The sequence below is a fragment of the Phallusia mammillata genome, chromosome 1, assembly GCF_965637545.1.
Source record: "Phallusia mammillata chromosome 1, kaPhaMamm4.hap1.1, whole genome shotgun sequence".
In the NCBI taxonomy this organism is placed as follows: domain Eukaryota; kingdom Metazoa; phylum Chordata; class Ascidiacea; order Phlebobranchia; family Ascidiidae; genus Phallusia; species Phallusia mammillata.
In genome coordinates, this window is record NC_137252.1 from 11,508,593 (window position 1) to 11,577,243 (window position 68,651).

Sequence of the window (68,651 nt, forward strand, 5' to 3'; positions counted from 1 at the left end):
TTAGCAAACTAACTGATACTCTGGCTCGCGTTGCGTTAGAAAATCTACAAAGGGGGTCGCAGAGTAAAAAACGTTGAGAAACACTCCCCTAGGGCCTTGATATTACCCAACGTGTCTTGAGAAACTAGGCGAACTTGCATCTGATCTGGTCAATTTTTGACATAATTGACCTGAAAAGAATTGCCTAGAGGAGATATTAAAAGGTCTTGTTGTATATCATTGATTTAACAACTACGCCTGGTTAAACCCGTGGTTCTCAATCGTAAACTGGTGGCGTACCACCTGAAGACGTTTTTCTATCCCTGCGTAGCAGCTAAACTCTACTGGGATAAGAAGGCCAAGAGATAGGCCTTTTCTACTCGACTTCAATACAGCATATTTCTGAAACCAGTAAGTTTAGCAAATTCTAAAAGAATGTTCAAAACATGAGTTTCGCTCAAAACCAGGGCCGATGAGTTGGATCAGTTGAGTTGCATTTCATGATCTTCCTTGAATTAGACAACTTCTGTTGTATACCGATTTATCACGTGTGTAAATTTAAATCAGATTTGACCAAACTATAGCTTCATTCCGCACCAGACAACAAATAAAAAACAACGCTTTTGTTAAAATAAATTTATTTAAAAGTTCGTAACAAAATAAGTGTATTTTCAACGCCTTTAAGCTATAAGGGCGTAGGTAAAAAGCGAAGCAACAAAAGATAAATTTGAACTTGCAGGAACATACGGTATAAAGTTACTCGTAATTTGTTACTGCACACAATGTTTGAAGAGTTTTGAAAGCTGTTGACTGCATAATGTTATTGTGGATTTATTAATAATGTTGCAGATTGCAAGTCACCGTTTACCAAAGAGTGTTCTGTAATCTTGTAAAGCGGCAAAGTGTAAACAAAACCAATGTAATAAGTGTAGTCTACATCTTTAATAACTTATCTGACAAATTTTCCATTTTGAGTGGAAGCGGTATTTAAACAACAAAAACGATGTAAAAAGCTGTGTGCCTTAGCAAGTATTTCGTGTTATACACGTTACGCGCTTTTGATATTACACATAAAAACAAAAAAAAGTTTGGTTCATTTGTAGGCCAAACAACACTGCACAGCGTGCTAAGCATGGCTTTGTGGCGATCTACAACTGGCGTTTTACGTCTCAGTGTTGCGCTCCTCTTTATGAATCTGCACTGCCAATGCCACCGCACTTCGGAGGTTCGTCAGGGCTTCGTCGAGGTCACGCGACAAGGCTTTGAGGTCACCGTTGGGTGGCGCTCTCTGGTGGATGATTTTCAGGTTGTGTTGGACGGGTCGGATGTCGCCGAAGAACTCTTTGAGAGCCCTGCCCAATTCGGCTTGTACGCGAGTGCCACTGGTTACTGCGCGCTGGCGGTTCGCGGAATCGGGGGTTTCTCGCATGTCGGATAGTTTGTCTGCAAGAAAATTTGATTTAGTTGGTTCGCATCGTTTTGAATTGTATAGTTTAACATGTGAAACCTTTTTTTGCTATAATACGTTTATCGATGGTTTGTTAAAAAAATAGAGTATTTCGAATGCCAACCATATCTTAGTCACTGGCTTTTAAATCTTAGGTGGGATTTGATGTTAAGTGGTAAACGTAAACGAGACATTGCATACCTCTACAAGACAAAGATTTTCGGATTTTTTTGTTCTCCTTTTTGAGTGCCTGCAAAATAGAAAATAAACCAATGCATTTCATCCGTTCCACAGAAAAAATATAGAAATTTGCAGAAAAAAACATATGTTGGGCGTTACTTACGCTGCACTTTGTTTTCAGTTGCTCGTTTGCTTTTAAAGTCGTTTGTAGCTGTTTCCTCAGCAAAGCGACTTCTTTTTCCTGTCACGAAGTATTTTTTTCGGTACTTTACCCAATTAAATGTACAAACTCAAGGAGATCCAGACGAAAATAATTCACATTACACAAACACATTTCATTTCTTAGAATTTAGCCTCCAACAATTACTATTTTTTGTGGTATACCGCAGTATCAAAGTCGTTCAGTTGCCCATCAAGCATCGGTGAAGAGGGAACTGAAGAAAAATCGCTGTCGGCCATCATTATCAATCCACTGTCTCTATTAGGTTCTGCTGAATCAGCATTTCGACCAGCTGTGGAAACAGTATAGTTTCATACAGAGAAAAATTAAATAGAAGCTTTCCTAGTGAGACAAATATGAATATTATTGCTATACGCGTCGACACTAAACACAGGGGTATCGCAGTTTTATCGGACAAAATTATACTAAATCTTCCAGAAACTGCAACTGAGCGAACTTATCAAACAACCGATGGTTAGAGCTAATTGGGCTAAGGTGATGGTTTGTAGTGTACACCTCTACCCGTTGGGCCTTGTGTAAGCCCGCACCTTAGGTATAGGGACACTATCGAGGCATCCCAACTTAGCCGAATGATCCCTAAAGTTTTCATTTAAAATTTAAAGAAATGTACGAGAAGACTATTTAATTAAACTCATATTAGGTCAATAATTCACTACGCTCTTACCTTGCAAACCCCACAGTTCGATCACAAGGGCACATTCTTCCAAATATTGAAGGAATCCTTTGTCAACCAAATCTACAGTTAACTGCTGTGTGTGGTTGAGTTTAGGGTTGAACGTACACCAGAGGGCTTGGGTTTGCAGAGAAGGGTGTTGGTTGTAAAATGTGTATCTGGATAAACATATAAGACGCCTGAAAATTTAACTTCAACTCGGTTAAACACTTTTGCATTTGAAAGGATTTGCACAATGATTCAAGTTTTCCTTGCACACTTGTGTGTAGTAAGTTTAATCATTGGGGCAGTGAGGATTTACACGTTTAGTAAACAATTGGGATTAATCGTTCAGTAAATCAGTTTGAAATGCTTACTTCAACATTACACCCCTGGTGTTGTTTTCTTTGATCCAGCGTAAACCCATGCAGCGGTCAATTTCCAGTTTGCAGCTGAAAGGTTTGCCCAGTAGTTCACTAGGATCATGGACCAATGCGCTGTCATCAAGCAACCTTAAAACATTAAAGTTAATATTTTCATCTCTTTGCATCATTTTTCACATTTGTAAACCTTAGCCCAATGATCCCTAAACCATTTTGCCCTTTTGCTGCTTTTACAGAAAGACAACCTGTGGACCAATATATACCACAGGTATTGTGTTTTATAATTTATGTGTCGAGGAAATATGGCTACTGGTGGAGAGAAGCAACAAATGGGCTGTTTTCCTTTTGTATTACAAAACCGAACTTCAAAAATATAAATAGTTCCCCTTATTCTTTTTTTCACGGGGTTCGAACCCAGGACACTTCCGGGGCGAATCCCGATCAGGTTTTTTTATGTCTGAAAATGGGTCAGGCGCGCTAGACCATTCGGCCAAGTTCCTGCCCTAGTTCCCCTTATTTATTTATTTATTTATTTATTTTTTTTTAATTTTCAAAAAATTTATTAGCATAAAAATACATACACAAAAGATACACAAAAGAAAGAAAGGCGAACGATAGAAGAAATCGCACTTAGGTAGGTAGCGAACGAATCATTACAGACCTGCCCATTTTGCTTTATACATCGGGAGTTTATTTCTATTTAAAGCCACAATGTATTCAGAATTCTTTACTGATTTCACTGTGTGATGAAATAATGAAAGTCTAGGAAGTATTTTCGCGTACTTACAACGGTAAATTACGAATCGAGCGCATAAAAGTAAACAGTTCAATAATTTCGATTCGTTGCATACTCCAAATAAAGCGTACACAGGATTAACATCAAGGGAGATTAAAAATTTCACCGAGATCCATGCAAAGACTTCTTCCCAATAGCTCTGCACACGAATACACTTAAAAAACATATGGCTTATCGTTTCAGTTTCCGTTTCACAGAAAACACATTGGTCTGTATCAGTAATACCAAATGAATACAAAACATCGTTGGTCACAACGGCACGTAAATTTAGTTTTATCTGAAGGGAGCGCAACTTTGTTTCCATTGTCGAATTGTAGTTGGTTTCGTACAGTTTTTCCCAATGGGTAATATTTGAAGCAAGACCCAAATCCCGTTCCCAGCTTTGTTTTTGTTTTTCCGGGAGAACCGTCGTGTATTGTTTAAGTTTGGTATAAACGGCTTTGGAAGAGTCAAATGTTTCAAAGAACTCGTTGCACAAATTTACCAAACTTGGTTTTTCGCCGGAGTCGTCATTTGTTCGATCCCAATTTGGTGGCAGCGCAGCTATCATTTTAATAAAATTTTTGAATTCGTGATTATTTGGCGTAAAATTGAATTTTGTCGCCAATTTATCGTATGATAGATATTCTCCTGCATTATCTAACAAATTGGAATGGTCCAGAATCCCAGCGTTGACGAGCGATTTTAAATAAAAGGTTCGAGATTTAAGCGCAACGGTTTTGCTGACCCACAGCGATCTAGAAAAGGGTTTGGTCGATTCCATTATTTGCATTAACTGTCTGCAATCAGTAATGGTTTTCCTAACTGTTCTAAGAGGAATAATTTGCGAGCATTGTTTTGATGTTGTAGGCAGATTGCCTCGAAACCAACATTCTAACTCCATTTTAGTTATGACACTTGTTTCCAGGTGCTTCCAAGGAGCGCTATAGTTTTCGTCGAAATATTTTGATCCCCATTTAAGGTTTAAGGCCATAATGTAAGTGTCTACATCTAACATATTTGCCCCTCCCTGTTCCAGGTTTGCGATAAGCGTTTTCCGTTTGACTCGTTCCCATTTCGAACCCCACACAAACTGGAACATTTTAGTTTTTAGTTTGCGTAAAAACGCGCTCGGTAGGGTGATGGGGAGCACACTAACTTTATAAATCAACATGGGAATTATTAGGGTTTTTAAAATACAGATGCGGCCCAAAAGGGTCAAACCACGTGAGGACCAAATATTTAAAATTGTGCTAATCTTTTCGATTACTTTCCCAAAGTTTAAAGAAAACAGCTGTTTGGGGTCATTAATGGGAATTTCAATGCCAAGATATCGAAAGGATTCTTGAGGCCATGAGAGACCTTTGTCTGCGTAGGGTTTTTGGTTGGACAAGCGTTTTGACCCCAAATAGAACGCTAGCGATTTTTGCATGTTAATTGTGCAGCCTGACATCTCTGAAAACTTGTTTAATACGCGAAATATTTTGTCGAAATCTGATGGTTCTCCTCTTAAAAAAATTAGAGTATCATCGGCAAGAAGTGAAACTTTAGATTCGCGATTGTTTAGTCGTATTCCTATATAGGAATCGTTGCGCAGGGCCGCAGCCAAACATTCTATACACAACAAAAAAAGTGTTGGGGACAGCGGATCGCCCTGTCTTACACCTCTTTCGATCCTAATCTCCCGCGATAGGAAATTGTTGTTAATAATCCTGCTCGTAGGTCGAGCATAACAGCATTTTATCCATTTAATAAGATTCTGACCAAACCCAAAGACGTTTAATACAGAATACATATATTCCCAGTCCAGAGTATCAAACGCTTTGAAAATGTCTAGCGAAAGTACCGCTCCTGGAATTTGATAAAAATCGCAGCTGTCCATGATGTCAAAGAGCACGCGAAGGTTATCGCCGATATACCTTCCTTTCATAAAACCATTTTGATCTTCGCTGACCAAAATGTCGAGATAAGCTTTAATCCTGTTGTTAATAGTTTTTGAAATTATTTTATAGTCCGTGTTCAATAGAGAAATAGGCCGGTAATTGGTTGTGATCAGGGGGTCTTTTCTGGGTTTGGGGATGAGAGTAACAACCCCTTGCGTTTGGCTTGGACTAAATTTACAATTTTTTTCGGTGTAGGACCAGGCATCAGTAAAGAGGGTTTTTAAATCCGGCCAGAATGTCTGATAAAATTCGACCGGCAAGCCGTCTAGGCCTGGCGACTTGTTTCTTGGCATTTTATGAATTACACCACACAATTCTTCTTGAGTGATAGGCATGTCGCATGTTTCGATTTGTGTCGATTTTAACTTAGGGAGGTTTAAGTCAACCAGATGTTGGGTAACTTGAGAATAAGAATAGTTCGAGTCGCGTTTTTCGTAAAGGTTCTCGTAAAATTTAGCTAACTCCTCCAGTATGGATTTTTGATTGGTATAAATTCGGTCGCCCGCCTTAAGCTTGTTGATCGATTTTTTTCCTACGTGGCGCTTTTCTAAATTAAGAAAATACTTCGTGTTTTTTTCACCCTTTTCGGCCCACAGAGCCCTGCTTCTTATAATCGCTCCCTTAGTTTTATTTTCAATCAAGTTATCTAGGTCGTTTTTCAACTGTGTCAACTGTGTCAACTCGGTCACCAATTTTTGATCTGCAGGAGTATTGGCGCGGACTAATTCGTCTTCAAACGCTTTAATACCCAATTCGAGTTCGTTTTGACGTGATGTGTTTTCCTTTTTTACCCTTGCGCTAAAACCAATTGATACGCCGCGAATAACAGCTTTAAGCGCATCCCATCGAGTGTGAGGGTTGACGTGATTCGCAGGGTTGGTTTGAGTATAATCGTCAATGGTTTTTCTAATAAGCTTCACGTACCGTTTGTCATTTAACAGACGCGTGTTAAGTTTCCAGTAGCCTCTGCCGCGCGCATTGGGGGCAAACTCTAAAGTTAGAACTACTATTTTGTGATCCGACATGATCCCTGGTACAATGTCGGCGTTTGGCACATTGCTTAAAATTGATTTTGAAACGAGGAAAAAGTCTAATCGAGTAGCAACCAGTGGATTACTTTGAATTCTAGAGTACTTTTTAATCGTACTGTGCAGGAGACGGAAGGCATCATTTAAATCAAGTGCGTTCATGTGAGCCTGTACAGTGGCCCGGTAGTGTCTGTTTGCGTGCGGCGCGCCGGGACTTTTATCTAAATTCTCATTTAAAATTATGTTGAAGTCTCCTCCCAGGACAATATCGCCGTCCCCGAATGTTATTACGTCAGCGAAGAATTTGTTAAAGAAATCGGGATCATCTTTATTCGGTCCGTATACATTTGCCAAAGTTAATTTCTTATCAGCGATTGTCAGGTTTACAATCAAAAACCGCCCATCGGGATCAGCCATTAAGTCCGTTTTTAAATATGATAAATTTCTGGAAAATAATATAGCTACTCCCTTACTTCGATTCGTGCCATGTGACCAAACGACTTCCCCACCCCACTCCAACTGCCAAAGTTTTTCGTCCCGGTCTGAACAATGTGTTTCCTGTATAAGTACAATTTGAATTTTTTTTTTCTCGGATAAATTTAAAAATCGATTTCCTTTTGATGGGATCCCGGATCCCAGAAACGTTAAATGACGCTACAGTAAAATACATTAGGCAAGAAGATAAGAACACTGTATAGTATACTAGTAACAAACAACCAATCAGTTCATACCCGTTCAACCCCAAGGTCAATGTCCCACTCGTACTCAAACCCACACGAGCATCGGTAGGGTTTATGAGGTTCAATACATTTAGCAGACTTTTTTCCGCAGCTGCAATTTATCAATTTATATTTACATAAATGGTTAGAACACTCTCTACTCATAGTGAGGTTTGGGATCGGGTTTATCGTGCTACATACGCATGCAATTGAGTACCTTTCACATCTGACACATTCGAGGAGATTTTCTTTCGTCTTGAATTCAGGTTGAAATTGTCGGCAACATGGCATCAAAAACATGACCGCTTCACATTTAGGACAATTGATTTTCTTTTCTTTAACAGGAACAAGTATGCAAGTTTCATCGTCACAACAAGCCTTTGCTATGTTAAAGTCTTGTTTGCACTTGTAACAAAAGAAATGTATAGCGTCCGGAGACAGAAGGCTTTCTTTGTTGCAGTCTGGGCATGAAACAGAAATTGGTGTTTCACATAAACTTTGTGACTTGCTGTTTGGTAACAAAACAGGGCTGGTTCGGCCTCGTTTTTTTGGATTGCTGCCTTGCGAAATGTATTCCGTTCCCGTTTCACAATCATTAGGGTCTACAGGGTGTTCCAAGACATGTTGAGATCGGTTTGCGTAATCTAGGTCAGATTGTAAGTTTTTATCACCCTCCGCTTCTGGTGCAAGGATTGGCAAGTTGTTATCAGTGACTTGCGAGCCCGTGCGTGGCCGCGGAGAACTGGCCCCGATAACGCTTGTTCGTGCTCGGTTGTCCAATTTTTTACTCTTTGCTTCTTCTCTGGCTTTGCTTTGTAGTTCTGGATAATCGTGTTTTCTTTTAAAACAGTTTGCCTGCTTGTGACCCACTTCACCGCAATATTTGCAGGTGAATTGCTGTCCGTTGTATGTAACGTAAAACTCGTACCCATCAATATTTATATAACTTGGGATTGGGTTCTCTGCCACATCTGTTTTGTTCATAGTTGCAATACGCATTCCTGACAATAAACCTTCGTTATCTTTTCTGTGTGCCATCTTTTTAACTTCACCGTATTGTTTAGATAGTTTTTCCGCTATGGCTTCGTTTGGGAAGGGAATGGGTACCCATCCAATTCCAATATTTATGTAATCGCTCTCATATAGGCGGACATTCTTAATATTCGGGGAATCCACTAGCTTGGCTTGCAGTTCTAATACGTTTTTCTGCTTGTGCAAGTGATATCAATTTGAGTTCCTTTCATTTCAGCAATGCCGACCACTTTTTTGACTGGAAAATCAATGTCTTTTAATAGTTTCCATAACTCTTCTCTTTTTAGAATTCTTTCAGCTCTAAAACTGAAGCAGTTCGGCCTTTTCAGCGCACTCCCTGCGCTTTTTATCGCCGCTTGTGCGTAACTCGCCTTATCTTCCATTTTGCTGTGCACTCAACGAGTGTCTGACTTAGAATGTGAGTTCCCCTTATTCTATATTGGGACTTCGTACCTTCTGCTGCAGCGCCCTCTAACGGACGTATTGTAATGGGTGCTTAGCGGTAAAAAATACAGTTTACCTCGGATTACGTTTTGGTAAGTTATTTTTTAAAAATAAAGTGGTGAGTAAAAGTTTAAGAAATTTGAATGTAGATGAACGTACTTGAACATTGAATTGCCAATGATGTGGGTACCTAGAACCACTGATACTACATAGAATCGCAAACACCTATTCATAACAACTGCATATTACAAACAAGAGTATGGGGTTTATGACAACTGTGTTCAGCAAAATATACTTACTGTCCATTGCGCAGACAAGGTGCCATCTTTAGTTCCACCAATCCCACCTCTTCACCATAATAATCATAAAACGCTGCTTGTTCCTCAACATGGAGGTAATGTGCGAGTCCACACAGCCACACATAAGCGCTATGAAAAATAAATAAATTCAATACTACACAAACAAAAGCTTCCAAACGCCTGTGAAAAGATATCAACAGTTTTGTTTACTGCAGATTTTAGTTAACGGTCACAGCAATTACAGAGGTCAGTTTTGGGGATCGATGTGTTGCCTTCAACAAGCGGCTATTTGTTTAAAAAGTGGATTGTTCGCTTTTAATTTTATTTCCTCTCAAAGCACGCAATCTTTGTTAAATGTAACAGTGCATTTATCAACGTTCAGCTCTTCTTGTTGGGAGAAGAAGGGTTAAAATTATTTGAAAAGAATCCACGCAGATCACTCAACATGTACGAAAGTTCTACGACATAGAAACTATTTATTTAATTTGCGTTGACACGAGATAGTCAAACAGTGATTTGGTCACTTACATGTGGTTGAAAGATTAGTTCAAAAATCATTGCCGCAAATGTTTCAACAACTGCCATAGTATCACACACAGGTTTTTTTTTAAGGTTTGGTTTGGGTGACCGCTAAGTAGTTTTAAGAGACCGCAAGTGTTTCATTTAAATACCAAAAACTGTAGTTGTAGTTGCAAATCCAAATTTTGGGAAACCGCTGGAGAAATTTGGGGGACCGTTTCGGTCCAAAACACCTTAAAAAAACACTGATCACACATATAAGTTAAATTGTGTGCTTGGACTCTAGTAAACCTATGCTTACAAAGACCATATTTTTAAGTATTATCCGAGTACTAATTTTTAATTTGCGCTTTGCCAATAAAATGAACTTCTTGGTCGCCCATAATACAGAAATATAGATTTTTTTTTCAATTTCACGTTTTGGGAAACGCTGGGTCCAATGCGGTATAAACCTTACAGTGCACAACTTACACCTGTCAATCACGTGTGTTAAATAGGATGAGTTTTTGGAAAACCTATAAAAACCATAAAGTGGTTGCCCAAACCAAGACGACCAGTGCACCAGGGCTTTAAATTGGCCTAACGATGTTTGGGAATTACCCAACAAAAAAAAATAAGAAGTCCCAATCACAAAATTAATGACGAGACCTTTAAGTCAAAGCATTAAGCCAAAGCAGTAAAAAAGATCCACTGTTTAAACGCTTTTCTAAACTTAATGAAGATATGTATCGAATAATCACCATCCAAGATAGATGTCTTCAACGGGATCCCAGAACGGGTCGTTGTCGTTCGTAAGTCCTTTCAGGCAAGTCGAGTCCTCTTGATAGTTCATGTATAACTCCTCGATCATGTACCGCCGATTGTTGAATTTCGTTTTTGACCAAATCCACACTTGGTTTGTGATCTGTACCAATGGGGTTAGTATTTGCATTGAGATAATACAAAACCAAGTGTATAAAACCCTAGGCCAAACAGAATCAACCGATACACAATCTGCTTAGAATATATATTTTACCAAAAACTTTTGACTTGTTGATTTTTTTTTTGGATTATGTTGCATAGTAGAGAACAGTAATCACTGGAAAACTGCAACTGGATGGGTTGATTTCACTTTAAAATATACATTATTTTTAGGATTTGTATTTATATGTTAGATCGTTTAAGGTTTAACCAATAAATTGCCATTAAGCGGTTTGTTTAACTTGCATTTTACATGCGGGGAAAACGTAAGATTTGTAGTAAAATGTCTAAATTTACGTGGGCATTTGTTTGCCTTCTTAACGAGACTGGCGTCAAGTAAAGTTCAGTGGTTTATTACGTGAGCGCCAGTAAAAAAGGGAAGGATTACTACAAGTTTTGAAAACTATCCCGTTATTTATCACCATTCATCACTGCCATGCAGTTGCCTGTTTTTGAAAAGGTTTGATAAACTGAATCCTTTTTTGTGCTAATCGCGTGTACAAAGCCTCATTTTGTTTCGTACAAGATCATATTTCCTGTACGAAAAAAATGACCCTCGAAATAAAAAATGAAATTTAAAAAATGGGCTTTAGTCAAAAAACAACTTTCTGAACCTTGTTCTTGACTCGTACGATGATATCCTTGGGCAGGTCCCGTCCAGCTTCATCTCGTGTTGCCAGGTTTTTGACTTGTAGCGTAAATTCAACCTCTCTTTCCATTTCCTCACTCATGGCGTTAACACCGGCCACAACTGGCATTAACTCAATGTATTCCATGTACATTTGAAGGAAGGCAGCCTACGAATGAAGATTTTAAGCAAAGAACTGCCTTGAAACTCAACACAACTATAACAATCTTCCAGAACTACGGCAAATACCAGAGTAAAACTCTCTGTATTTTATTGTATTAGAAGATAAGCATTACGCCTTTTTAAGCATTGTCAGTGTCTGTAAAACAAAATGTTCAAGGTTTTACTCTGGGTTTAACTATTGGCCCTAAATCGTCGCAGCATTTTGAAAGTTGCTGAACGTAGTACAAAGGTAACAGATTTTGGGGCAAGAATTTGACCGAATGGTCCCGCTCGCCTGACCGATATGTCACATAAAAACCTTGATCAGAATTTGTCCCCCGGAGTACAACAGATTTTGGTTGGGTAAACCCTGTGTCACTTTGACCAACCTGATTGTCTTTGTTGTTGTTCAAGTTATTCGACGGAGCTAGCTTGCTGGCAAGTTCTTTTTGGAAAAACTGGTAATCATATCGCTTCTTAACATTTGCGTCACCCGTCCGCTCTTCAGGAAAGCCGATGTAAAGAAACAATGCGTTTGATCCGATCTTAAGGCGATCCTAAAAAAATAATTCCTTTAAAATTGTTGCTGCTTCTATCAAAGGGTTTCAGATACGTTACACGAAAATTGTGTAAAAGTGAAAGCAGCATTCGAAAAAAAGATTTGTTTAATAGGGGAAACAGTAAAACGTAAAAGGGACAATTCTCCGGACAATGAAAGAAAAATTAATCTTTCAAAAAACAGAAATCAATTTTAAATGTATTTTAGCTCATTTGTATGCGATTACGAAATGGCGAGGATTTGAAGAAGAAACGCATAAACTTCGATAACCGTTATACGTTATAATCCAAAATTGCCTACCTATTGTCCAAAAATATCCTGATCATTAAGAAATAGCCAGCAAGTCAATCAAACGTATACGTATAAAATCATATTCAAATAGACTGAAACGAAAGGGTGAAATATTGAGTTTACTTGCCCTGTTATGAAGAACTTGTGATCGAGTTAATGGATCTCCATTAACAGTAACTTGTGACCTTGACAATGGCTTTAGTGTGACCTTGCCGTCTTGGCTGACCAACGTACAGTGCTCTTCCTGTATACTGCCAAAACAAGGCGATTAATCAAAACAAGGCGATTTTGTTTTTTGATGACAATTGGTATTAAATGTAAAAGGTCCAAAAGAATTGTGTAAGAAGTACATTTCATTATATTTACCCTAAGCCTTGCAGTACAATGCGTTTTTGTCGACTGTTGTCCAAGTCTTGACATCGACCAATCACAGTGCTTCCTTTTCTGATCACGTACTTAATCACACCACTGAGTTGTGGGTCTTCGTTCACGTTCTTTAGCAAAACAAAAATGCTTTGTATTATGCTTTGTAATAAGTTATTTGTTAATATAAATCCAAATCTAAAGTACCTTTGTTATAGTGTTAAGTTTGTCTTTCTCGAGATAAACTCTAAAGAGTTTAGCAAGTAAACCATAAATAAACTGCCAAAATAAACGTTTCTTTCTGTGCCGATTTGCAAATTGGCAGGTAGAACAGGAATTTTCACACTGAAAAAACTGGTGCGCGATTTTGTCTTTAAAGCACTTTGGGGGTTATATACGTTATAGTACAGCCACATGTTTGTTATTTGACCCAAGTTTAACATCGGTAAGTTTAATACGTTTAGGTAAGTAAATCCAGAGCTATTCCTTTTGTTTCACAAACTGTTTACCTGCATATATGGAAACGTGTCGTGAACATTAATACTCTGCTCCGTGCGTTGTTGTTCGGCCTCCCATTCCTTCCGAGCTTGCTCCAACTTTTGTTCCCATGACAATGACATGTCCCTCAATTGTAGCTCGTTCTGGGATATCAGCTCCTTGATTTTGTCTGCGATAAGAAATTTGATATGTCACACTTTAAATGACGCTACTATCATCAGTCCAGGCGATGTAACTTAAACAAGTGTGGTTGGTTTAAATTTTTCCCTGTTTTTGCAGGTTTTGGCTTTAATTGTTGAATGATTTAAAAGGGACATATGCCGACCTGTTAGCGTTATATTGATTACTACTTGGTACATTTTATTAAAAATATTCTGGTTCACATTAGAGTTCGATAGCTGATTGCAATTAACATACACTTTTGAAAGTTTACCGTTGTCAAAGCCGTTTTCCGAGTGACCGGAAAGCATCTTAAGTAACTTGGCATTTTCCTCTTTAAGTTCACGAATGAGTTTATCCGTTGGACTTTCGTTGACCACAGCCTGGTTTTTGATCTTCTTAGCCCGGTCGGCATAACGCAAAGTGGAAAGGGTCTCTTCGTAATTTACATCAGCTGGGCTAATGGCCGCAATCTGCACCAGGCAAACGTTCAATGATTTAATTATTGTTTGAGCAATATGAAAAAGAACTTGTGAACAAAATACATTAGTCCGTTTGTCTTAATATTGCGTTCTTTTCTGTTTGTACGAAACCGTTTTAGGCATGACTTTATCATCCGTTGCGACATGCTGGGGATTTATTTGCCTACACGTTTCGCAGATACGTAGGAATATAACCAACCAAACCCACAAGTATTCTCACCATAACCGTTTTACTATTTCCGCCAAGGGCACTTTTGAGGAGCTGCGTTAAAACCGAATCTCGATACGGGACAAATTTTTGTGACTTTCCTGATGCAAGAGCTTCAATTACAGTGCCAAGATTCAGCAAACTCTTGTTGATTGCTGAACCTTCTTTTAAACGATCACCTGCAACAACCAAAATGAATCAGTACAAATAGGGAGTGTGTTATATGTTGTCATCGACACTTGCGTGCTGGTCGGCAAACTCAGAATATATGACAAAAGAGGTTTATTAATACAAAATGGTTTAAAACAACCGACCTAAATGAAGGTGTTGCTGCGTTTACGTAAACTTTTCGACAAGTCAGTTAATTGTTGCAAAGGACATGCAAAATTAAGTGGAAAGGGTGGTTTCAACATGCAAAATGGATTTGGTTCCTCCCTTCAGCCTATTTGCAATCAGATGAGTTACATATAAAAGATAAAATGATATTTGCATTTTACTTGAAATAAAAGAACGTTCCAATAAAAGTTGTTACCGTTATCAGTAAACATTATCTGTACAAACAAGGTGTATGAGAAGGTAGTGTTTCATGAGACAGAGTCGCATTATATAAGAATGTTTATCCAACTTAAAGTACTACATGAAAGGAATGATACATCACGTAGCGATGATAAAACTGGGTTTGCCTAACGTCTCAAGATAGTCGGTTATCATGTTGAGTACAATGGCAAAAAGATACAAGGCCACCCCAATGCTGAGTGACATTGTGGCAAAATCGCTAGCTTAAGGTTAACTAAGGTTTACCAGTGGCGCCCGTGGATTTTGCTCTCTCGCTGCCAGCTAAATCGACCAGATTTATTTCGCTTGTTTTTGTGGTACTTTCACCAACTTCATTGTTAAAAATCTGGAAACAATAATGAATGGGTTGTATTAGTAACTTTGCGACGTAGTTTTAATTGTGAAAAAATTAATCTATATTTTTTGTAATTTTAGGTGCACATAAAGACTTTTGCCTTTTTTTCTCTACAGAGACACGTTTGTAAATATTATAATCTTATGGGCTATGTTTGTAGATAAACTGTCATAACCAAATTAAAACCAATAATTTACAAACCTGAGAAAATTTGATGGTTATCACCATATGCGATCGACTGCTTGTAGCATTCATGTTGGTTGCTGCAGTGGATCGGTTTACAGCCCCAACTTTCATTAGCCGTTTAATGGTGGCGTAATCTCTGCAAGGGTGATGGCTGAGACCTTCCACATAAAAACGTTTATCACCCCTCTCGCGGACCTAGAACAGAAAATAAAAACTTGGAAACTTACATTGTAAAACACGATCGAGATGCTGCTCACAGTTTGTAATCCAATTGAAACCTTTATTTGACCTTGAAAAAACGTTTTAGGGCCCCTACAGCCGACGATATAAATAAAGATGTGAATTGTCTACTTTGCTAAGTTGTTAAATACAGTGAATTGGTGTCAACCAGCATGACGTGGAAGACACTAAAACACGAAAGTCTATATCTAACGACAAGTTTGAGAAAAACCGCCGCATGGTATTAAACGAATGGTACTAAGATTGGGCAACTGTATGTTTGTAATAATACTTGACATTTCTCATTACTTTCAAGGTGCCAGCTCCCAAGTTTTGCTTCTTATTGGCCAGTAGATCGCGAATCTGCTCGTTGTAAATTTCAAGAATGCTGAACGAAACCTGCAACAAAAGTTTGGGTAAAATAGAAATTCATGTTTGACGGCTTGCAAAAATCATATTGGGCGAGTTTAAAGCTCTATAAGAGTTTATAAAACCTACGTTTTTACCCTTGTCATTTTGGTTCGTAAAACCAAAATGTCAAAACAAAACGAAAATTTACCTTCTTGCCACAAAACGTAAAGAGCCCTAGACAAAGACATAAACCGTTTCAACAACATCTGCCGCACCTGTAGTTCTTTCGCTTTAGCACTGTCCTGTTTCTCGATAGCTTGAAAAAGCTCCCCACAGGCCTGTGGCACGATTCCTCGATTCACTTTGTCACCAATCATGGAATAACTTTTTCCACTTCCAGTTTGTCCATAAGCAAACAAAGTTGCATTGTATCCATCCCATGCATTGTTCAATACACCTTGTCCCAAATCTTCAAAAACCCGATCCTGCAAATGTTTGTGACGTCATCAATTACAATCCAGAATTGGTAATAGTTGATTGTTCATCATTGACACGTTTTTTATGGTTTGTATAAGACGGCGAAGTTTGAGTAAAAAATGATTAGTATTATATGTTTGTTAATAATGAGTGATTAAAAAACTTAAGGTAAGTGTGTGACTTTTAAAGTGTGATTCTTTTTTGTATTTAGTCTGTCGTTGTGCATATAACTGCAGCTGTTTTGTCAGAATAGGTTTACAGTTTCGGTAGTACTGAAAGGTAAACGATTTGTCCTCAATGTCGTCACATACCCGTCACGAGTTTTACAATCCTAATTGACAAACACAGTGTTTTATCAAAATTTGAGTTTTTTCGGAGATTTCTGAGTAAATAGTTACCACTTTATCAACAATCACTGGTACGGTTTCAGGCAGTTTATTTGTGTTTAATTCCAGCAACAAAGACCGGCCAACAGGTTATATTGGGTAATTCGATTACTGACGCATCTTTTGAATGCTCTTTTGTGAAATCATAATGGCGACGGGAAAACCCTGCTGCTCGTAAACTAAGGCACGCTTTGTTAGCATTGACGCGAGAAAAACATTTACTGATCTTCTAATCAGATCACCGCCATTGTTACAGGTTCGAAAAGCTTTAGTGAAAAGATTGTGTCAAAAGTCGCTGAATAGCCAGGTTAATATTGATTGACGTTTAATATCTGTTTTCCTCCAAGGTTATGAAGGCACTTGCAGTTATTAATTGACAATTGAAACAAACCTGGTCAACATACGGACTGTGGTCACCGTCGCGTACTAACTGTCCGTTGTCCAGTTCTCGGAACCCGTCATGTGACCAATAGGACCGGTCGAAAGTAAAGTCTTTGGTTTCTCCGGTGTTAGGGTTTGTAATGGTGGTCGTGTTGCCCCGTATAGAAATCGCACATTTTGAGTCCTTACTTTTCTCTCGCTGCAACAATAATGTCGTGCGTTTGAGTTATTAATGCGTATAAATGCCAACCGAAACGTGATGTGTTTTCGGGCCGCAGGCAAATTTACAATAAATGATAGATGGACATTGTGAAATTAGTGGTTCACATTCAAAACAGAAATCATGTATAGTTTGTTTATTTGCCAACACAACCATTTTCATCGGAACTCGTTAAAATAGTATTTAGGCTACGTATTCGTTTATGCGAAAATTTCGACATTTTTCAAGAAGCCGTGGAGTCGCATCCGAACTGAAATGTTTGTTTTTCTAAATTCCTGCTCCCTGGCCTAGTTGACGTCACAGAAAAGGAGGGGGTACGAATTTAGCGCCGCTGTATTAACACAAAATAAACTGATCTGAATCATGTTACCATGTAGAACGTTTCTCAACAGAGGTGCTATTGGATTAGTTAAATTTTGTTATTTAAATTCAATGACTGCTAGACATTACAAATCAATTTGTAGTGACCGATGTTACAATGACTTCATTCATGACCAGGCTTGTCCCTCGTTTTGAGGCTTAAAATATATATACAAGAGGAACTGTTGTTTTATTCCCGGTGGTAAACGTAAAATACTGTTTAACTAGGAGCTTAGTAACGACGTAGTTTCCCACAAACTATGACCTAAAATGATCGTTAATGCAAATCATTATCATGAGAATAAAGTTATTCGCAAATAAGCGATCTTTTCCACAGCTGTGAGTTTATGTATAGGTTCCTATTACGTAATACGTATATAACACAAAATATGATGCAATATTGTTCATAACGACCGCTATTTCAAGTTATTGTACGAAAGTCACTTCAAACCTGGATGTGCATAAACAAACACCGGTAGCTAATCCGGCCCGTTACGCCCACTTGAAAGAGATTTGAGTGGATGTTTCGTACGCTCTATACCTGTACCTTTATATCAAAGTCAAGTAAAACCGCGGTTGTCGATTTAGGTCCGTGCGTATCCGCCTTTGCAATGTCAACACAAAGGCAACACCATCGATAGCGCCTTGGCTCGTCACCAAAATCAATGGGCCTTAATAGAGAACCCTTGACAAGATCTGTTTAGATGTGTCAATTTGTTTTGAAAAATTTGTTGCTTGTTGAACAAATTTATAAAAACGTAATATTTCATTTTCGTCCTGGCATTTAGCGCAATTTGTTCAATGGTAAAGAGGAGAACCCATGCGTTTAGGACGATGTTAATCATTGCACTTCAATCATAAAGCAAATAGTTCCTCGTTTCAAACGTAAGTTCTATACTTGGCTTACAAGTTCTGCTAACTTGAAATTGTTTGACTGTTTTGTCGCTCGCTAAATATGCCGACAGTAATATTTTTGAATTTATGAAACGAAGTATCACCATTGACGACCCAAACTGACGCGCTTCATTCGCCCCATTGGTCATTAATTACTCCGTAGGGTGTTTGCTTTGCAAGATCCCAAATATACTAACGCTCGAGTCACTGTTTGTTTTCGCAAGTTGTTCAGCCTACTTTTCCTCTCAACCCTTAACACACTTGAAGCGGTTTTCAACTTATTTATACTTCACCATACGGGTAAATGCGTTAGACAGATATGGTTTTAATTTTGTTTTGTTCTTTTTTGTGGAAAAGGATGTGTTTCGACTGTCGAACACTGCAAGTACTGCACAACTAAAATTGGTTCGTCGTCTGTTATATAATCGAAGCCAAGACGGGTTCTGGTGCGAAGCAGTATGTGTTTCATATTTATTATCGTTGCATATTTAATTGGACGACAGCCACGCACGAAATCCGCGGAAAGTACAAGGGTGTCATAAACGCGTTATGCAGGAATGCAAAACATTCGCAAAACAAACCCCGCAATAAAACCGTGTCCTCGTTGGAAGGTTGCGGACATTACGTCACGCATGTGGCCATCGAGTTCGCTGGAAACTAATAAAGTCTCGTGTTCATTCGTCGGAATTACTGTGGTAGAATCAACTATCTTTTCTTGCTACTCCTAACTTTACGTTTGTGTTGGCGACGGCTACCACAATGATAGTGTGGTGGTATCAAATTGCTCTACTATTCAAAAGATAGCCAGTTCCGCGTTGGAATAGTTTAAAATCAAACAGAGAATTCGATCCATTCCACATGTGGGCTGTACCAATTTAAAACTTTTTGGTTTTTCCATTTTTTCCAATTCATCACGCTTTGTAGAGCCAAAATGTTGCGGTGGCAAAGAATATTTTCAAATCAAACGTAACAAAGGAACATTTCGGCAACCGCAGGGCTTTCCAAACCGGGGCCGCGACGCTGTAAAGTAGGAGTGCGCAACCTGGACATTTATACCAAATATATGTATTGCCGGGCGTGACATAAATAAAAAAACGTTACCCAGCACGTTAGGAATTAATCTGGGCTCTTCAGGTGCCGGTAAATAGTATACTTGTGAGACAAACCTATTTCTTTACATCAGTAACTTACAAATAAGATGAACATAAATTCATAACTGGGATCAGCCCTGAAGCGTCTATGCAGACCAGCGATCACGGCACACTCATATATAAATCACAGTACGCCAGGCCCATTGAAGGCGCTATACCAATTGAAGGTCGTGGGTTCGAATCCCACCGCAGGCTAGATTTTTCTAGCCTACGCCTTGCCATATGGTGGTGAATGCTTGGTGACCGGCTGATTTGGTATAGCGCCTTCAATGGGCCTGGCGTACTGTAACTTACAAATAAAAACAAAATTACACTTGGCGGCCGTTGAAAAAAAGATGCGGTCGCCTTTAGCGAAAAGGTTCTGCACCCCTGCTGTAAGGGATAGGGCAATGAGTTTTGGGGGTCGCAAGTGCTTACTGCTCGTCCTAGCGTACTACTGATACTGAACATCTGGGGTGTATGTTTGTCACGAAGGGTATCACCGAAAATCAGCCTGATGTAACTTACAAATTTGCAAGCACGTAATGATGCAAAATTTGCACCAAACGTCCTTACAGCTTTGAAATTGCTGTTGAGTTGACGGTGGGAACCTTAAGAATTAAGATCAACGCAGTGAAGAATTTACAGCCTCCCAAATAGGTCACGTCCCGCTGAGTTTATCTTCATCGCAAATCTTCCCTAACGCAAGTCTTGCGTCGCAAGAAAGACTTATTGCGGTAATTATGGAATCGTTTGCCGGTCTAGCTATGCTGTGTTAACAAAGTAATAGTTTTCTGTAACTTATACTCAATTGGCGATCAAACAAACTTAGAATTTGCAAAGCTAAAACCTTGTTTGATGAGACCGATGCCCGGAGTCGTTTTCTTCAAAACAAGCATAAACAATAGCGAATAAACTTTGCTTATCAATGTAATAAGTCTATAAAAAACATTAAATTCCCAGAGCTTCAGTTTTGTACATTATTTATTTAAAAAAATATCAACGAAAACCATGTTAGATTAAACTACTGTAGCGTTTTGAAACATCAAAACAACAACAAAAACGTACCTCGTTGAAAGGACGAACTCTTACTGCAACTTTGATGCTGTCACTGCCATTGGAAGGCATCTTGCTTGAACTTATCGCTGTGTCTGATGCAAAACGTAAATTTCTCTACATTCCGTGTCTGAGGGAGTGCGCTTCACAGCAGGTTGTCACCAACGATTTTCCTGTCTGGTTTTGTAAAATCGCGAGGCGCAGGCAGAGAAAAAGGCAACACACGTCGTCCTTTTTTCTGTTGACCGCAAGTTTTCGTCTTAAGCTGGAGACATTAGACCAGCGGTTCCCAACCTTTTTGGTGCCGTGACCCCATGATAACATTTGCCAAGTTGCGGTGACCCCAAGGTCAAAAATTAGTAGGCTCTAAATTAAAATTTACTGTATTTATTTGATTGGGGCTAGTGGTCCTCGGCCTAAAACAAGCGAACCATGCCTTAGGCTAGATTTGTCAAACTCAAACAATCTTGAGGACCAAAAACAAACTTTGAAGTAAGACTAGGGCCGCACTATTAAAACATTGTGACAATGTAACATGACAACAACAAAAATTCAAAGATTTAAAAGAAAAAGTTCATTACCGCCATTATATACAGATATACAGTGGTGCAGTGTGAAAGAACCAACTGTGCTTTATTACTTTGTGCGAAAACAATGGCATACAATGACGCAACAATCGCAATTGTTGATTATAAAGGTGGCTATTTCGATCATCCTACTGAAACGGGTAGAGCTAACACCATACGTTACGCCTGATCCAAAAGTGCTTATTTTTCAAAACGGTATATCTCAAAAAATGCTAACGGTTAGGGCTATTAGGGTTGGGGTAAGGTATTAGCACTTAAAATTCAATAAAACTAACCCAAAAAATTAGTTACTAATGTAAAAGTTTTATGTAAATATTTCCCAACCCAACCCATTTATAGCCGCTAAATAAATAATTCAGCTCTTTACGCCACCTATCGAAAATTAAGCACTTTTGGATCAGGCGTAACGTATGGTGTTAGTAGCTCTACCACTGAAACGTTGCATATACCACTAATAGAGAATGATTGTATCATCTAAACACACTGGTCTGACAAGGTATTTCGCATGAGTAAAAAACAATAACTTCTAAAAGTTACTTTGCGGGCCGCACAAAAACCCTTGGAGGGCCGCATGTTAGTCAGCCCTGCCGTAGGCGACCCCAAGCGAATTGTCAGGCGACCCCAGTTGGGGTCGCGACCCACAGGTTGGGAACCGCTGCATTAGACGCAAAGAAGTTGACTGTGCAAGAAACTAGGTGTTGATTTTTCAACTTTGGTAGTGTGGGTGATTGACAATGAACTGTTGTAACGATCTTAAGTAACAATGAGTTAATAGTTAACCTTTTTAATGTCAAGTACAAGGTAAACACAATTGCTTTCACCATTGTAAAGGTTGACACCACGTGTTTCGGTAAAAGAAAGACCCTCGTGTCATATTTTTTTCTTGCATTTAACTTCTGAAATTTCTCACTTAAAAAAATTACCATGATAGTTTCCAACTGTTTATTTACAGTTCACATTTGCGAGATACGCCTTTACACACTCCAAATGAAGTAAAACAAAGCATGAAAACATAGCACAGGGCAGCCAAAGCGGCAGTGATCAACACAAGCAACGTAAAGACCCTGTATGAAAGCAGCAATGAGCGCTTGTAAAATGTAGCCGTATAAAGAGTGTACATATTTACAAAACGTGGTATAAAATGGTAAGAGCCATTTAAAACCATTTAGGTTGAAGATAGCAGAGTAATAAAGGAACCAAAGTAAGCAGCATCGGCCTGTTAAGATTCTCCTGTGTTTATTTTATTCCCCGTCGCTTCATCATGAGACTCGACTTGGTGTTGCTCCGCATTTTTTCGCGATCTTGCCTCCGTTTGTCTCTGCGTAAATATGCAAAATTGTGGGTTTGAAAGGAAAACTGTTTAAATGAACATTGTAAACTATCTGATTACGTTTATGACCCATTAGTTAAGGTTGTGCGGTCCGCGGACGCTTGGATTTCAAATGTTTTGTTACCCGCTATACTACTTTAGTGCAGTGATCGATACAAACATATTTGGTAGGCAATGAAGAAAAGTCATAATGTGCTAAATACATGAAAAGGGCTGCCATATATAAACTAAATGATGCTCTGCTGGTTATGTAGGTGTTTACTGTACATCGTGACTGAGTCTTATGGCAACGTACTTTCTTATGATTATTTGCATTTGGCCCATCAGAAAATGCCGTTTGGACAGAAAGAAAAAACAAGTCACCGTTCATGGTTGCCTTAGCACTCACATTAACCGTATTTTTTTTTCAAATGCTTCACCGAGTCACATTTGGCCCGTGGGTCGCTAATGGTCAACTGCTGCTTCAGGGCGAACATGCATTCCAACAAGCATGAAATAGAAACGAGCAAACTGAAACGCTTTTCTTTTTGCACACCTGGCCCATGCTACCACACAACACACTCAACAGTTACACTGCCACGACACAACGAACCCACTCAGTAGTCATGTTGTAACCTACCTTGTACGCGAGTAATTTACCTGGTCGTAATTTTCGGGTTTTTAGCTTTTTTAAACCGCTCTTGCAGCGAAGTTTTTGCAGGGTCCTCGTACTTTTTAAGCGGTCCCTTGTGGGGAACATACTTAAGAGGTTTCTTTAGACTCTCCTGAAAATGAAAGTCCTGTTTAAAATATGTTAACGAGCAACAGCCACTGGCTTATGGGGTTTATGGTTATGTCTTCGGATCGTTTATTCCAGTGGTTCTTAACCGGTGGGAAATTTCCCACTAGTGGGAAATTTAATGTTTTCGGAGGGAAATTATGTAAGCTTGAAAAGAGCAACCGCGGGCACGAGGGTCGAACCGTTGAAAGCTACATTACTAAAATTATTCTGCAACAACATGTAAGATTGATTTAACCAAGGTTTACAAGACACATACAAATCCAAAGGCCATTTGTTACATCACAGACAAGACTGAAACCATCAATGACTTTGCTGTTGTGCGCGAATAAAAGCCTTTCCTTTGTTGATTGTGATGCAATAAATGACTAATGCAAGCATAGCAGACTCTTCAGTATTCCAAAAAGTTTAATCTCTCACAGTAGCACTATTTAAACTAAATAAGATTGCAGTATACCGTTAGGGTTCAGACCAAAGCGCTCCACAAATTTATTTCATTTAAAGAATATTTTTTTGTTAACGTAGGGCACAAAACATGTTTATAAAAATAACAGAGGGGGAAATTCGAAGTTGGTGATTGACTTTAGTGGGAAACCACACCAAAAAGGTTAAGAACCACTGGTTTATTCTATGGCAGTGGTTCTCAACTCGTTTCGGGCCATGGACCACCGGCCCAGTAAAAATAACATCGTGGACCATTTCTATTTGGAGCAAGATTAAAGTACGCATACGAAACAACCATTTGGGCTTGAAACATAATTCTTTAAAACCGATTTTAAAGAAGTGAGATACAATTATGAACGGCTTAAATTTTGATACACTTCAAAATCAAACACTTGAGTCGACACTTCAAAAACTTTATGTACAAATTATTCAGTCTCAAATGCTTCGTTAGGCTTTATGTAAAACAAATCATACCTGCAGGTCAAAGTTCTTTCTGGTGGATGCGGGAGTGCTTGGTAAATTCGATTTGAATGGAGTTAATGAAACCCGGGATGGGCGCTTTGTGCGCTCTGCCGGGGTTTTGGTTATTGCCACTTTCGTTGGCGTCTTGGCAACTGTAAAACGAGCGATGTTAAAACAAAATCGTTGCGGAAGATGGTAAAGTTAAAGTCCCAAAACACAGCTGTATATTAAAGTTGTGTGTCGTTATGGGTCAATTTAAGCATAAATAAACTATAAGAGCAGCACGTTCAACCGAGCTTTAGAAAACATAATGTTATGCGTTATACTTTCACAGTAACCAGTAATTTTCTGAAATCTCCGATTGTATAGATTGGTAACTGTCACGCACCGAGGAAATAGGCCCTGACGAAATTAGTTGGATATCAAAACAACTGAATATTACATAAATAACGTCTGCGCTGACGTCACACAAGGTCAGCTAGATTCGAACCAGGCATGAACTACAACTTTATTACTTGTCTCGTGGTTTATATTTAGATATTTATGGGAATACAATTGTCAAAAAGGCAATTCAAAACCATTACTGACATGTTACTGCAACTTTCTTTGGTGTGACGAGTTTCGAAGATTTGCGGCCAAAGTTAGTGTTGATTCCCATTGATAAATTGACAGTTGGTTTAAGCGTGGACGATTTTCTGTGCAAAAAACATCAGGTATTCAATATTGAACAAACATCAATACACAACAAAGATGGTTTAGGGGGTTTACGACAAAACTACATCTAACACTTACCCACAACATAATCTATAGATTACCTTGGACAAGTTTTTCTAATATTTGTAAATCACATGAGTTGTACAAGAAGATTTCTAACCTGTTTTGAGTCACTTTTCTGTTGTTTACTGGAGTAAGAATGTTGGGTCTTACAATCTTTGTATTTGGTGTCTAGAAAAACAAGGATTAAATTATTGTGTTTTTTTAGGCAAAGCTGTTAGGTTAGAAATGATCAAACTCCACCCCAAAAGCACAGTTCCTCTTATGCTCATGTATAGCTTACCTTCACACATTTTGCATTAAAAGGCAATTGTTATCTTGTTTAGAGGCACTTAATTTACTGAGCTTTGTAAAAAAAATAACATATACCTTGGGTTTTGATAGTCGACTGAGAACATCCCTCTTTCTTCCAGACCCCAACAACATTTCCGCCCTCTCAGTTTTTCTCTTTTGATAATCATCAATTGACTCTAGTTTTCCAAATCCCCTAACAAATAACATTTACATAACGAATATTCCCTGGTCAATTTGTCTTGATCTTATTTACTCACTTTTTGTGTGTTTTTGTAAACATTCCTTTGGTAGCAGAGCTTTGTATTTTTCCAACCGATACACCTTTGGCAGCGAACATGACAGTTGAGTTGCTGGCTGACTTGCGTAGTTGTGATGGACGACCCACTAAAGCAAATAAATGAAGTTAGAACAATTCCACTAGGGCTTTACCAAATTTAAACCAGAACTGGCATTACACTGGAGCTACGAATAAGGTCAGTGGAGAATACTTAAAAATGGCTTTTCAATACTTGGGGTACTGAAGTATTGGGTAAAATAATAATGCATAGTCATAACCATTAAGCACAATGGACTTACACTTTTGTTCAACAGATGACAGAACAGCATCCTTCATATCCTTTTTCCACTTGGCTGAATCCCTTGTCTTTTTGGCCTAAAATAAAATACTTAGCATTTCAGAGCTGAATTGCAAATAATGTATCTTACTTAAACTGGATAAAATAGTTGATTTAGTAGATAAAAAATACATTATACAGTACCTGGGTAACATTAGCTTTTTCACTAGATCGCCTTTTCATTACAGCAGATACTCTGGAATTTTCCTTGTTTTCAATTTTAGCTGTTGTCCGTTTTTTGGGAATACTGAATGTTTTTCCTCCATTCACCTGAGCAGCAGACACAAAAGTCATATTTTGGGTGAATACTTCTATAAACAGATTGTGGCATGCAGACACTTAAAGCGGAGATTTTCAAAATCTATGCCACAGCACAACAGATTTCTAAATATATTTGCATGTATGTAAATATTTGAATGCAACTCCAATTTCTGTGGGTGTGCATGACAGTACAAAAGGCTTATTTTAAACTTATTGAACAAAGTCTTATCTAGCACATTTCAGTTGCAATTGAATTTTTTAAAGAAGTGTCTTAGCCTGCAAAGTGTACCACTAGTCCACAACATTAAAATGATCTACCTTAGTTTTAGTTACTTTGGTGGTTTTGTACAACCTTGTCCTATTTATATCTTTCAAACCTGTTTAGTGTCTTTGGGTGTGGTAATATTTGCCACTGGCTTAGTTTCCTGGACTTTTGGTGTGGAATCTGCAAGGCATAACTTTGCAAATAAGATACAGCACAACAAAATAAATCCTAAACATATGTTAACAAATTCATATGGTAAATTGATTAGCCCAGGTTATTGCAAAAAAGCTTTCCAAGTTAATAGTGTGATTCTCAGTAACCAAATACCAATATATATATATACTGCTAACCTTGACGATTTCTTGATGAACTTCTTGTTCTTACGTTTCCTTTTGCATGATTGGTATCCCTACCCTGCCTTGTGTCTGTTCCAGATGCACTTTCATTTGACAGGTCCTGTTTAACACACAGTACATTATTAAACCTACAAAGCATAAAATTTGCCAACACAGTGAAAATGAGCAGCAATTAAACAACTTCTGAGAAAACTGGGAACTTCATCACATAAAAGAATTATCAAACACAATACCATTAAATCATTGCAATCCAGTTCATTCCATTTTGGGCTGATAGAAATAATGGAACTGGTATTTTTGCTAACATCTGTCGAGTAAATATCTGACATCAATGAATCTTCCATACCCTGAAAAAAATAGACATTCTCAGATTCATGGTGTCTACTTGGGTTCCTTCCCGGTAATGTCTCGACGGGAAATTCCCGGGATTTCCCGGCAAAATTACGTTCCCGAATCCCGGGAAATTTGTTTTGAATTCCTGGGAAACAGACAATCAAGCAAAAACGTGTTAATTTTGTGAAAAAATAACGAAAATGTTCAAATTTCTGCTAGCTGCTACCAAAACATGGCGTTTTGTAATTTTAATGGTAAAGTAAGTAAGCATTTTTGTACGAGATGGTAAACTATATTTGCGAAAATGCTCTACCCAGCGGTATTAGAAAAAACAAATTTATTGTTCGTAATTTCTGAATCTTGTTTACATTAAACAAGATTGCAAATATAGTCTTAATCGACAAAATCATGGCTAATTAGATGCCTCCAGCGACAATAAACTAATTTTAGCGATTGCAATGATGTAATTATCCACAACAAAATCAGCACATTTTTCGGTCGGGTTCCCGGGAAATGAAAACATTATTTCCCGATTCCCGAGAATTAAAAAATCCGGGAAATAAAGGAACCCTAGTGTCTACTGTGTCAGTACCATAGACATCAATGCTACAAACCTTTGACAAATTGCTTTCTGCTGATAATGAACAATCACCCCGTTCAGTAGTTTTATTTGTTTTCTTTGGCCTTCCTCGTTTTGACACCTTTAAAGGTGTTATCTTTACAAACAAAAATTATAAATTGTTGTTAAAGTGTTATTCACACCTTTTTCTGTAATAGGGGATAACTGCAGCACTTCAAAAATCAAATGTGTCACATAACTTCTTAGTTATCGCTTGGTGTACTATTACACTATAGCAGTGGTGATCACCTAACAATTCATTATATCTATGCTTCTCAGAGGACACATTAGTTTTCTTTGTTGTGTTATGCCTTGTGTTTAGTTCTTATTCTTACTTGGGCCAAAATATGCTAAACAATTTAGCTACCTACATTAAAGTCCACCACAGGTTTTTCCTGGACAAAAATATCTTGATAGATTTTTGTTGCTTTTCATCCAATTAGTCATGGTATTTTAGGTAATTAACCAAGTAACTTCTAAAAACATGACATTCTATACAGTATACAGGCTGTTTAATTATCTACCATTTCACAACGTAATGCCATACCTGTTCTTCCTGTAAAAACCCACTGTCAGATTTTTGACAGTTAATAACCTCTTCAAGTAGTTTGACCAGCTTTTCATTCTGAAAACACACAAATAATTGATAAAAATTCTTAAAAACGATAAAAATGTAACAAACTTTACCTTTTGATTTGCTTTGATGCCATGTTTTTTCGCAAGCTTTTGCAATTCTGTCCTTTTAAGTGTGGCTAATTCCATATTTCTAGTTGCCTCAAAATCACTAGACTATACGGTACAAAACTGGAAGCTACAATAAAAATTTTGGTTTAGCCTAGAGACGAATGCAGAGCACAATGCAAATGAATATTTGGCCGCTATTACAACAAATACCAGACAATACACTACAGGACTGATTCTTTAGTGATTCATAAACACAACAAAACTTTTAGCTACGCTTGAGCAACTATATTGTACTTGTAAGCAACTACAACTGCCAAAGGCATATACGAAAACGGATGAACAAAACATTCTAGTAATTCCCTTGGGCCAAAACAAATACAGCGCCATTTCCAGTGGCAAAAACCAACGATTGTGATTGGTTAATTTTCCCTATTGTTTCACACCGGTTCAAGTCGTTAGACAATTATTTGTTTAGTGTTTACGGTAGATAAATAATAAATATGTCAATTTAACTTATTTCGTGCACAAAAATATATCTAATTTCTTTTGTATTGCAAGAACATAATTTTTTTGTAACTTTCGCACATTTTGGGCTGCTTTTGACATCGAGTTGCGGGCTTTTTTCATGAGTTGCGGGTTGCGCCTTTTTGGGAGGTTTTGTGAATGACATTTTCTACCATCTGTCAAGTAATGATTGCATTATTATTGTGATCTCAAAAACGTTGTAAGTTCAGTTTTGACAAAAGAACTGACGACACTGCCCACAGCGGGGGAGATTTAACATCCAGCTGAGCAAAAGAATGCTTTCAGTCCACGCAAAGACGCAATGTAGAGTTCATTTTACAAACAAAGAAATTTAATAACGCCTTCCTTGTTACCACGTAATAAGAATTGTTTCTTGGCAAAAATTACTGTTTTAAAGGTCATCTTGCTTCCGAAAATTTTTTGTTTAAAGTAGACATTACAAATTAAAAAAAACAGCATGAAAAGTGGGTAAAAAAAACAGCATGAACAGAGTGTGTTTAATACAGTGTTACTGGAAACAGCTCATATTCAATTTTAAAATGCACAAAAATTAAATCTGAAACGGAGAAACCTGAATCATGATAACCCTAACAGGTGAAATTAGTGAAAATCAACTGTATTTCAGGTATTCATAAAATTTGGTTCCTTTTGGGCTACCGTACTTATGACGGGAAAGCATGATGCATGTCGAATTTTGAACAATCGTCATGCTTGACTTAACGTTCAAATACAAACGGAGAAGTGAAAAGTAAAAACTTTTGGATTGGATTTTGCTTCTGGGTTGGTATTTATTAGATAACTGCAGAAATTAACGATTAATTTGTATCCAAATAATGTTATTTGATAATCGATCTATTCATCGACATACCTAAAGTAGCTAACCTCCAACAACAATCAGAAACTTATTACATGACAATTATATGATACAATCATCTGTATGAACCATCAAGAAACAAACACATTTTTACATTGGAATTTTTATTTAATTTTAAGGTCATATTTTTAAAATTTGCTTTTTTGTGTCATGTAGTTTAACATTAAGCTGACATGCTGTGTTTATTTCTTTGAAAAAGTGCAATGAGTTCTGAACAAAATGGAGCAGATTCACCAAATCCATTTCCTGTAAGTCGACCACAATTAGATGGGAGCATTATTTTGATAAGTCCTTCACCAGATTCGATCCAAAGAAGGACAACATGGTCTAGATCCAATCAACTGGATGTTATAGATCTCACTAATAACAGTAACACTGATATTGTTGATTTAACGGAAGCTGAGAGTAACAAACCTAAATGTGATTGCTCTAACCCAAACTGTGGCATTAACAATGGGACTGGCACTGAATGCTCCTCTTTAACTTCTGGACAACTAGACAATTCATCTGCCTGGTTTTCCACAATGACATGTCCAATATGCTTAGAAACACTGATAACCACAATACAAAAGGGACAAAAAATAAGTTCTACAATCTGTGGGCACATTTTTTGTGAGGCATGTATTTTAACAGCTATAAAAGTGGGAAAGAGGTGTCCAACATGCAGAAGGTTGCTAGCAGAGCGCCATGTGCATCCACTATTTTTGCATTTTTCTACATGATTAAAATCATGTTTGTTAAATCTCACAACGTTAACAGTGTTACTTTTCCTATTTTTTTCTTTCTGTTAGGCATTGATGTCACCATCTCCTTTTTCTTGTGGTGCTATTGCGCCTTTTACTTAGCACAATTTTCTCGCTTTTTGCTGCTTAAAAAGTAATAGAAGAATTTATGTTGCCGCTATATCCTCATATATGCATGGTCTTTCCAAAATAGTGTCATTAATACCACAAAAACTGCATATCAATCATATTTGTGATTGAGTTTCTTTCATTCCTTTAGTTTAATACAATATTGTATGTAACATTATGAATGTTAGCTTACATTTTTGTTATTATTATGCACATTAAATTCCTAATTATGTTCTGTTGCAGGTTGTAAACTTTGATAGACTTTTAGGGTGTCACTTAATGAGTAGTCATGGGCAATTATGTGTGGAAGGCAAAAGGAAAACCTGCTGACCTGTATCTTGCATCAGACTCTGACAACTTTGAACAAAGCGATGAAGAAGAATATGAAAGTTGCTTTGACAGTGAAAGCATACTATCGAGTGAACAACATAGCGCTCCTGTAGTGAAGTATGAAGGAACCCACAACTTTGAAGCAGAACCAACAGCACACCACATTAGACCCTTTCAATACCAAGAGGTTCTTTTGACAGAAGAAAAGCTCAGTGAAAAAGTTACTATTGATGAGTTCCTAACTTCCGAGTTTGATGAATATACACAGTCCGATGATATGAGTGAAATTGAAGATGACAACCTTCCACCTACTCATAAAAATACTCAAGACGGTTCTCACCATGTAGTGACTGCTACCACCAAAAAGCCATGTTTGACAGACCAAGGGCCAGGTGGGGATGCAACTCACAAATTAATGTCAGTAAATGAGTTCATAAAATCAGAAAATGCAATAGAGCAAGCAACACAAGGAACATCTTCAATGGCATGGAATATTAGCTTCAATTCTCAATCACCTGGGATGAATGAACCATCACCTGCTTTGAAAGAGAGACTGCAGACTAAAAAACCTTTGTCAACAAAGAGAAAAGAATTTCAAAGGTATTTAATTTGGGTGTCAGTGTCCATTACCAGTTTGTCTCAGTGTGAGTTGTACAGCTATTTGCTTTTGTAGTTTTTATATTTGGTGGCTAGATTAGTGTCTGATTAGTTACAGAATGGTGCTGACTGATCATTCTTGTCCTAATGCTTTGTTACTTTATGGCAGCAAGCCTAATATTAAAGTGAGATTTTTTTGCTGGGAATTTGGTATCATTACAAACAAATTCCCACACACAACTTTAAAGTCTTTGTTTGACTTTTGATGTCAATGTACGACATGAATTTAATAGTTTCCTGCCTCGCGTTCCTAAAGGAATTGTAAAATATTGCTACCAAAGGAATGGGAGGGGGGGTCCAAAGATGCTGGAACAAATTTGGGCAGTTAGGACAGAATACAGATACAAGGGAAATTTGGTCAAACAAACAAATTCGGTTAGTTGTGTACTATATGCTTGCATAATCCATTTAATTGCATGGAATTGAAATAATCCCAAACATAGCCAGTTGTTAACAAAATTGTTTTAAACAACTTTTAACTTAAAATTCCCGGGTTGACAAACTGGTGTCAGTGTGAACCTTCATTGTTTTGGGGGGAGTTTTGGCGTTTTGGCGTTTTTTGAATTAAGAAGCAGTACAGAAAAAAGGTAAAAGTGGTCTAATTAAGCAAGTTAACCTTTCTTGCTAATAGAAAAGGTTTCACGCTTACCTGTGGACAGTATGAATTTTGTAGTCATTCCAAAACTTATTCAAGATTGGTGTATTACAGATCAACAAGAAAAAGTATCAGTGTTGATTATGCTAAAGAGAGAAAAGTCCTGGATTTAAGGAGATGGCACTGTATCTCAAGGCCCCAGTACAAAAAATCCTGTGGAATATCATCAGTTGTATCAGTGTGGAACTACTTATTCAGTAACCTTGGCACAGGATCTTTGGATGCAATAACGCAAGTAAATACCCATACCTGCCCATACCCATAAGTATGAAAAAAATTTGTAACATTGTTTTGTTCCAAGGAAACTGCGCTTGGAATACTGGGCTTTAAGGAACCTTTTGATATCATACGGTTTGGTCCATTTACTGGAAATGCAACATTGATGAGATGGTTTCGAAAATTGAATGACTTTTTTGGTGTCAGTGGAAAGGCTTTCTACCTGTACAAACCGAAAGGTAGGCATGTGACACAGGCATGCGTCAATTTAGGAATCATATTACAAAAATCAACGCCCATCGACACAGAAAAACATGCACTGTTCACAGTATTTTTGTTTTGCAGGCCGAGTTCAAACCAAACTTATGACTGACATAATGGCCTTGGAACATTTGAAATCAGGGCTTTGCAGCAATGAAATGGCTTTTATTTACCATTGTTACAACCACTATTTTTGTCCCATTGGTTTTGAATCAACACCACAGGTTTGAATAAAATAATATATATTTCACAAATATTTACTAACATTTTTATCAAAAACTATTGATAAAATGCTACAGAATCCACTGGAAGCATATGCTAGCAAGCAATGTATTGAGAATAATCAGGCCAGTCAAAAATGTGCTGATGATCTTCCTACTACACCTGTGTTTAATGAGTGGATTTTTATTGGTGAACCAAGTAAAAACCATCCACCAATCCATTGCAAAAGGTCTGTTGCAGCTGAAACACTAAAATATATATTCACATGATTCGGAACAACAGAAGAGCAATCGTAGTTTTATTTTTACCTGGTTGGCACAAGTAACAATGCTTGTAGAATCATTTTTGGTGTTCTCATTGTAACAGTTGCCATGTTGTTTAAAACAGGGGTGTCAAACAGCGGGCCGCATGCGGCCCTTTAAGAGTTTTTGTGCGGCCCGAGAAGTCACTTTTAGAAGTTATGTGTTTTACTCAGGCAGAATACCCTGCCAGAGCAGTGAGTTCATATGATACAATCATTCTCAATTAGTGGTATATATGCAACATGTTAATAGGATGGTCGAAATAACCGATCTTTAAAATCAGCAATTGCGATTGTTGCGTCATTGTATGCCATTGTTTTCACACAAAGCAATAAGGCACAGTTGGTTCTTTCACTCTGCTACACTGTATATCTGTTTGTTATTTATTACAATATTTTTTTTAATGTAGTTAATGGCATTAATGAATTAACATTTTACTTTTTAATCATGTAATTTTTTGTTGTTGTCATGTTACACTGTAACAAATTTTCGATAGTGCGGCCCTCGGCTTACTTAAAAGTTTGTTTTTGGCCCTCAAAGTTGTTTGAGTTTGACATACCTGGTTTAAAACATCATGTTACTGAGCAGTCTTCTTATGGCCTAATTTTTAAATTCTTGATTGTATTGGAGTAACTGCACCAAACAAATATACGACTGTAAGACAAAAAATGGAATTTGGACAGTTTCACTTGAGGATTAGAATTCGCCAATTGTAGGCAGTGTCATTAAGATCATGCATAATAATTATTTTACAACCCCTTTTCAGATGGGATGATATTCTTCAAGATCTTCATATGGAAGGTCCAGAGTATTACAACATAAGGCATCCTGAAAAGGGTATTCAGCATCGACGCACCAAGAAAAAAGGTGGAAACTTGCACTGTATTATAGCATTTAAAAAAGTAGCATTCAGAGAACAAGCAAAGCGCCAGAAGAAAGTGTGAACATTTTCAGTACTGTTATTATTAGTTTCACTGTTATTATTTTTACATTTCTGTAACATTTTAGTTACACTGTGCCTTCACAATGGTTCTTCAGTATTGTACAAAAGTGGAATTTTAATTGCACTGTATATTGTGTTTTTTATATTAACAATTCTGTATTTGCCTATTTATGTGGAAGACAATTTTTATTAACTGTTGGTACTAGCTGGTTTGTAGTTTCATTTTTCAAGGTGTTCTATGAAAGTGCTTTTGAATACATTCCTCAGTTACACACACATACAAATACATAATGCTTTGTGTCGTTTTAGTGTACAAGTTTTTAAACACAACACATTTATTGCACTTCTCAGCATGCATTGGATCACAATTTTTTTCAACATTGTTTTGTTGCATATTTGTTCAAAACAGCCCATGATATAAAATATGATTGGTTTTCAGTTCAATAGCAAAAAGGCATGTGAATATGTATGTGAGTAACTAAAAAAACGCTTTGCTAAGCCACAAGCCATTACTGTTGGCCCTGACACATCTCTCTTGGTGTTATGTTGTTGATGACGAACTTGAATTAGCTTGCTGTGTGTTTTCATTGGAATCAATGGAGTCCTTAGAAATAGTTTGTTTCACAAAGTCATCCCATGCAGTATCTGATAAGTCTTTTGCCCAGGCAGGTATATTTGCTTCATCCAAATGAATGTTTTTCATTGCTACTTTGACAAGATCTACATAAAACAGAAAAACAATAAAGAAGAAAGAGCCCATTTCTTTAAGAGTGTGCCATAGTCAACAGTCACAAAAGTTGTGGCATTGTAACTAGGATGTTTTTCTGGTATGAAGCATTAGCAAATTACCTGTGTTAACAGAGAGCTCTCTTTGAGGTTGTTCTTCTTGGGAATTTTCTACAATCTCTTCATCTGAGCTAACATGTTCAGCATCATCAACTGCTTCGACCATTGACAATGGTTCATACCTAAAACACATCGTAATCAACTGTGATAACATAAAAGTATGTTAAGTCTATTTGCACAACAATGGTCTGATCTGATAGATTGTCCTGAAGGTAATGAAATTGTAACAAATAAACTATTGATTGATTGTCGACTTTAGAAGACCACCGTACGTTTCTACATTTTGTACCCTGCGTTTTGCAATTCGTCATTGTCTTCTTCTTCCTCGCTGCTCGACTCCACAGCAAATTGAAACTGTTGCACATTCACCAATTCGTTCTCATCGTCTTGATTGGCTTTCGGTTCAGGTTCGGGAACCAATGTACTCTCAACTGGCATGCTAACGTTCATTGAGCACGAGATCCTAAAGAAACTGATAATGGTTAAAAAAAGGGTTAGTTAATTAAAACAAAATTTCTCCACTGTTGTTGTTTTTATTGCAGAACTTTGTCCACTTAATCCGTACCTCTACAACACACACATAAGATTGCAACTAACTTACGAAATTATAACTTTTATTTTAATTTTATCGCCATATACAATCTCCCAAGCAAAATACAGATAAGCGATGTACATTACTTTTATGTTTAAATGTACATTTTTGTCTTTCAAATTATTTTCATTCTACAGCTGTGGACGCAATTAATGTGGCTTTTGCACTAAGTGGCGCTGTTGGCCTACATTTTAATTTTTTCCGAACATATAAAGCAGAATTGCTCTGGATGCAGCACATTAGGCGCCGGATGTAGAAAAGTCGATATTTAACACATGTATTTCACTCTGGCGCTAAAGTTTCGGGTTAAAATGGAAGTTTCGTTCAGAGGTGGGCTGCGACTGTTCATCTTAGCAACAAATCAATAGTTCTCTGAGTTCAAGTGGATTGCCGATCTTGTGTCCCAGCTAAAACACACAAACAGCGTAGGCATTGGCACCAGAAAAAGGGAAGCCAGGGAGGTTGTTGTATTTCGCGTTCTGTGTTGTGTTACTATTGTTCAACAGACAGTGGTAAAAAGGCCGTCGTTTTGTCAAGCTCGTAACAGAAACCAGGGGCTTGATTACAAAATAAAAACATTAGTTCCAAAACCAAGGGCCGATTTCCTGTCGGTCAAATCAAATACATATAGTTTTGCAGTTTTAGTTGTGGGCTAAGGTCTGGCTTTGCGCACACTTCTGTTATTTCTGTTGATTTAGAAAGGTGTTTAAATTCAAAATTTAGCTGTAGGCTAATAAGTTAAGTAACAAAAATACGCTGATGTTCAATCCAATGCACACCAACTGTTGATTTTCAGTTTGTAGTAAGTGTGAGTGTTGTCCTGGTGCAGACAAGTGCTTTTAGCATCAGAAAGCGATGACGGAATAGATTAGAAAGAACGGACTGCACAAGGGACGACCTACAAACGATGTTTGCAGTTCGACCCTTTGTCCAATCGAACTCTCATTGACCGAAACGCAACCTTGGTGTCGCAGATTGGTAACAAGCTAATGGATTATTGATGCATTCCGCAGGTCAGCAAGAGTGCCAACAGCAAGGTTATGAGAAATTAGCAGTTAACATGTTCCTATCGGAACAGCTAACAATTTAATGAAGACTAATGATTTGTCTTACAACCAAACGGTACGTGCATTCCATATACTGTCTTAATAGATACATACTTCAATGGTTGTCGGTAATGTAAGTGCCATGATTTTGAATCAGGTAATTGTCAGAAAGCTTATGCATCTCAGTGGTGTTAAATAAATACTGAAACGAAACCGTGGCTTAAAAGATAAACCAACTAGAAAACGTTTTTTTAATGCTTAGCGGGAGGGTGTGCAGACAGTAGTGTTTTGCGTTTTTGCAACTAGGGGATTTGCTGTATCGTTCACTCCTACACCATTTTATATGGTACTAGCTGAAAATCAAAACCTTTTCTAATTAGACTTTCCCCAGCGAAACGCATTCGCAGCTGGCTAGTAATTGCACCGTGCGTTTACGTCACGCAGTAGTGCGTCGTTTAATTGCCGTGCGCTGCACTACGTCGCTATTATGTCATAAACTCTGTTTTCCCCTAGCAAGAGATGACGCAGAATGTTTAAAAGCGGAAACATAGCTTGTCTGCGGAGTTAGCACGTCGTTTTATTTTCAACCACCCACGGAATAGTAATTTTTGTTGAGTTCGATGCTGTCATTGACAGGGGAAGTGTTATCGACTTCTGTTAGGTGGTAATCGATAAGATCGTGCAGCGAGCATCACCTTGCCTTCGCTGCTGACAAATGTTAGGTGTTTTTCGTTGGAGCAAGATTAAAAAGCGGTAGCAGAGAAAGATTTGAGCTTAACACTTATTGCACGATCTTGTAACTTGCAATACAATAAGATAGATATTAACTAACATGGACGTGGTGGTATAAAATCCTGGATACAATTGGGACCCTTTTGAAAACATATACAAACGTATATCAGTTGCACGTAAGGTAGATGGTGTATGGATAGCCATGAAATAGGATATAGTATGTGTATATAACATGCCAACATTTAGAAAGGCCACCTTAGTGGTTATCAACAAGAGTTATTACAATTTGCATACAGTATGAATAAGCATTTGGGTTTGACATCCTTGGAAATACGGTTCATTGCCAATTGCACGACATTAGCTTAATCTGCAGTCGCATACATGCACTTTATTTTTAGCAACACTTTCTAAATGAACGGAGCGACATAAGTTTTATAAGCACCCTCAGGGGATCTTGTTGTGTGTAGGTTAACCTGCTTTGCTCTTTGTAAATGAACTAGGTCAAGTAAGGTTCGAGACAAGCTGTAATGTACTGCCTTATTGTCTTGCATGTATTGCATATGTTCGTTCTTGCTGGTTAGTTTAAGACATAGTTTGTGGATTGGCATTTTTTAATAATGTTGCAAGTCCCACCGGCGGTTATAATTCTTATCCAGATAATAATATTACGATATTATTGTAATCGCTTTTTTATTATTGTAAAAAAAGAGTTTACACAGAGTAGGGGTATTAAGAACAGATTTAGTTTGTTATAATTTGTTGCAATCTTATAGCATGGGGCGATCGAAAGCGTTTCTGGAATTTCCTTTATGTTTTACATTGCCGTGTCAATGATATCAATTTATAATCTACATCATCTTGTTTCATATTCATTGCAGCTGAAACTGTACAAATGTTAAAGGTGTCTTGCTGTACCTAACAATCCTAGTAAGCAGCATGTCTGCCCTGACTGCCATAGCTGCAATCTTGTTCATCGTGTTTTTCATTGGAATAATTGGAAATGCCGTTGTGCTGTTTGTGTTGTTACGTCAACGAAGCTCATGGACCGTCACCACCACCTACCTCTTCAACCTCGCCCTTGCTGATTCCCTTTTCATATGTTTTGTTCCATTCTGGGGGCATTACTACCTTTCTGCATACGCCTGGTCGTTCGGACTTGGGATGTGCAAACTCACGAGCGTGATAACTTCCGTAAACATGTACGGGAGCGTTTTCTTTCTCACAGCCATGAGCGTGGACCGATGGATGGCTGTTGTTCATGCAACGTCTGTGAACGCCTTTCGGACCTCAACCGTTGCGCGCTGGGTATGTTTTATTATATGGAGCGCTGCCTTGCTCCTGTCCTTGCCTCGCATTATATACCAGACGTTGCTGCCATTTAGTCTATCAGGAGGAGACAGCGCATTGGATAGCACTTCGGACAACAGCAATGAATCGCTAGCCACAACGGAAGCCACGCAAACTGTCGTAGCCTGCCAGCTCTACATTCCGTCTAACTACACGAACAAAAGCGTGATAATGGGAAGCTTAGAGTTCATACAGAGCATGGTCGGTTTTGTGATACCCATGACTGTTATATGCATATGCTACGTAAAAATCGTTCTCACCGTGAAAAAGAAGGTGATCAGCAAACGCGTGCGAAAGGACAGAGTGGCCAAACTGGCTGCGCTCATAATTGCCGCATTCTTCTTCTGTTGGCTTCCATTTCACGTTATGAAGTTGATCTCAGCAACGCTTGGCTGGTGGGCCGAAGACGTGTACTTCAACGAGGCTCTGTTTATCGCTATCAACCCGTTCACCATATGTCTGGCGTATGCCAACAGCTGTATTAACCCGATCGTGTACGCTTTCACGACCACTAACTTCCAGGAAAACATCAAGGATATGTGTGGATCAGATGAGACTCGGCCGTACAAGATGACTGTGGGACATCCGGCTCACGATGAAAAGAAGAATCTCAGCCCGAGGAAGGGCGGAAGTCCGTGTCTTAACGCCAATCCCGATCCCAGGGCAAAGGTTTGGGCAAACAAGGTGCAGAAACAAACACAAAATGTCCAAGTCCATCCGCCACCGGTAAGAGGAAATGGTGTTCTGTGCAAACTAAAAATTATACCGATGTGTTATAGCAATTTTTTGGCAACTTTAAATGTGAGAAGTCGCCGGAAGATAAATAGGCTACTAGCAGAACAAACTACTTCCCATTCGTAATAAGTGTGATGGTAGTTTTTTTTCGCGTTTAAATGATGGTAGTTTTCTCGCATTAGCGCGTTTAAAAGGGTTTGTGTGGTTGCTTAATATCAGGACATTTTATAAATTATTGCTTTGCACAGATTCTATTAACAGTTTTGCAGTCAAAGTTTACATCACCAATATCACGAAGTAAACAGTTAGTCACCTTGGCGTTAATGCCACGGAGAAACGTCCTAATGTCGTTCGCACAACCCTTGTGACGTAGGCTTAACTTGTCACGTGCCTGTCGTCATAAAAGTATTTTGCGCCACAGTGTGAAGAGCAGAACACCCTCCGAGCACCCGACGGCGAGACGGCAGAAGACGTGAGCTTTTCCTATTACTCGTGCCCGGCAGTTATGCAAGGCCTGGGAAAAGCAAACGAAGTGTGCATGGCAGAGGTGGACTCAGCCGCTCCTTACTCGACCCCAGACGCCAATGCTTACAACACATGCGACTCGTGCGAAGCATAATAAAGAAAATCCATTAGAAAGGACTTAAACGGACGGAGCATCGGTTCTGAGCAGTTGATACTGTGTACCGTTTCCGTTTATAAAGATCGCATCCACCGTTAGTGTGGCACAGTTCCATTTGTACAAGTACTGTGAAATTTAGGGTTTAGTAGGAGGACGTGTTATTTTGGCGTTAAAAAAGCTTAAGAAATTGTTTTTGAAGTTACCGTTTATCATTATCACTTATCATGTTGCACGCAGCTTGTAAAATGATTTAGCGATTTGTGACTACACGATATGTTTAAGTTTCAAAACCAGCAATGATGATGATGTCTCATGTACTCTAACCCGAATATATACTCACGACAAAATAGACCTACTTTAATACATATTGATTTGTTATTGATCACTCGTTTTCACTGCAACCGGTCACGTGCCATCGTCTCTGGTACCTGCAAAACATTTTGTTGGAAATAGGCTTACGCGATATAAATCTTAACCTTTGTCATTCCCAATGCATTATTGATTTGTGCTGGGAACTTTGTCTCGTGAAAAATCTCAAGTTCTTGAAATCTCTGACATAAAATACAAACCCCCATTTACGCTTATGTAGTGCGTTCTGCAGTAAACGTAGACCTGTTTGTGGCAAAAATCGCAGTAAAGTTTTAACGTTTCTTGAAATAAATGCTGTGTTCTAAATTTCGGCACACACGGTTCCAATTTTGCTGAATATATTCTAGTCTAGAGTCCAGAAAAAAGAAATCTGTACTGTAATTGGTCACACGAAGATCGCATAAACACTTAGCCATCTCATGCAACAACAGGGTTGTATCATGGGACCTAGAATTAACCTCACGTTATAGAATGTTAATTTGACTTCGGAAGAGCTTTCCTGCTAATTTATTTTTTGAGCGAATTTTATGTTGTGGAACGTGCTTTCTGTTCATTGTGTTGCAAGTTGCAACCGATGGTAGCAAACTTTAATAAACAACCTAGCGTTAGTAAACTGTTTGAAATATTGCTAGAACTTTCAAACACGAAATTCTGATGTTCATGTTTCGCAAGGATTTTGTTTTAAAATTGCTTTTCTCAGCTAATTATGTTTCTAACCTTACCCATTTGCTTTTCGGCTATGCATTAGTACTTGGTTAAAATCATTATCGGTCTTAGAAGAGAAGCACGGAAGAAACTCCATTATTTTTGATAGATGCGTGAAAGCTAATGCATAATTAATGACGGGGATGATAATACAGCCGTCCCTTACACCGTACCCTTAAAACATCTTTGCAAGACTTTAAACATAAGAATTCCTCGAAGTCGTAAAAGCGCCATACAACTACAGTATCGGCAATCAGTTCAGTTGGTTTACAGCAGGGTTCAATCGGGTTCATTGCTGCATAACGATCCATTGTGCTTCAAGCGCTGCTCGCAAATCCCACGATTAAGTTTTAAAAATCCTGGCAGCTCAATAACGCACAGCGGTTGGTGCGGGTTTCTCCGGTTAAGAGCATATGCGTGTGATTAAGACCCCACGGCCTTTGTGCCTGTATATGGATTGTTTATATAGAGCCGGGAATAGGAAATCGATCATGGGATTGACGTTGCTAGATAGTTTTTCCACTAATAAAGGTTGTAAAGAAAACGTATGTGCTTCATTTTCCAATGCGAAGTGATGAGAATCGATTTTACTGCACGCCGAAACGAAATCAACATACCTAACATGCCACAGCTTAAAACATCTGCAATTCTGAAAGATGCCCTATCTTTCTGTGCTACAAAAGCATTATTTACCATTTTAGGGTTATATAGTAGCGTTATAATTTGGGTTTGGCTATATTTCACCCTCCAAATGACCCTTTATACCACTTTTTAGCATTTTGGAGCGTATAGCTTTCGAGTGGAGACCAAATAAACAGTGTTGGTCGGTCCTTACGCAACAGGTATGTCTTAAACTTATACCATTCCGTTGTGGCCGGTTTAATCTAGAAGGATTTCGTTTCGTCATAGGAAGTGATCCAAGTTGCCGTTTTGTTGTACATCGAAAATGATATGCTAGAATTAGGACTGTCAAATCCACCATTCATACACCATTCATTTGTCTTACAGCTTAGGTGTGGGACATGCACATATTTGTGTGTTTTAATGTTGAGCTGACGATGATGTTTTACCGACAAAGCTTTAAGGTCCTACACTGTTTTATTACACCGTGAATCACTTTGCGGCGATTTAACATGCATTTTTGTCTCGTGATCCCTAAAACACGGTGGATTTTAAAATGCAACGGGGAGATGGTTAAGCCTGATCCACCATTATCGGTTTTAAAGCGTTTATCTGAAAACATCACTGTTTTGCGGCCTGCAAGCAACCCATGCGGCAAGGGCGTAAGCTGACACATGCCCATATAAGGTTTATCCACCTGCTAAGCGTGTTGTTTCGTATTCTGCTTGTCAAATGTGGGGGTTCAGGACCTTTCGTTAACTCGGCAATTCTGTTGCTGCCAAGCGATATAAATCCAGACGCGATGCTCGGGTGACTGGAGCCAAGGGTAAACACTGAAGCAACAAGCAATAGGTTTACATTGAAACACGCATTTATTTTTGGATGTCAATCGGTAAGGACACAGTTAATAGAGAAATACCATTTGAGACTGGTTTGAACCTGGACATAACACAGTGGGACAAAACAGCACAACGTCAATTTACGGACACACCAAATAGTCGTTTATACACAAGAAGTATAATAAACACAAGTCAAGGCAATGTAAAAGTTAGCTTTTTGTGGACCATGCGCAAAGTGCACGGATATTTAAGGATATTTTTGCCTGTAAAGCACTTTGGAATAGACACAAGTGGCATGGGAACTCCTGGACATATTTAGCTTTTGCGGTCGCCAAAAACAGCACGTGTATCGATTTAACTACTTCGATCTGACAGTATATAAAATCCGGTAGACAATTGTTAGAAAATGGTGATTTGGGAAGACTTCCTAGGCCAGAGCTTAAGGTTACCTTGCAATTTAAATTAAATGGCGTTTGTTTAAATATTCCAAAAAGCTTTTTGACGCGTTTTGATTTATAAACAAAACCAGAAAACTAAACTAACTTGGACTATCGGGTTCAGAAAATTCGTGTAAAAAGTTTTAAAAGGCAATACGTTCGGCTCTTGGACAAGTTATTCATAAATTCATAAAAATCAAAGTAAGACATGCAAGAAGTTGAATTTCGTCACACGTACGAAGATTTCTGTGCTTCCTTAAGAATCCTCAGCCTGGGACCAAGAGGAATCCCGATGTCGTGAAGTCGCTTTTCGTCCATGTATGGAAGCTCCATCATTCCTATTCGCTCGCATTCAAAGTTTTTGATGTATTTCTAAACGAAAAACCACAAACTACTCAAATTTTGCATAAAACGTATTTCGGCCACCCTAATTTGACCAAAAAACTAAATTGGACACAAATTGTAGGGCTTGTCCCATGTTCAGTTTCATGTTTCATTAAATATAAAACATGTAAGTATATATTACTGGCTTTTGCGTTTCATGTATTCTGACCTTGTTTTTACCCGTTTTCACAGTATTTAATTAATTCTTTTTTGTATGACATTGTCGTCAAAACTAGTTTCTTTGCCTAGTGCTTTTTAAATTTGCCTTTGTGTGCTGTTTAAAAACATTCCGCACTTTAAAAACAAACAGTCGTGCATAAAAAAGCCGTTTGGTCACTCTTGACCTTACGTTCGTTGAATTTGCCTGACAAAGTGATATTATACCAGTCACGGCAAGCATTTAACATTTTCTAAACTACACAAACCTCACTCACCTCGTAACCAAGTTGTTTGAGGAAAAGATGAAGGAGAGGTGGTTGGTCACCAAAGAACTTGGCAAGCTTACTGGATAGTTTGGGTTGTTTTCCTTCGCTTTTCAAGATGATCTGTGGTTGCGAGCGTCGGTGTTCAACAGCGTTCTGCTGTCCGGATTTAATCTAAATGTGAAGTTTACTTAATACGCGCTATCATAGGGTTAGGCTATAAATTGCTTTATAGATAAAATTTGGAAGTTGGCCGGTATTCATGAAACATAATATTTTCCACCTACACATAAACCTCTCTAAAACTTGTCGTTTCTGGTTAAAGAGCTTGTAAGATGTAACGCGAAACAGAGTTGTAATTCGGGACAGGTTCGGTTTCTTCAATCAAACGGGCTGGATGAGGGTCTGACTTTACACTCTGTGTCAGTATTTTTTGAATAAATTTAACTAGCTTAGTAGCCATTTGCTGTACCTGACCTAACGTCAAACAGCTCAAAAACGCCTTGTTTAAGACCAATTGGTCTTTCCTGAAGCTTCTAGACCTGTCAATCAAACTTTCGGGCGTAAAAGGGCTTCTCAAAAACAATTCCGGTTCGGGCCGGGTTTCGGGCTTGTATTTTTGGGTTCGGACCGGGTTCGAGCTCCAATTTCAGGCCAGTTTACAACTCTAACGCGAAACCCAAGCCTTAAGGAGATCATTAATTGTTCAGCAAAACTTGTACATAATTTATTGTGTAACAGAGTGCAATGCATACGAACAAGCACTCAAGCTTACCTCTTGGACTTGCTGACGTAACTGATCGATCTCGCGTGACGTCACGCTCTGGTGACGCAATTCCGATGAGAGTTGAGCGAGGCTACGAGCCAAGGTGACGACATGGGCTTCCAGCCTGGTAAACCGTTTGTTGACCGACCTGAAATTAATGCACTGTTTAAAATACACAGTGTCACAATGTACAGTAAAAGCTAAAATATTGTCCTTAATGTTGTATGTAGTTGAGCATTAACACAGGTTTAACGACGTTTTCCAATCGATTGAAGAAATACGTTACACCGCATTGCCATTGGCAGCCATCAAGGAGATTATCTACAAATCGCACAGAAAAAATCGAAGCACGTATTGATTGTGGTCCCAAATGCAATAATGCTGTTGAAGGCTTACCACATAATGCCAGTGGTACGTTACGTAAGTATATAGAAACCTATCCGAAACGTAAACTTATATGTGGACGGTATAGTTCCCCTAACTTTTAAAACTAACACTATACTATCAGTTATTATTACCTTAACGGTTTATAACGATATCAATTACACAAAAAGCCAATAAATTCTTGCTATGACACTTGTAAAGTGTAGACTTCATTTTGCACGTTGTGGTCTAATTGGACATCTCATATATAATTCACGACGCCCTAACGCTAATCTTCCAGTAGCCGTTTAGTGCCCGACTGTTTAGTTAACCTAAAAGCGACCCAAAATCCCGAACGTGTACTTCGTGTCCATTAGCCACCGCAACGAGGGTTAGATTACAAGACAGCTGTTCAACTAATCGCATTTTTAACGCTTTTCTGCCATAATGGGATCTTTTTCACAAACATCGAACGCACCTTATTTCCCGGGAATATCGGTCGCTTCCAGCAAGGCCTTGACGTCGTCTTCGTGCCGATTTGCGCAACGCTCCGCTACATACACTTGTTGTAGTGATGGAACGAACACTTGAAGTTTCGCCAAGCTCCGATGCATCAATTGTGACTGAAGAATGCCTGTGAGATAAGGAACAACTATTTGTGTTTGGTTGTTTGTTTTGTCCCTAGTTGGCGATATAACGCCCACAAAAGCCTTCGATCCGATTTTTAAACCTTTATGACCATAAGATGAACATAAATTCATAACTGGGATCAGCCCTGAAGCGTCTATGCAGACCAGCGATCACGGCACACTCATATATAAATCACAGTACGCCAGGCCCATTGAAGGCGCTATACCGAATCAGCCGGTCACCAAGCATTCACCACCATATGGCAAGGCGTAGGCTAGAAAAATGACCATAAGAACACATAAAGTTGTTCAAACATTATTTCCAACTGTATTTGATGCGTGAAACTGCTTTTGGTACCAAACAGATCAAAATATAAGGGGTAGTATGTCACGCGCAACTGTGTTTTGTCATCTTACATAAGAAAATGACAGTTGTACTTGACAAGACCGAATATTTCGCGGCACGTTTGGGAGTTTATTTTATGGCGCACCCGAAGTGCTGCGTTTGAGGAAAACCAGCACATATAAACTTTTATTTTTACGATTAGTGGAGCCTAATACATTTGTGTCATTCCATCTCGTTCAGTGTAGCGCAATTGTTGCCCAAAAAAGGCGAAACTCCCAAGGCTGTAAACTAGTTTCGCCCTCTCAGTTCTCAGTTTGTTGATAGAGCTGATGTGGTGTGGTATCTCGAGGAACAGTGATCGGTTCAATCAATATATTGGTCGATTGAAGCGCCATGAACGATGTGAGTACTACATGTTGATCTGATGGGAGCATGGCTTTGCCGCTCAAACGTTGTTATGGAAAAAATTTCATTGTAATACGTGTGTGATATCCTTCAGCTAAGAAACTACTTATAATTACAAATTTACATTGGTGAAACAACCTGCAACGTCTCTGAATCTTTATGTTTCACCGTGCCGAGAACGCAAAAACCTGCTTGTGTCAGTTTCGAAAATGCTTTTCATCCTTGGCACTACATTGCTTCATGTGCATGTAAACAGCAGAAGGGTTCTTGTTTCGTTGTACAAAGTCAATGCAAAACGGATTATTTGAAACAGGATTTGTGGCACTAAGTTAAATTGACGCGAATCGGATTACGGGAAAGGCTCAACTCAACTCAACTCATTATACAAACTCAAAGATTAAAACATTTTCCGCGGATTCGAACGCATAACTCTCCCAAGTACGAATTCCGATCAGCTTTTCTGTAACTACGTTTGTGCCAAGCCAGACCACTTCAAAAATTTTATCATGAGAAGATAAAATTGTTTTGTGGATAAAAATGTGTGTAGTAGAGTTGAAGGTCGAGCCAAGCTTTTCGGGCCGTGTTCAGGCTTTTGAAAAAAAAACGGTTTGAAAAGTGAGTTCGGGCCCCAATATTGGCCTGACTGCATCTTCAGTCATTTTACAGTATAGAACACAAAGTAACACGAAATAATTAAATCAAGTATACCTGTAGTAAGCGCTCTGGTGTCGATCGGAAATCCTGTACGTTTCCTGCTGTTGGGACCAGTCGGTGACGTCACTGTCGTCATAGCGACGGCGTTGACGTTGTTTTTTGCTTACACGCGATCTTTCGTCGCCGGAGAGATTCTTCGGATGGAAACCTCTTCGCACTGTTGAAGCACCGCGTTGAAGTTTACTCGAAAGCACCTAAAAACAACGATGAAAAAGCATCAAATGACCGTTGGAATAGATAACACAAAACTGTGATAACTCTGAAGTCATCCAACGTTTATTTACGATTTTTATGTTTCTTCTAAGTAATAGGCATTTCCCTTTGTGGGTTATTGCCTTTCACGGGTGGAAACCTGTTTATTTCATGCTTGCTTTTCTTAGGACGTCTATTTTAATTTGTCATGGACATGGCAAAACAAGATTGTTTGACTTTATTTATATAGTCAGCAAAGGCTAGATTTGAAACCCTCTTCTAATTCGTTTAGGCGTCGTTTAGCTTTTCCGTTTAACGTGGATTAAAAAACGAAAGGAGGGTTGATAGGACCATCCCTTCAACAACCTTTGGCCGGTTGCTGTATCGTTGACATTTAGTCTGTAGGTTTAAATTAATTAGTTTCTTCTCCGCTGATAACGGGGGATAGATTAAGTCGATAAGTTGAAAATCAGATAAACTTCATGCGGATTGTGGGTAAGAAAATTGCTTCTGATCCAGTAAAATTGTATGCCAGCGTTTTTAAGGGGCTGCATACACTTTAGGGATACCATTCTCCATGCTGAAAACACTAAACTAAATATTATACTGGCGATGTAAATGCGAAAAAAGGTTTAAAATATACGATATTTTGTAAAAGAAATCCTAAAATCGATGTTTTAGGCATCCGTGTTTAGTAGATTGCAACCTGAATGGATTTCGACAAATTGGCATTTGCACGATACCAGATTGATTCACAACGCCAAGGCGAAGCATGAAGAACCCTTTAACTGCGGGGGGCGCATAAATGCTCCCCGACACATGCCTCGTTGTAAACAGCGATAAAAATCGTATTAGTGCGAATATTTTTTACAACTGGGGTGCGTTTGAAAGCTTATGCATATTGGCTTCAATTTATTCGAAAAAAATGATATGTTAGTATTTGAAAAAAATTAATTACACTAAGGAGAAAGTCAAAATTCAGAAAAAACACGTTTTTTTTCTATTTTTTGTTTTACAGCCATTGTTTGTTATTTTTCACTTGGTTGATTCACAGACAGCTGTTTGGAGTTTATTTCAGGGCTTTGTAAGCGTGTTGCGGCGATCTTTGTTTACAATTTAGTGTATGTTCAGCTGAATTGGGCTTGAAAGTGGGTAGTTTGGGGCAGTAAATTTGCCTTGGTTTGCTTGTATATACTACTGTATCAGCCAGTTTAGCTTTACTACTCGTGGTGACAGCAGTTATTTATCAAGAAAACAACTGTTGTAGAAGCATTTTGCCTTTGGAAGTTTGTGGTTGCTGACCTATATTTTGATTATATCTGGCCCTCAACTGCATTTACATTGTCAAATGATAGGAGGATTTGGCCTCATGAATGGACAACAAATACAGAAGAATCAGTGCAAAGTACCTTGGGAATGCTTGGAATTGTGTTTTTTTCTGCTAACTTCAGTGAACTGTGTTGTCAAACTTGCACATGTTGTGGTGTAATGATACATAATAAACATCCCATGTACAAACACTTGTAAATGAATTATGTGTGTGCAGGTATTTAGTAAACATTAGAATAAGTCCGTAAATTGTCAAGATTGCCAATAATTGTTATTGAAAACAAGTTTCATACGCTCAAAACATTAATTTTATCCTTTACTACAGAAAAATAAGAAACTGAAATTGATCATTATGACGTCATGAGCTAATTGATGACGTCATCGAAAAAACACACATCAAGTTTTGTAAGGAATTGTTTGTAAAACAACTTGGAACTAGAAGAGTGGCTTTCTGATATACTTCCATTTTATATATTCTATACGATATTTACCAATTTACTATACACATCATTTGATCTACACATACGATTGTTTTTGTAAACAAAAACTAATGGGTCCCCACACGCATGTTTGTGCGGATTTACGGTAAACAAATGTTGCGGTGATTTTTACATTCTTAAGGACAAATTTTTAGAAAGCATTAACCCAACAATAAAAAAAATTGTTCGCATTCTTTTTGCACTATTATTGTCATATAATTACAAAAACTTTAAAAAAGAACAAAAAAAATAATTTCAATTGATTCTCTTGCTTTGACCCAGATATTGTGGTCCAAGGTCAGGTTTCAAACACATTTTTTTCTAGAAAGCTGTAACAGTTGTGTTACAGACACTTTAAATTAAAAAGCAATTTGCTACAAGTGTATACATAACAAATTGTTTTTCATTTAACTTTATTTCGCAAAACGAGTATCATTGACCTGTAGTAACCTCTCAGGGTGCACACGCCAAACGACTGTTTGACCTTTTGACACCGTTTTCAATAGCACGCCGTCATTCGTGTTCAACAATACTGTTAAGCCTAATTTATACATGCCTTGAGTATTGATTCCTAAATTGATTGTTAAAAAAACGCTACGTTATGAAGAAAGTTCTGAGCTGTGTTTGTAATACCGACTAGTTGACCTTAAGTAACCCGTGATCATGCGGCGGCCAACCCGACAGCGAGCATTTAAAAAACATTTATTTGGCAAAAAAGTCAATTTAATTTTTTCATCTTAACTTTTATTAACAAAGTTTTTCTTGACATATACAAAACCGAAGCACGGTTATTAGGCTTAAATCACGTCATAGGTGTAAAACCTTCGCCAAAACTAAAAATGTGAGTGATAACTTAATAAAACGACATAGCATTGCTGTGCAAAACAGCTGATTTCTGATCACTGAAACGATGTCTCGTAAAACGTCTGTCCGACGTCAAGCTGAGCCCTCCCGCTATCGTAAACCAGTGAGTTACTCTCTTGGTACTTCTGCCTACAGTGTCTTTCTTGACCAAACGAGCGTTAGACACATTTACGTTTCGGGGGCCTGTGGGTGAATCTCTGGGTCATACGGGGTCAAAATTCACATGGACCATCTTTAGACCAATATCTGTAATGTGTGTAAAATTGAAAAAGTTTGAACCATTCTTTCTTGACCAAAACGTGGGAACAATAGCCGCGCTAAAAATTTCACGTTTTGGGGTGCTGTGGGTGAACCGAGGGATCAAACGGGGTCAAAATTCACATGGACCATCTTTAGACCAATACCTATTATGTGTGTAAATTTGAAAAAGTTTGAACCATTCTTTCTTGACCAAAACGTGGGAACAAATCCGCGCTAAAAATTTCACGTTTTGGGGGGCTGTGGGTGAACCGAGGGATCAAACGGGGTCAAAATTCACATGGACCATCTTTAGACCAATATCTGTAATGTGTGTAAATTTGAAAAAGTTTGAACCATTCTTTCTTGACCAAAACGTGGGAACAAATCTGCGTTAGAAAGAAAAAAAGAAAAAAGAAAAAAGAAAAAAAAAATATAGACAAAAACAATATGTGTCCCCTTCAGGGAAGGGGACCCATAACTAATAATTGTAACGAAAAACACCGATAAACTGCAATTTTATAGAAAAATAGAATTGAAATGACGTCATTTCGTAAGTGATGACGTCATCGAAATTTTTTTTATCTTTAAATTGTAGAAAATTTTATACCCAACAACTTTACCAGAGAAAGTTTTTGCCTATCTTCTATCGATTTTGCATAAAACCCTAAAGAGCAAGAGCATGTCTAAACATTAATCTTTGAATGCGAAAATGGTGATCCAGAAATCCACCAACGCAAGGTCGTGCCGTGTACAAAATCGACCGTGACCGTAGATTGGTTTGCCTTCGCACAACGCAAAACGATATTTATACTAGATCGAAAAAGATTATTATACTAGATCAAACAAATAAGTTTAAACAACTCCAAACTGGTGCTGTTCGTATGTCGCTTTTTTGACTATGTTCAGATATTTGTTTTGATATGCAACGTTATTCGTATTTTACAATTTACAAAAAAAACACAATTAAACCCAAGTCAAGAAGTCAGCGAAATTTAAATCAACTTAAATAGATTTCGGCTTTAAATGTCACAAGAACCACAGGCCGCAGGTGTCCTTGCTCGTTGGCTCGCGTGACCGCAAATCAAGCAAATTTCTGTGAATTATTGATGACTGTTTTGCTGCTAATCGTAAATTGGAATTTTTCGAAGTTCTAATTAGTTCCAGTCTATGCAGAAAGCTTCAAAACACGTCAAAGACGAAAATGACGTCAGCCTTGTTTCCGTTTCACGTTCACGTGTTTTCGTTGATAACGTGATTTTTCAGTCGTGAACAAGTTTATTGGGAAAAAAGTGTGTTGGGTTGGGATAGTTCAACTTTTGTGTTGGTATAGTTCATACGGTTTTGAAAGTATCTTGCACACTTTACTAGGGGTAAAACAAAACGCTTTTGGTGTCAACATTTGTAGGCTTCTATTTGGCTGTACAAAACACAAGCTTGGCAACCAATATAGTCGAAAGTTAAACATTTTTTTGATGAGTTCTAATTTGTTAAATGAAGTTTTTCACTTAAGTTTGGTTTCAAATTAGGTGCAATCTGCATTTGTTGCTAAATAAAGCTATGTTGGTGCCTTAGTCAGGCTATGGTATGGTGTCATTCCAGTCCAACACTCTTTGCACCGTAACCAACAAATCAATCGCAATTAACCCAGGTAATGACAATTATTTCAAAATCGATAAACCCAGTTTTGCAGTATCCCGAAGTGGAGGGTCATCCGTAACATTGGCACTATCCTTATTACGGCGTCTTTGCACTAATTTAACGGCTAAATGCGTCTCTTGGCACGCGTGGGATCTGTGAAAGTAAATAACTTGCAGAAACAAACCCGCGGCGATAAAAAATTAATGCAGGACTATCGAGGCAAAGGCATGAATCAAATATTGATGTTGTACACTATGAGCAGAGTCTTTACACCCTGTTTTCTTTTTGTAATTTTGAAAGCGATTTCGTTAGCTCTTACCATTAACACAAGAAATAGGGCGGCGTCGGTGTATTATGAAATATGCATCAGATAGTGCTCAGGGGAGCATTCAACATGACTTCGGCGTGATGCAGCAGCAAAGATAAGATAAGGCATAGTGGCACGGTTTGTTTATATGTTACTGATTTTTGCGGCTTTTGCCATAGACTCGAAAGGTCAACTAATCTGGTGGAGGTCAGCAATGATAGCCATCTCGCAAAGGATGGTTTTGCTTTAAGAAATGGGTTACCGTGAAACGTATTTTGGAGGCAGTGTAAAGAGTTTTGATATATATGTCAGTTTACATTTTACACCCGTTGCTTTCCTTATACCTCGAACCTAAATGTATGCGTCATATCTGCCCGGAAAATTCTTTTCTTTCCAAGGACCCAGAATTACTAAGCGCCACACAAAAACAACGTCGTTTTCATTTTGTATTTTCATTGTCGTTGCCAGGCGACATATTATGGCTATGTTGTGTGGGTTTGATTTACGGTAGTGACTGCCTGACGCCTGTTAAAATCCGATTCTGATGTATTACAACTGACGTTTAGGCGCTAACCTGTCCAGACAAGCATCTGCTTTGGTGAAATAAACGAATACAGCAATCGATCCTTACAGAGGTCGTTCGTCATATGAACGATTTAACATCTGTGTCCGTGTCGTATCAATTGCGGTTATGCTTAAGTGACAGATAATAATATTTGGCTGCTGGAATACCTTTGGTTGAGCTCGTTGCTCCAGTTGCCGCGCTTTAACGTCACTCAATGCGCTTTCTGTTGGAGATAGCTCCTCGTTGACACCTAGTGGAGGTGAGAATGCGCCACTCCGAATCGGATGATCTTTGGCTGAACAAAATATGTAACTCAGCGTATTTTTCCAGACATAATTGATACTACAGAATAAAAATTCTCTTGACATCTTTAGTTTATGTGCTAGCTGATATATCAGTTTAGTCTACGGTAATTTTAAGTACTATTTTACTCTTCATTTACCTTTGCATTCCGACTTGACTCTGCGCAAGTTAACTTGAGGGTGGTGCTTTACAAAATGTTGTTCAGCAGTCAGTTTCGCTTTTTCCGCCGCTTCCTCTTTACCAACCACCTGATCATTGTCCTCCTCTCCCTCCTCGGGAAAGGAAAGCGGCGGTAAAAGAGGAGTACTAGACCTCGACCACGCTTCCTTTGGTGGGGAGAGGCCCGCAGCGATTGGTGATGGGACCTCTGCTTCCTCACTTAAAATTGACGAGTCAAAATCGAAAACTGAAGCTTCAGGTTCCAGCACAGTCCCGCTGTCTCGGTCGTCGCTTTTTCTTGTATCTCTATCGTCACCATGCGGGAGCTTGTCGCTGTTTGGTGGTGACCGGCTGGTGTCGCCAGGGGCACAGTGTACTGAATCGCTGCTGACCGAGTGATGAACAGCTCGCCTGAAACTGAAGTTCTGTTGCGGGTAGTGTGTACGCGTGTCGCCCCGTTTCGGAGAAGTGATGACGTCATTGATGACACGTGACCTCGTAGGTGACATCTTATTGTTAGGAGATTGCGTTGCACTCTCTGGGCGGAAAGACTTCGTTGGCGAGTGCTGAACATTTTGTGGCTTTCGACCAAGGTAGTCGTGACGCTCTGATACAATGTTTTCGTAGCTTCTAGCCTGGCGGTTCAGTTGGGCGTTCGGTGTGGAATGATGCTGTGATTGCGGACTTTGCATGTGCTGTTGGTAGGTTGGCGCTACGAGACGCATGGACAGTGCCTGTGATGTCGGATCAGGGTTAAAGGTCATGTGAGGCTCGGAGGTTTCGTTTTCAAAACACAGTGAACGCCTTAGAGCGGAAGCTGGCCTTGAGTTGTTGCGGTGCTGTGGTTTCCCCGTAGATTGCGAGGTACGGGATTGTTGTACTTGGGGTTGGTGTGCTTGTGCTTGACTGCTAGGAGAAGGGTTGGGGCTTCGTGGGTCACGGGAAACACCCGGCGAAGGGGTAGCTCTACTCCTAACTGGAGGCTAAAAACAAAAATACAATGGTTTGAAGATTCTAACTATAGTCACGGCTTTGTCAGGTTGGGTAAGAACGTATTTTATGTTTCAACTTATACTGTATAGTGCAGGGGTGTGCAACCCGCGGGCCACAATCCGGCCCGCCAAGCCGTTTAGTGAGGCCCTCAACAACACTCTGATTCAGGGCAAGTAAAAATGCACATTTTGACAAACAATCCGCGCTAGTTTTCGGAATTTCCTAAGTTGCTACACGTAACAAGAATAAGCTAAACCAACGCATGGAACTTAATTCACACAGACCTATGGTCTTCTATTTGCACTGGATGCTTGTTGCGTATCTATACCGAATGTGACGTAATAGCCTATACCTCTTTGTCTAGTAAACAAATACTTTGTTGTGAAAGGCAGTGTTGCGACGAAACTTACTTGTACCTAACATTTTAAAGTTGATTTTAAACGCAAAATAAAACAAAAAGCAGGAGTGTGGAAATAATATCGACATGACATTATAATGCAAGCCGCACCAACAGGAGTGTAAAAAAACGTGTAAATACGGTACATGAAAAAAAAATGTGTGGCCCTCGCTTGATGTCCGAAATTGGTTATATGGCCCACCGACGAAAAAGGTTGCACACCCCTGGTATAGTGTACAATACGATTTTCATACCGGCCCAGTGTAATCGAACAACAGAATGTTTTCCCCGCACTCTGTGTGACAACTATGACTAGCTTTTAAGTAGTGTTATTACTGCCAGTCACTTCATAAGATATATAATTACTTTTTCTATGCATGAGACTATTTGCAATGTAGAAAGCATTGGAGTATTAGAAAAAAACGCGCATGGCTATGACTCGCCACCTGTTGGTAAGCGTGATGTTCTGGGACTTTGTTCCAGTTTTCATCTTGATGCATAAAGCTAGCTGGGACTGCGCTGGTGCAACGTCGAGGTTGTGCCGGACCGGGATTGGTTCGTACGTTGCTAGGAGACGCGCCAGTGTGCTGAAAAAAAAAATTGAGCCAGTTGTAACTATGGCAACGTTCAGAAACAGCAGTAAATTGTTCTTCGTTTAAGTAAATTTCTTAAACAAAGAATAGAAAAGAGTAATAATCACACTTTTTATAAGGACCTCAAAACATTTTTGTATGTAGTGCACATCAAAACCACTGCTTTAACAATGGCATATATTAGTATTTTTCATAAAAAAATCATCATGATAATTCTACAATTATTTGTGTTGTGCCTTACCGCTCTGTTAACAAGCACATAGTCTCCGTTGGCAGTCCGTTGTACAAGTCGTCCGTTGTGGGGATCTCCCCTACCCATTGGGGTTCGGTTCATGTCTCGCGGCTTTTGCGGTGAAGTGTGACTTGGTGGACCTGGCGTATTGCTCCTAAACCAGGTCGGATGATTGGAAGGTTGTGCCTGGTGGAAAATAATTTGTTAAAAATATACAACCTATTTTGTGTTCAGAAATCAGTAAAGTGAACCATAGGCATTAAAAGTAAACCTTCGCTTTTCTGTTCTGTTTAGCACAAGTCATTCGGCACATTATAGTTTAAAAATGTTTATTCACCACAAATTTTGATATCCTTCCTGACCTGATTAAAATAAGCAAAATTGAAATGATTTGTTTGCAGTTTAATTGCGAGGTGTACTTTCATTAAACTTTATAATTAGGGTCAAAAGTAACGCAGTCACAGCACAACTATTGTACAAGCTACCTGTTTTCTACAGAATGATACACACAACTGCTTTCAGATTGGCCTTTGCCACCTAAAATATCAATCTCTAACATGCAACACCAATTTTAGATAGACTAATACCTAATCTAAAATAATAATAAATCTTGCGTAAGTTTCTGTTCAAGCTAGGCTTATAGCTTTTTGTTTACAAGCCGTTTTGATTATCATCAGTGGTGTGTTGTCTTTGATCAATACAAGTCACACACGGTTTAAATGCCTGTTCCCAGACGATCAAGTTGCACGCGCAAAACAAAAGGTCAAATGTCATCACAAATGTGGTCGCGTCACAGAAACTGCGCTTTATATCGTTTTACATTTGTGCCACCGTTTGAAATATACCCAATGTTAACCGAGGCAGTCATTTTTGGACAACAACCTAGATTTCACTTGAAAATGTTTGGGTGCTGAGGTTAAATGCAGCTTTGATACCAACAAAATCGTACCTTATGACCTTTCTTGTCGTCTGGCCCTTCGGTGTCGCTGTTAAGCAGATTACGCAAACGTTCTTCAATAGTCAGGTTTCCAGGATTTTTCTGCAAAATAGAAGAGAATATAAAAAACAATTGTAGATGTGCCTTGTTTCATGTCTGAATTCAGGCCTAGACCCATAAAGTATATTGTCTTAAATAAATACCAATATTTCAGTCAACCACTGAATCAAATCGACAGACGGGTCTCAAACAACGAAACTTTACAGAATGTACGGCTGTGCGCAACAAATAACACTTTGTGGTCAGGAACAGTTTTGAAAAGAAAGCGAAATTGTGACGCATTTTATGGTAGAGATGAATTCATTCCCATTTGGTCCCAATTTTACTTTTACTTTAGAGTCTATAGGTAGATATTTATCCGTTTTTTTCTAGTTAACTGCTGCATTTTGAACTAAAAAATCTTGAACCAAACATCTAAACATAAAATTGTGACTTGCAAACCGCAACAGTCAAGCATCACGATTTTCTCAATCAATCACCTCTTCCTAAACACACCTGCTTTGGTAGTATCAGTATTATCCGGTTGTAAAACCTGATGTGCTCTGACTCATCAAGAGATAGTAATACTACATCAGCTTAAGTACCGGATTTAGTTTGACTTTTGGACACACAGCAACTGGAGTGGACGCTAATATGGCAAATACGTGTTGAATGCTGCTGAATGCTTACAATTTGCTAATTTCTTATGACCGTCAACGTCTAAAAGTTCAATAAAATTCCTATATTTAAACATGTGGAATAACTTTTGCACATAGAAAACGTTGATCATACCTAAACAACACCATCTCTTCAATTCTAGGGCCCGTGTAAAACTTTCGTAAAATCTAAACTGTCGGTGTATCTTAACTTAAAGTCTGTCTACAAGGCTGCAACCTTTCAAGTTTGCTATATCGAATAATATCCCTTCTTAACAAATGAACTATCAGCCCAAAACTTTATGCACAGTAACTTTGTCTCATCATGCAACTGCGTTTGTCGGAACGATTCTGGTAAAAGGCAACTGTTGGGCTTGGCGAAACTTAAGTGGCCAATTACCTATAACAAATGCTTGGAATGTCTCAGATGATTTTCTCTATTGTTATCGGCAGCTATGAAGCGGCAATTAAAATGATTGCTATTGTGACACAACAAGGATCGGATTGTTTCGAAACAATAGGTGTTCGTTCGGCATTCACGTGTGTAGGTGCAAAATAAAGGGGCCGCGTAATGGCACTTATTTAGTTTACAAATGACCAATAGGTCGCTGTTTGTTTTAATTTGTTTCCATCGCAAAAGGAACGGCTAATAAGCGATTTACTCTTTTTGCTTTAACTCATAACATTCAACCATCAATGGCAAACTAATTCTTTTCCTTGAAAAGCATGCTTTTTTAAGACAATTCGTCCTCTTGAATGTTGTAACTTTTGTAATCAAAGTATAAAGTTTTTCAGGCTTATGCCCAGGGCGCTTCCAAATATAAAAACTGGACATTTTTTGTCATGTCTGTGATTGGCGAAGCCCTTTAGTATTTTGGATCAGGGGTCGGCAACCTTTTTTACACTGTGGACCGGTTTGAAACTGAAATTTTTATCTAAATAACACCACAATTTTTAGCACTGAAAACTAATTACGGTTATTACAACTTTGATTCAATTTAAACCTTGAGCAAGTTTTATGCGGCCCAGTAACGAACCTCTCACGGACCTGCACTGGGCCGTGAACCGGTTGTTGTCGACCACTGTTTTAGATCATGCGGCTAATTTGGCTAAAAAACTGTTTCTATACCTGGTGAGTCTGTGGCGCCACCTGGTGGTTGACAGCATGGCCGTTGACTTGGTTGGGGCGTGGGGCATGTTGGCTGAGCTTCGCTTCTGAAGACGGAGAGGTTGACTGGAAAGCTTTTTCGCGAATAGCCTGAGATAATCCAAATATATGACGTCTACCATCGGGTGTTCGAGTCGGATTCGCCCGCCCTGGTTCCTGTTCTGCCACGCCCTGAAATATGAATGACGTCATGTATCTATTGCGGTGTTGATTAGGCTTCAATTACGTAAGGTCTAAGCGTGGTATGCCCACACAATAAACCGTACACTTTTAAGCCCATCATTTTGTACAAGGTGAATTTTGCACCTTGCTACAATAGGAATGTACTGTACGATGACAAAGACGACCATACCCGAACCAAACCAAAACGCTTTTTAATGCATTGTAATGGTCACACAAAACTGAAACAATGCTTCATTTGCCGATTTAAATTAAAAGTATTGATCGAAATTTCACAATTTATACTTATAGCCCTGATGTTGTTTAACCGTTTTGCAAACTCGGATAAGAGGTTGTGTATACTTTAAAGTGGAAACAGTTTTTTTTACCGATTAATTTTGTCCGAATTAACTGAAGCGTTTGCGACGATACGCGAAGTCGCACCGTATGTTTTTGACATCACGTAAGTTTTGTGGCTATAGCTAAACAATGGGATTATTGAAACAGGATAGCGGTGCTGCACTACGGTCTTAGTTTTGAGGGTTTCATAGTTGCCTCAGACGTTGTCTGCAAACGAATTATCAATATTTTGTGGACTATACACAGTAAAACTATAGTGGACTTGATGTTGACCGAATTTTCGTAAATATTACTAATTCGGGCCGAAACCGAAACTTCACCAACCGAAACTTCAGGGTATCACTATAGTAAAAACGTCTTAAAAACCTTGACAAAACGTTGTAATTACAAGGAGTGTTTTAGCACACAACGGTTGGTAATGATCTTCGTATACCAGCACATAAACAACATGGTGCCCATAATAACTAATTGGGCGTTTTATTACAGAACCCATGTCGCTTTAGGGCGCCGACCAGCTTGGTATAACAACTGCGTACGGTACTAACCGCAGACTTTCGGCCGCGTGCACTTGCAACCATGGCGACGCGTCTTGTTTGTGATGTCACAGAGGAATTTCCTTTACCAGCCCGTGGGAAGCATAACTCCAATTGATAAGGTCCGACACGAGTCAAATATGTCCAGTGTGGGAATATGAGTATCACTCAACAGTTCAATACAGTTACAGTAAATGATGTTGGTACGTAAATATAATATGCGTTGGCTCTGTAAGTTTAATACCTTGTCCTTTGAGAGAAGAGGACATACGGTTAACGTTTACGATTATGTAGCAATCCCAAGGACTTAGTTCCCTTAAAAAGTTTTAGACATTGTATTACTATAATGGAGTTGAAAATAAATAACTTTCATTTGGCCTGCATTATGTAAAAAAGCGTCTAACCTTGCCGAAACATATAATAGGCTTCAGATGCATGAAAAAACGTAGAAAAAACACCTGCATTTTACATTCACATGAAACAATTTACACTGCAAATTTTATTTATCAGCTGTAGTGCAAAAATGAAACTGTTTTTTCTAATGTTTTCTGCACATTTCTTTCTAAACTTTTGTCATTGCATCGTATACTTGTAGGCTTTGCCTGAAACCAAGGTTCATATATGAAATTCATATTGTCTGAGCTGTCACTTCAACATGAGAAAACTGCTCGTACACAAATCTCTATTATTAAGCGAAAGAAACGTGAAGGCATCAATAGCTCATGAATTATTAGTGCAGGATATACATGATTATCCAACGATACAATGCCTACTATTTGCTTTGTCGCTTCAACAACGAAAACCTACGCGAAATGGCGTGCCACGATTTCTGTGTGTACCAACGGCGAGAGCCACGTTAATTTTGCGCGACTGCATAATCGCATTTGCTATAGTTCCCAGAACAAGCGTTTCATGTGTTCCTAAATCCGGCCCAATGCAAAACAGCTATAATATCCGAGACGGTCGGTCTAACTGTGCGATGGCTTCTCATCGCAGCTAAGCCTAAAATCCTAGCAAGAGAAAACGCCAATAACCGAGATTAGAGCGTCATTATGGCGTAATAACCGTGCCTGTCAGTCGACCGCACAATATGCGCTATGACGCCATATAACAGGGCCTAGCTGTAAGTCTGGATGCGATTTTTTAGGTTCTAAGCCTGTGATTAACCTACGGGCTTGTCCGAACTCTGCTCTGTCGCAAAACCAACACCCGTTGAAGACTAAGCAACCAACAGAAAGTGGCAAATCACAGTGTTCTGTACAGTACCCCGGATACAACAAGCCCTGTGCTGAAGTGCTATTGATTTTCGTTGAAGACTTGAGTAAACACATCTTTCGGGGAAAAGTTTAAGCATACAAGTTTGGTACAAACAAGCGGGTATCAATACGACATAAGAGCGACCGATCGTGCCAGCTACACTGAACAATATACTCGGCATTTAAAAGCATGATTTCCATTTCTCCTAAAGATGACAATGAAAATAAATTTGACCTTACAATTAGAAAAGCTGACAATTTTGAGGCACTTTTAAAAAATCAATATTAAGTATTACTTACATACCGATAGACTATATGCACGCATTTTTGGATTTTAAACAACGCGCCATCGTTACAAAATGACCCATTGACGTACGTCAACATTCAGCTTTCAACAAAACCATTTTAAAAATGCGACAAAATCATAAGAAATGGCAAACTGGACTAATCCAACCAAGTGCTGCACTGTACTCTGTACCCGGTAGTAAGTTATCGCTAACGTGCTTTGAGAAAGTCTACGCTGTATGTACAACTTTGTGTGTTTTGCAAATACAAGTACACGATTGAGGCTTAGGCGTAGTTTACGTAAACAATAGAACCGTCGGTAAAAACCTATTTAGGCTTCTAGTTCTCTCACGCTAAATGAATTTGCATCGAAAAAAAGTAACTAGTCGTTCCAAACGAACAAAAAACGATTTGACATTAAACCATGTTATAAATAAATGTTTAACTTGGTTTCAATAATAATATGTGACTTTTGTCCAATTTGAAAAGTTTTTTTTGACAGTAAAAATCGGAATCTATCTTTGCACGCCAAGCAGTCTAACACGTTTTGACTAAACTTCAAAGTATGGAGCACACGTCTTGTAACTAACAACATCAAACATGTATTCATGATCGCCTGTCAGCTGCGGGGCCTATACTGAATGTAAGTGCGTTCTATTTGCGCAAAACTTAGCTTCAAAAACAAAGCAATAAGCAAGCTGTAATAAATCGCTCTGAATGTTGGTCTGTCTGTTTCGGCAAACACTGCTGTTCTCTGTTTAGACAACATTGAATAAGCGCTTATGCCGCGTTTTCGAAAGTTCTAACTGACATTGTGTGGGCTTCGCCGCAACAAACTAAACACAACTTGACGTGTACAGACTTTATTCCCAAGACACTCACGTTTTTGTAACTTCATAATTCTCTGCGGTCACATCTACAAACAAAACCGGGTCTATAAATTTGCTGCTAGTTTCGTCTGACTTTAAATTGCTCTTCGGAGGCATTTATAAAATTGTGAGCCTCCATTGGTCTATTGTCATTCATGCAGTCAGCATACAGAATATAAACTGCGATACATAATAGCGTCTGGTGGCCTACTTTCGACGTAACAAACTTAAATAAAACTCAACGGGGGGAGCAGTACGCCCGTCGCCATGGCGGAAAGCAGCTTGTCCTTGAGGAAAATTCACTTATCACAATAATACTGTCGGTTAATTTGATAAACGGTTTCCAAAACGGTGCTTACGCGTCGCACAAAAGTTCCTAGAGCCACCAATTTGCCGAGCGCTGCCTTGCATTATACCAGCACAAAGCCGATTTAACGCAAAACGCCTCTGGTGCCCTGGGAGCGTGCCTGGCCGAAAGCAACGAAGTGTAAAGCAAATGGGCACTTTCGGCGAGTCAAATAAAGGCGATTGTCACGGACCCCATCCCCGACACCACACATCAAGCTCAGCAATAGAATTGTCATTGCGAAACGTGACTTTAAGTTGCCATGCATTTATAATTCATGACGCAAACAGCTGGGAAGGCGCCTGGCTATTTTATTGATAAGAATGCAATGTGATGTCATTCGTGAAGTCACCAATTGTCACAGTTTCATCGAACATTATCAGAAAAATTCGGTGCTATTCTGTAAGACCTGCACTTTTCTGTAATATGTTAATCGACAACTTTCTTGCTAAAAATACACAAGAGTTTTTTAATCCTCATACCGACTGAAAACAAGCTAAAAGCTATCGCAAATTACGAAAGCAAAGAGACATGCACTTCACCTGCACAAGCCACAAGCTACTTTCTACAACCAACTAGGCAACTACAGCCTTATGAAAAACATTGCACCGCGTTCATCCATTCAAACAACATATACGTCGCATCAGCCCTTTTTCGCCACTCTAACTCTCTTCCAGAACTGCTTGAAGATTTGAACGCCACTTGTGGCTTGTCTTCAATTAGTAAACTTCTTAAAAAACTCGTCGGTCCTTCCACCAGCTTTCAAATAGTCGTTAACTGAAGAAGACAACAGCCGCAATTAACCTATGGGCGCGAGCAAAAGTGCACTCGGAAAACGCTAAGACCTTCCTTCAGCAAGCATGCTTGAGCGAAAAACAAAGGACCGCAGTCGAATCCAATACCACCATGCACTTGCTCGTGTGTCTCGCCCTCCGCGGCTTGTATAAGCGATTTGGTCGGCGACCCTGGATTTGAGGATTTTGATCTTTACGCGCATGAGTGGTCATGATGAATAATGCGTCGCGTCAATGGTGATTGATGTAATTGAATGGTCTTCAACGGTTCTGTTTAATTATCCGTACTAAACGACAGCGGGACGATTCCCATATACATGAGCAGATGTTGTATATTTATAGTACTTCTACAACATTGTTATTTTTGCCGCAAGTTAATGCTTCTTGCATCTATACGCTTGAAATATTATTTCCAACTATTTTTGCAACTGTATATTTTTGCAATTTTAACTCACTTATTTTTAATACATTGCGTTTTATACTACTGAAAAACTCATAAACACAATTTAAACAAAGTCTGAATTATGAATTACACCTGCAGAACGGGAATCTATAGTCTACATAAGACCCTCATGACAACCTATGTGAAAAATATAATAGAGGTCTTTGCTAGCGATTTCTGTATACCAATAAGAAAGATACCTTTAGTTCTACTGAATGAATTTCATGTTCGCTGTAATTTTTAAATCAACACGCGCATTCCAACGGATTTTCTGGGTTATTTTTACTCAGCAATGTGCCATTAAATGTCAAAACATACGTCTAAAGCGGATCAATTAGGCGTAAAATATTAACCGAATGACAACAAGCAAGACACGGTCTAAAAGCATTTCAGGCACAATTGGTGGTTACAGATTGTTTATTGTCGTGTGGGAAGGACGCTTACCAAACGATTAGTAGGTTCATACTAAGTAAACTAATTCCATGTTATTCAGTGGTAAAATAGCAATTAGTGTGTTGGCGATTGTCGTGTGCCGGATACAATTCCTGATTATGGATTGGTCAAATTTAGAAGGCAGTAATATAGATGCTTTATACATGGTATAGTTGACTCAACAAATATTATACATTACAGTTTTTTGACATTTTTTCCTCCTTTTTTACAATTTTGGTGTTTTGTAATCAAAAAACCGATGTAGACTATCATAGTTTGTGTATTTTGTCAACACGAAATAGCCAAAAAAGCACTATTATATTAAAATACTCTATAATTGTTGGAAGTTGTAATTGGGGTTAGTGGTCATCAAAGCCAGTAAGGTAGAAAACACATTTAAGCATGCCAAACGTGATAGGTTTCTTCTTTTTGCAAGCCTTGTATAATCTAGCATAGAGCTTTTTAGAAAATGTTTTTTTACCTTTTCTACAATAGATTTTGGAGCTACCTGTTCCCACGCTATAAGCTCTTGTCAAAAAGTGTGTCATGAAATTTTTGTGTACCTTTGCGTTTTTACATTAACATCATGTATTGAATGTGATTATCCGGCTTTAGATTTTCTTGTTATAACGTGAGAATTTTTTACACAAAACTTAAAGAGAAAGTACCCTTTGTTTGTATGTTTGTCATTGTTACCGCCTTTCTGTTTACACCATTATGACCAATTAACTGTTCCGAAAACAAGATTGTACAAGACATGGTTGACAAGGCATTGTATTGGTTTTACGGTTGGTTAAACGCTTTTTCGAAGCACCACAAATCTCTCAAACCCAATCACTAAGGATTAGTTTTGGCATTAAACAATCGTTCGCTAATTACTATGCAGTGTAAGCAATATTGTACACTACGTGCAGACTGCTTTTGGAATTTTCAATCAATGTTGTATCGGGACTTTATTGCCGCGGAGAACTGCTACAATGCTGCTTTTTAATTACAAATTTGCTGGCTGAAAGGCGGGATTTAAAGTTAATCATTCTAAAATCAAAGAAAAGGCTGTTTATGACGTAAACAAAGCCGCGCGTTTGGTGTTGTTGCCTGTTTCTCGTTAGCTGTAAACAACAGTCATATCGAACAACATACGAGAGATCAGCATATCGCGCCTTAAATACCCATTGAGCTGAGATTACTGAGGCCATGACCGAGATCATTTACCGTCTCTGTTAGGATTTAAGTAGTTACCACGGGCGTTTACGCAAGTGTTTAAGTCCCAACTTACAGGCGTAACCTTTAACACAGCTCGTCGCGCCGAATTTAGGTGATAGGGTTAAATTGTAACAAACCATTCTTTTGTGATATAAATTTGCGCAAATAAATATACAACAAACACAAAATATAAACTATCACAACGAAAGAAAGCAAATGCAAAAGTTTTGTTAAACTACGACGCTTAGCGGATAAGTTATGCATTGTGTGTGTTCGCTAGGTGTCACTGTAATTTTGCTGATGTAGCTTCACACGTGTTCTGTTATCCCAGATTTATTGCTGACGTAGGATGACGAAGTAAACAAGGCCAATTTTGTGATCCGGTTTTGTCACGCGTTGTCGTAAAAAATGTTTATAGTTCCCACTAGAAAGGCGTATTCGAAGTGTGTGCGAGATTTATAAAGCGACTGTCAAACCACAACAATGGAAAGCTTCTTTTTTCTTTGCAGGTAGCTTTTATGGTGGCCGCAATTCCTTTTGTTTTGCATTGTAAGTTGTGACCTAAATCAAAGCAAAAATCATACAACTCGGTCTCGCAAATGAAAAAGTATATGTGTAAACTGAAAAATGCAAGCCAAGGTGTTAACCTTGAGAATACAGTCTTTAATCGTTATTCAGTATTTGGAAGTAGCTTTAGCATGTATGGTGGACATATTATATGTCATTACTTAGCAGTTTTTGATCAGGTTTTGGAGTGCATTTGCAGACTCCAAGAGGCCAAAAGCACAATACATCATTATTTCTTCATGCAAAGTGCCAAAAGGAAGTAGAATTTGTAAACATGTTTTATATTCTATTGTTTAAAAAGCTGAGATGTGACTTATATCTGAACGTTTTTATTTATTTTAGGCATAAATCCAGCTTGTGAAAGCTGAAACTTCAGAGTTTTTTTACCATTGTCAGTTACAACTTTACAAGTATATTTTTTACCACTACATGATAATAAAACTACTATGTGTTTTCTGTCACAGTTATATATGTTCTTCACTTGTGTATTTGTACATATGTGTGTTTAGCCTATATCTGCCAGAAGATTGTTACAATGGCAGATAATTCTGATAATGCAGTGATGCAAAATACCATCAGTACCATGACTACTGCTTCTAACATACAAATTCCTGAATCTACATCTGCCAAGAGAATGTTTCAGCAACTAATTGCGGGCGGTGGTGCAGGTAAACGGAATGCTTTTAGTTGTCTGTGTTGTTTAAAGTTACAATGTTATGCCTTAAACCAACGTATTGGTTTTCAATATCTTATGTGTTTGATCAAAGAAATATTTGTCAGCAAACAATTGACAAAATATACATTTGTGAAGTGTCCATCCATCACTTATTCATGGTAGTTATTTGTGAGCAGTATAAATAATTAAAATACAATTATCAGTTTTTACATGTATACATGTATATTTATAAATATGGCAGTAAATATTTTAGCACTTAATGGTGCATCGATTTTATGTATCTAGAATCATTTGCTGTATAATGTAATCCCATTTTTTATAACAAGTGTAATTTGTAACTTGTACTATAATGGCAGTTCAATGTGTATATTAGACCAAACAGGATTGGGGTAAGATACCCTGATATTTGCTTATCCATTGAGCAAAACAGCAAGATGTCAGAAGAGAGCCAATTTTTTGGTCGACCTGAAACTGATTCCATTCAAACCTTTTCATCCATAACCCCCCCGCACACATATTGATAAATTATGTTAAGCTGTAGCATACCAAATAAAAAAATCCTTTTGCATTTCTATCACACTGCACTAATATGTATTGAATTTAAAACCCTGTCTGTTGCATTCAAGTTAAAGCATTTTTTGAAAATAACAGAATTGAGGCCAACTGACTGTTTGCTTTTATGTTATATAATCAAAAATGACTTATTTTGCACATTGTGTTTAACCAGGTTTGCCATTAGTTTATGATAATAAAGTAAAGCTTATGCTTGATTTTGGGTTGCACCCAGTTTTATTAGCGAGTCACGCAATGTAACCACATACTTACTTGCCATGTTTACCTTCCAAAGAGAAATAATCTCTAGGTTTGACTTGGTTCAAGTGAATGAATTGAACCAAATCCTTATTTTGTACCCGGTCCTTATTGTCTTGATTTTTCTCTCCCGTCCCATCACTTTAATGTCATATTTAGATCCTCGCTTTCACCAGAATAAATTAATTTTGCCTTTTTACAGGACTTGTTGAAATCTGCCTCATGCACCCACTTGATGTTGTGAAAACAAGGTACTCAATAGTTTCATCAATTAAATTCTGTTTATATTTCTAACTAACTTTGTGTTTAGATTCCAGCTCCAGGGCAATGCACCTGGATCAGTTCATTACCGTTCTGTAGCCCACTGTTTTACAACCATGTACCGCGCTGAAGGGTGGGTGGACAAATGTTATGTCATGCTGTTTTTATTTTTCTGTAATTGTTTTTAAAATTACAGTTTCCTTTCATTTTACAAGGGAATTCTGCCTCCGATTTTGGCTGAAACTCCAAAGAGGGCAGTGAAGGTAAATTGTGCCAAACCACACAAAATTGGTTTGTAAAAGTAAACATTATGGTTTGTTTGCATTTCATTAAGCACAGTTGTGTTTTGTTAAGTAATCCCACTGTACTTGACTTTTGCCCCATTGCTTTTCAGTTTTTTTGCTTTGAAAGATACCAAGACCTGTTTAGTATGGGAGGACCCAAAACCCCGTTGGTAAGTAATTAAATCGTAAAAACAATGTCAAACCTCTGCGCAACACCTCGTTTCTATAGCCTGAAGGGAAGTTATAGTTATTGCTGTCAATTCTCAAACCGCATGTCTGTGAATGCTAGCATCTGCGGCTTTTACCAGAATTCTAATCTAACCGGTTACCTGATTAAATTCCAAAGCACAAGAGAACGTTCTTGAACATACGCTGTGTTCAGTTCAGTCTATTGCCTTTCCTTTGATTAAGCAGAAAAACTCCAACAATCGAGAAATTGAGGAAAGAAGCGGGTTTCCGCATTTAAGCTTATGCCTTTGAAAAAAGAATAATGCTTTCGATAAACAGTAGCATTTAATTGTGGGATCTATACCTGGCTAAAAAGTCTTAAATTGTTATGTTAATTTTGCCATTGTAAGGACATCAAAATAATTAAGGTTAACGTAAGTCAATTCGTCGAGTTGTTTTTTTGTGCAAAACCGCAGCGCGAACTTAAATTGAAACATGAATAACTGTTGCACAAGATTAGAAGAAACACGGACCAGAGTACTGACTAGTACTAAGTCTCTTAAACATATGGATTTGCAAATACGTTTATTTAAAAGTTATAAGCCGCTTTTTGTAAACCTATTTGAACTAGATCTAAAAATACGCGAATCTAATACTCTTCGATTTAAATCATCACGCCTGCCAAACATGTGACGTCATTGCCCTGGCGCGGCCGGTAAACACTTGGGAATGACAGCAGTTTACACAAATCGCGGCGCTACCGAATCAACACAAGGCCCAATCTTCACATCGATTCCCACTGTTGTTTGCAAAAGCGCTTAGTCTCCATTCATCGTCGATAAACGATGGCCCGTCTTACGTCCACCTAGAGCGGACCGCGAGCACCCCGTGCCTGACGGATTACGCTTAATTCGAGCTGAGATGCCTTTTGTTCGCCGATCGGTGGTGAGTTTTAAATGTTTTGCGTGGAATTCGTGAGATAACATTCGGCAAACACGTCCAGTTTGCCGTGGAATTCTTGAAATAATTCAAGGAAT

At 38.5% G+C, this 68,651-nt stretch overlaps 8 protein-coding genes and 1 pseudogene across 15 annotated transcripts in view; 4 read left to right on the forward strand and 5 right to left on the reverse strand.

Moving 5' to 3' along the window:
* Nucleotides 1–600: 600 nt before the first annotated feature.
* LOC145225274 (kinesin-like protein KIF28) lies at nucleotides 601–20,689 on the reverse strand. Of its 2 annotated transcripts, XM_080091971.1 has the most exons (21): nucleotides 20,534–20,689; nucleotides 16,872–17,060; nucleotides 15,893–16,102; nucleotides 15,576–15,665; nucleotides 15,063–15,242; nucleotides 14,753–14,852; nucleotides 13,964–14,130; nucleotides 13,536–13,734; nucleotides 13,114–13,271; nucleotides 12,608–12,735; nucleotides 12,369–12,492; nucleotides 11,781–11,948; nucleotides 11,216–11,398; nucleotides 10,382–10,545; nucleotides 9,123–9,251; nucleotides 2,877–3,011; nucleotides 2,512–2,678; nucleotides 1,991–2,118; nucleotides 1,770–1,847; nucleotides 1,628–1,676; nucleotides 601–1,422 (listed from the first exon to the last, which is right to left on the reverse strand). In XM_080091971.1, the coding sequence occupies exons 1-21, from the start codon at nucleotides 20,591–20,593 to the stop codon at nucleotides 1,142–1,144; spliced, it is 3,087 nt and encodes a 1,028-aa protein (XP_079948097.1). In that variant the 5' UTR covers nucleotides 20,594–20,689; the 3' UTR covers nucleotides 601–1,141. The 2 variants fall into 2 exon arrangements, with proteins under 2 accessions (XP_079948097.1, XP_079948101.1); XM_080091975.1 differs by lacking the exon at nucleotides 16,872–17,060.
* LOC145225327 (uncharacterized) lies at nucleotides 5,515–9,106 on the reverse strand (annotated as a pseudogene). Its single transcript, XR_013859862.1, has 4 exons — nucleotides 7,565–9,106; nucleotides 7,360–7,459; nucleotides 7,102–7,186; nucleotides 5,515–5,636 (listed from the first exon to the last, which is right to left on the reverse strand). The product of XR_013859862.1 is annotated as an uncharacterized LOC145225327 (transcript).
* Nucleotides 20,690–22,036: 1,347 nt separating the features above from the next.
* Nucleotides 22,037–28,469, reverse strand: LOC145209512 (uncharacterized). 4 transcript variants are annotated; one of them, XM_080079811.1, is made up of 15 exons: nucleotides 28,326–28,469; nucleotides 28,186–28,263; nucleotides 27,634–27,735; nucleotides 26,920–27,033; nucleotides 26,681–26,786; nucleotides 26,443–26,510; nucleotides 25,949–26,074; nucleotides 25,767–25,842; nucleotides 25,448–25,574; nucleotides 25,266–25,383; nucleotides 24,997–25,067; nucleotides 24,711–24,817; nucleotides 24,135–24,274; nucleotides 23,078–23,202; nucleotides 22,037–22,426 (listed from the first exon to the last, which is right to left on the reverse strand). In XM_080079811.1, the coding sequence occupies exons 1-15, from the start codon at nucleotides 28,398–28,400 to the stop codon at nucleotides 22,345–22,347; spliced, it is 1,515 nt and encodes a 504-aa protein (XP_079935937.1). In that variant the 5' UTR covers nucleotides 28,401–28,469; the 3' UTR covers nucleotides 22,037–22,344. The 4 variants fall into 4 exon arrangements, with proteins under 4 accessions (XP_079935937.1, XP_079935939.1, XP_079935940.1 ...); XM_080079812.1 differs by having other exon boundaries at nucleotides 22,361–22,426; nucleotides 23,058–23,202; XM_080079813.1 differs by lacking the exon at nucleotides 27,634–27,735.
* A 967-nt stretch (nucleotides 28,470–29,436) lies between these two features.
* Nucleotides 29,437–30,815, forward strand: LOC145209518 (uncharacterized). Its single transcript, XM_080079825.1, has 2 exons — nucleotides 29,437–29,627; nucleotides 29,921–30,815. Exon 2 carries the CDS (start codon nucleotides 29,925–29,927, stop codon nucleotides 30,441–30,443), a length of 519 nt encoding a protein of 172 aa, XP_079935951.1. The 5' UTR covers nucleotides 29,437–29,627; nucleotides 29,921–29,924; the 3' UTR covers nucleotides 30,444–30,815.
* Nucleotides 30,815–34,461, forward strand: LOC145209513 (basic immunoglobulin-like variable motif-containing protein). Of its 3 annotated transcripts, XM_080079817.1 has the most exons (7): nucleotides 30,815–31,294; nucleotides 31,358–31,502; nucleotides 32,269–32,449; nucleotides 32,516–32,669; nucleotides 32,776–32,915; nucleotides 32,991–33,142; nucleotides 33,982–34,461. In XM_080079817.1, exons 1-7 carry the CDS (start codon nucleotides 30,862–30,864, stop codon nucleotides 34,157–34,159), a joined length of 1,383 nt encoding a protein of 460 aa, XP_079935943.1. In that variant the 5' UTR covers nucleotides 30,815–30,861; the 3' UTR covers nucleotides 34,160–34,461. The 3 variants fall into 3 exon arrangements, with proteins under 3 accessions (XP_079935943.1, XP_079935942.1, XP_079935944.1); XM_080079816.1 differs by having other exon boundaries at nucleotides 30,815–31,502; XM_080079818.1 differs by lacking the exon at nucleotides 32,991–33,142 and having other exon boundaries at nucleotides 30,815–31,502; nucleotides 33,982–34,045.
* LOC145209519 (uncharacterized) lies at nucleotides 33,812–35,520 on the reverse strand. Its single transcript, XM_080079826.1, has 3 exons — nucleotides 35,294–35,520; nucleotides 35,008–35,126; nucleotides 33,812–34,878 (listed from the first exon to the last, which is right to left on the reverse strand). Exons 1-3 carry the CDS (start codon nucleotides 35,452–35,454, stop codon nucleotides 34,700–34,702), a joined length of 459 nt encoding a protein of 152 aa, XP_079935952.1. The 5' UTR covers nucleotides 35,455–35,520; the 3' UTR covers nucleotides 33,812–34,699.
* An 859-nt stretch (nucleotides 35,521–36,379) lies between these two features.
* Nucleotides 36,380–40,770, forward strand: LOC145209515 (type-1 angiotensin II receptor A-like). The gene is made up of 3 exons (XM_080079820.1): nucleotides 36,380–36,718; nucleotides 38,253–39,447; nucleotides 39,878–40,770. The coding sequence occupies exons 2-3, from the start codon at nucleotides 38,311–38,313 to the stop codon at nucleotides 40,073–40,075; spliced, it is 1,335 nt and encodes a 444-aa protein (XP_079935946.1). The 5' UTR covers nucleotides 36,380–36,718; nucleotides 38,253–38,310; the 3' UTR covers nucleotides 40,076–40,770.
* A 1,856-nt stretch (nucleotides 40,771–42,626) lies between these two features.
* On the reverse strand, nucleotides 42,627–59,504 carry LOC145209509 (uncharacterized). Its single transcript, XM_080079809.1, has 12 exons — nucleotides 59,234–59,504; nucleotides 58,131–58,340; nucleotides 56,319–56,408; nucleotides 55,379–55,555; nucleotides 54,991–55,131; nucleotides 53,135–54,137; nucleotides 52,860–52,987; nucleotides 47,073–47,272; nucleotides 45,463–45,618; nucleotides 44,631–44,769; nucleotides 43,868–44,029; nucleotides 42,627–43,421 (listed from the first exon to the last, which is right to left on the reverse strand). The coding sequence occupies exons 1-12, from the start codon at nucleotides 59,264–59,266 to the stop codon at nucleotides 43,278–43,280; spliced, it is 2,583 nt and encodes an 860-aa protein (XP_079935935.1). The 5' UTR covers nucleotides 59,267–59,504; the 3' UTR covers nucleotides 42,627–43,277.
* A 6,349-nt stretch (nucleotides 59,505–65,853) lies between these two features.
* Nucleotides 65,854–68,651, forward strand: part of LOC145229921 (mitochondrial 2-oxodicarboxylate carrier-like) — a 10,537-nt gene continuing 7,739 nt past the window's right edge. The window contains exons 1-5 of the mRNA XM_080095267.1: nucleotides 65,854–66,083; nucleotides 67,104–67,152; nucleotides 67,212–67,295; nucleotides 67,359–67,425; nucleotides 67,557–67,616. Coding sequence (XP_079951393.1) covers nucleotides 65,951–66,083; nucleotides 67,104–67,152; nucleotides 67,212–67,295; nucleotides 67,359–67,425; nucleotides 67,557–67,616 — 393 coding nt within the window. The 5' untranslated portion in view covers nucleotides 65,854–65,950. The remainder of the gene's footprint in view (nucleotides 66,084–67,103; nucleotides 67,153–67,211; nucleotides 67,296–67,358; nucleotides 67,426–67,556; nucleotides 67,617–68,651) is intronic.

What these genes read in the sequence shown, in the direction of transcription:
- LOC145225274 (XM_080091971.1), bottom strand. Translation starts at nt 20,593, where the DNA reads ATGCCTTCCAATGGCAGTGACAGCATCAAAGTTGCAGTAAGAGTTCGT. An exon ending in GAAGACATCTATCTTGGATG is followed by an intron (nt 9,252 to 10,381) that starts GTGATTATTCGA and finishes TATTTTTCATAG; the next exon opens with CGCTTATGTGTGGCTGTGTG. An exon ending in AACTGAAAACAAAGTGCAGC is followed by an intron (nt 1,677 to 1,769) that starts GTAAGTAACGCC and finishes TCTATTTTGCAG; the next exon opens with GCACTCAAAAAGGAGAACAA.
- LOC145209512 (XM_080079811.1), bottom strand. Translation starts at nt 28,400, where the DNA reads ATGGAATTAGCCACACTTAAAAGGACAGAATTGCAAAAGCTTGCGAAA. An exon ending in CAGAAAGCAATTTGTCAAAG is followed by an intron (nt 27,034 to 27,633) that starts GTTTGTAGCATT and finishes TATTTTTTTCAG; the next exon opens with GGTATGGAAGATTCATTGAT. An exon ending in GTCGACTATCAAAACCCAAG is followed by an intron (nt 25,068 to 25,265) that starts GTATATGTTATT and finishes TTGTTTTTCTAG; the next exon opens with ACACCAAATACAAAGATTGT.
- LOC145209518 (XM_080079825.1), top strand. Translation starts at nt 29,925, where the DNA reads ATGAGTTCTGAACAAAATGGAGCAGATTCACCAAATCCATTTCCTGTA.
- LOC145209513 (XM_080079816.1), top strand. Translation starts at nt 30,862, where the DNA reads ATGGGCAATTATGTGTGGAAGGCAAAAGGAAAACCTGCTGACCTGTAT. An exon ending in CTTTGGATGCAATAACGCAA is followed by an intron (nt 32,450 to 32,515) that starts GTAAATACCCAT and finishes TTTTGTTCCAAG; the next exon opens with GAAACTGCGCTTGGAATACT. An exon ending in GTTTTGAATCAACACCACAG is followed by an intron (nt 32,916 to 32,990) that starts GTTTGAATAAAA and finishes AAAATGCTACAG; the next exon opens with AATCCACTGGAAGCATATGC.
- LOC145209519 (XM_080079826.1), bottom strand. Translation starts at nt 35,454, where the DNA reads ATGAACGTTAGCATGCCAGTTGAGAGTACATTGGTTCCCGAACCTGAA. An exon ending in GACGAATTGCAAAACGCAGG is followed by an intron (nt 35,127 to 35,293) that starts GTACAAAATGTA and finishes GATGTGTTTTAG; the next exon opens with GTATGAACCATTGTCAATGG. An exon ending in AGAGCTCTCTGTTAACACAG is followed by an intron (nt 34,879 to 35,007) that starts GTAATTTGCTAA and finishes TGTTTTATGTAG; the next exon opens with ATCTTGTCAAAGTAGCAATG.
- LOC145209515 (XM_080079820.1), top strand. Translation starts at nt 38,311, where the DNA reads ATGTCTGCCCTGACTGCCATAGCTGCAATCTTGTTCATCGTGTTTTTC. An exon ending in TCCAAGTCCATCCGCCACCG is followed by an intron (nt 39,448 to 39,877) that starts GTAAGAGGAAAT and finishes TTTGCGCCACAG; the next exon opens with TGTGAAGAGCAGAACACCCT.
- LOC145209509 (XM_080079809.1), bottom strand. Translation starts at nt 59,266, where the DNA reads ATGGTTGCAAGTGCACGCGGCCGAAAGTCTGCG. An exon ending in ACGACAAGAAAGGTCATAAG is followed by an intron (nt 55,556 to 56,318) that starts GTACGATTTTGT and finishes ATTTTCCACCAG; the next exon opens with GCACAACCTTCCAATCATCC. An exon ending in AGCAACGAGCTCAACCAAAG is followed by an intron (nt 47,273 to 52,859) that starts GTATTCCAGCAG and finishes CGTTGTTTTTAG; the next exon opens with GTGCTTTCGAGTAAACTTCA.